The sequence below is a fragment of the Crotalus tigris genome, unplaced genomic scaffold (genome assembly GCF_016545835.1).
Source record: "Crotalus tigris isolate CLP2741 ecotype Arizona unplaced genomic scaffold, ASM1654583v1 scf7180000017936.1105831468:406456, whole genome shotgun sequence".
NCBI classification, from domain to species: domain Eukaryota; kingdom Metazoa; phylum Chordata; class Lepidosauria; order Squamata; family Viperidae; genus Crotalus; species Crotalus tigris.
In genome coordinates, this window is record NW_024096728.1 from 311,759 (window position 1) to 383,847 (window position 72,089).

A 72,089-nucleotide genomic window follows, 5' to 3' on the forward strand; every position below is an offset into this window, starting at 1 on the left:
CTGTCATACATGGTGGGACACAGATTACAAAAGGCAACCAATATGCAGACTTAACTGCAAAATGGGCTGCCACTCAACCTCTCTCTATAAACTTAATGGCTCCAGCTATAAGAATTAACACAGAAATCTGCTACAAAAATTTCCTAGAGGAAGGGAAGGTGGAACAGTGGGAAATTTGAAGCAGTTTATAGGGAAGGTGGGTTCTAGATTAGAGACCCATAGCCCCTATCATGTCTTATGGCTTATATGCCAAAGGCTACATTCAAAGGATCACTATGGAAGCTAGGCCATAGTAGATGCTATCAGCATTGTCTGGTATGTGCCAGGGACCTATAGTGAAGCTACACACATGGTAGAAACCTGCCAAATCTGCCAATCCAATGATGCCACCTCAAGAAACATCATTCACATAGGGGGAAGTCTATGGACCCAACGGCCATTTGAAAATTTACAAATGGGCTACATCCAGTTGCCTAGAGCAAATGGATACCAGTGTGCACTGGTATGCAGAAACCAACTGACACACTGGGTAGAAGCCTTCCCTTGCCACCATGCCATAGCACTAGAAACAGCCAGAGACCTCCTTAAGGATATTGTACTAAAGTTTGGAGTACCCAGTGTATAAGACATGGACCAAAATAAACACTTTGTGTCCCAAGTCCTCACACAGGTGTTCCAGGCCCTTGGCATCACTCAGAACCTTCATTTGCCCTATTCTCCAACCTCCTCTGGAGGGACTGAGAGATCGAAATGGGAGGTCAAGGCCCTCCTGGGCAAGCTTTGCCAAGAAACATTCCATATTGGCCCAAGCCCTACCCATTGCCCTATTCTTAGAACTAGACATGGGCATTTCCCCATTTGAGTTGCTCTTTGGCCACCCCCCCAGACACCCAAAAGGGTCTAGATCCACATTCCCTAAATCTAGAAAGGTGGGATGTGGTTCTTTATTCTTATCTCACAGTCCTAAGCCAGAGACTGCATACCATGTGGAGACAAAGCACCTTGACTCAAAACACTGCTTTTGGAAGAAGCCCTTCATCCATTTGAACCAGGAGATTGGGTGCAGATAAAATCATTTACCAGAACCTCACCACTGCAGCCTAGGTGGAAGGGGCCCTTCCAGATCCTGGTGATCACACAGATGGCTATCAAGGTTGCAGAGAAGAATGCCTGGATACTCTGGACTCAAGTGAAACCATCAGTTTTGGACCATAGCTCAGACCTTGCAGTAACACAAAAATACCATCTGTGTGACTCAGAAAAGACCCTGAGACAAAAGAGTGGACACTAAAGACTCTTTCTGAGACTAAAGAAGAGGGAGGGATTGTGAAGAAACGAGGGAAGAATATTGTTAAAATTTATTGTGTAATTTTATACATGGCCAGTGTATCAGGACTTTTAGAACTCAGCCTTCTACCAGACAAATGGAACATCTGAGAATATTTAGCATGGGAAGTAATAAATATGACAAACTTCTGCCTGGTGGGAGGTCAATGAAGGACATTCTCACCACTTGCCTCATAGAAGTAACATCAGGACTACAAATTATAATTAATGACAACAAATTTAGGGATTTCCCCATCAAATCCACTTATTCCACCATCTTTAACTGGGGTGCCAATTCTGATTACAATGATGGGAGCATGAATACTTTACACATGCTACTGTCACCAGAGCTACTGTTTGCTCCAAATTATCTGGCTGCAAAAGACCCAAAGTCCCTTCTTGCCAAGACCTCAGCAATGAGGAACTAATATGTAATCACACCGAAACCATTCTCTTATCCTACAGTCATGTGAAACTTCCCTCAGGCTGGTTCTTCCTATATGGATTAAAAGCCTATTCCTACCTCCCAGCAAACTCAACCAAGGGGCCATGCACTCTAGGATGGTTGACTATAGTGATGCCATCACTGCAGAGGCAGCAAAAGAGAGACCTCCAAACACTAACTCCAGACTGTGATTCTAAGACCTGATTGTTAACTCAGGCAGAGTATGTAGCACTAGCATTAATAGGTGTTCCAGCCCTTGCAGTACATAATACCAGAGACTTAAACAATCTGGCTTATGCACTAGCAAAGAGTCTAAACTCAATCTCTTAGATACTAGATGCCCTAAACCTTCTTTCTTTCTTTCTTTCTTTCTTTCTTTCTTTCTTTCTTTCTTTCTTTCTTTCTTTCTTTTATTTATTGATTAGCCCTTGGGCCATATCAAAGTGCAAAGTTTCAGAAACAAATTATTACTAAAATTTGATAAAAGCAATTTAAAATGGAATTAGACAAAATACAATTTAAAATGAAATTGGAATAAAATAAAATGAAATTAGGATAAAATACAGTCCAAAATGAAATTGAAATAGAATACAATCATTTAAGATATAGATAAAATATGATAAAATTATATTTCAGTGTCACCCCTGCAATCTATCCCAATCAGTCCTACATATGCAGATCTCAACTGGACCATTTTGCTTTAGTATTGTGATGTGTTAAATGTTATTTTCAAATTCTGGCCACGCATAAGGTAATTTGTTTTGATATGGGGATCCCAATAGGTCATTTGTTTGGTATATAGATCGAAGTACCTGTTTCTCTCCCTCTTATACAGGCAACAATTGAATAGGATGTGAGCCACATCTTCTACCTCTGGTGCTCCGCAAATGCAGAGATGTTCATTGTAGGGTATAGAATGGAATATCCCATATCTAACCATTGTGTCAAGCTGTTCAAATCTTGCTTGTGTAAATATCTCCCTTAGATGTTTTGGCAGTTGTAACTTTAAATAGCTGTCTATTTGAAAAGTATGTTTGTATTTGCTCAGCCATTTCAAGTTACCCACCTTATTAAGGATAGCTATGTCATTTTGTGTTTCTATATCCTTAATTCTTTGGGCAGCTCTTTTTTAAATTGTTCTCCTGTTATGCAAGAGACAGGAAGACCACAGCTTCTTACAAAATTTGTTAGTTTGGTGATCCAGGAGATTTGTGATTGTGATTTTACTTGCTCTAGTAGACATAACTTGGGGAGTCTATCAGTCTCCATTTCATTGACTTTGTGCCAGTAGTTATATGTTCCAATTTTGGATAATACATGAATTGTATGAATTCCCAATTCAGCTTTAACTGGTGTAGCAGATGTTCTTAGATCTATACCCAAAATACATCTCAAATGCTGGGACTGTGTTTGTTCTAGGACTGTGGTTGAGTATAGACCCCAAACTTCTGCTCCATATAAGAGCATAGGGTAACCTTAGCTATGGAAATAACAACAGGTGATTTTAAATTTTTCCAAGGTAAATAATAGGATATTCAGAAAATGGATAAACTTGATAATAATAAACTTATCATTTTTGATTTAATAAACTTATTATGTTTATTATGATTTAATAAACTTATAAACTTATGACTGATTTTAAAACTGATGTACAAGATTTTAAGAATTTTAACACCAAGTACACCAACTTTTATATGAAGGTATTCTATAAAAAAAGCTAATTTTTCTGTAACATGAGGCTGCGGGGCGATATAATATACTGTGTTGCAAGGTGCTTAAAATTAATCCAATATTATTCTTCCCTGAATATGGACTGATCTTGAAGCAGATCTACACCCCTGTAATCATTGGGAAGTCCTGAGAATAATAAACAAGCTCCTGACAAAATGTAAAGCATCTCCTGGAGCTTGATCTAAACCAGTGGTTCTCAACCTGTGGGTCGGGACCCCATTTGGGGTCGAACGACCATTTCACGGGGGTCACCAAACAACGCAGTTTGCCATTTTTTTTCCCCTTTTCCTTAGCTGTGCTACTCCCTTTTATTCTATTGGCTTTGGAAAGCCAATAGAATAGACTCTCTTGAATAGAGTCTAATTCTATTGGCTTTCAAAAGCCAATAGGAATTGTCCAGGCTGTCTCTGCCCTGCTGAGCCCACCAAAAGTCCCATTCTGCAAATGGTGCTGCACCAGTGGAGTAGTCCTCGACTTAGGACCAGTTGAGTAGTCCCCGACTTACGACCGGTTGGGGGGGTCGCGGCATTAAAAAAGTTGAGAACCACTGATCTAAACTGACTTAAATACCTTACCATTATATAAAATGTTTACACATTCCAAATTCTAATCAAGCACAAGACAAGACATTTGGTTTTAGCCAAAGGGGTGGCATAAAACAGAAGTGAAAGAAATAAGAGGAGATGGAAAGGTGGATAAAAAGAATTTGCTAGATTCCCATAACAGTTAATTGGGGAATCAGCCAGATAAGGAAAAAAATAATAAACTAATGCAATAAGTCCTTACATCAGTGATTCTATGTTGCAAAAGTTCTCCATTGCTCTATTATGCTTCTAGTCACTATATCTGAAGAGATACTACAAGATACTGATGACTATTATAAGAGAAAATGTCTATATATGGAAGCTTTTTAAAAAAAGTTTTACACACTTGTTTATTTCTTTGAACTATATTTCTTATATTAGATTTCCTATGTTTTCATTGTAAATTAATTCCAGTGTATTCTTAGTTTAGTAATGCTTCCTTAAAATGTAAATCCTGTCTGTAACTGTTGTTGAATGAAAAATCTTCATCAGGGTCCAGTCCAAGCCAGGAATAAACAAAATGGAGAGTCTTCCAGTCTAAATGCTTTAGAAAGAAGGTTGTAGTTTATTGAAGAGTAGAACCAGACAGAGGGCTCTGGGAAAGCTGACCACATGTAGCTGGGAGTGCTGGGTTTTTATACCATCTTGGGCCTTTGAGGTTGTTTCTTGTTCCTGTGGCATGAACTTTGACCTGAGATTCAGTATGTCCCTTTTTGGTATTGGTGGATTAATCCTATTGTCACATGTTCCGACTAATGAAGCACTTCAAAGAACTTTCAGGCATGTTTCCTAAAATCTTTATTGCAGAGCTACAGTTTTGCCGGTCACCATGATGGACTGGTTGATGCCAGAATCTGAACTTCCTTTCGCTGGCATCAAGCTTTCCTTGCTAAACCGCTCCCTTCTCATGCAGTCACAGGTCACATTATCCAATTAGTGAGAAGGTCAAAAGTTTGCTTCCTCTTTCTTTCCCGGGCTTTTTCCCCTGCCCAGTCTAAGCTAAGTATTAACCCAATAAATGCCAGACAGTTTTGCATATTGTCAAAGCAAGAATATACAGTATTTGCAGCATTGACATCCGCCCCCCCTTACAAGAAGGACAGATCCTGTAAAGTAAACAAAAGCATATGTTAAGTGTTATCTTTCAGTTTGCTGGGGTGTTTCACATGAAACCTTTCGATCAATCTTTTGGCGTTCACTTCACTAGATTTCACCCAGGTGGCTTCAGACAATGGGTATCCCTTCCATTGTACTAAGTACTGTAATTTCCCTCTAAAGATTCTGGAGTCAAGAATACGTTTCACTTCATAGTGGGTCTGCCCTGCCACTACGAGGGGTCCAGGTGCCTTCTTTGGAGGAGGTCTCAAAGTGGAGCCCCGATAAGGCTTCAACAAACTACAATGGAAGACAGGGTGAATTTTCCCTAACAGTTTAGGGAGTTTTAGTTGTACTGTGACTGGGTTGATGACCTTTACTATGGGGAAAGGCCCCAAGAATTTTGGTCCCAATTTCTTGCTGGGCAATTTGAGGCATAGATATTTAGTTGACAGATAGACCTTTTCCCCAACTTGGAATGTTCTTTGGGGAGCCCTCTTTTGATCAGCCTGCTTTTTATAGGTTTCAAAAGTCTTTTTCAAAGCAGTTTTTGTGTTTTTCCAAACTTCTTCCCACCCTCTCACCCATTGATCAAGTGTCTGTGAAGCGGAGGGCAACTGAGGATATTCAGGAATTGGGTTGAATTCTTTCCCTGTGGCTACTTTGAAAGGCGTGTAGCCGGTGCTGCTGTGCACGGAATTATTGTACGCCACCTTCGCAAAAGGGAGGAGATCAGTCCAGTTCGTCTGTTGGTAGGAAATGTAGCACCTAAGATATTGCTCCACCATTTTGTTAGCGGCTTCAGCGGCCCCATTGGTGGCTGGATGAAAAGCAGATGATAACCCTTGAGATGATCCAATCAAGGTAAGGAAATTTCTCCAAAACTTCGCTGTGAATTGCACCCCCTGTCTGAGATTATTCGCTTAGGGGCACCATGCAGCCGGTAGATATGTTTCAGGAACAATTTGGCCAGGCATTGGGCAGATGGGAGTCCTTTGCAGGCGATGAAATGAGCCTGTTTCGAGAACAGGTCTATCACAGTCCAGATGACAGTATTTCCACTACTTTCAGGTAAGTCCACTATAAAGTCCATAGCTATTTCGTCCCAGGGTTGAGAAGGGTCTGCCACTGGTTGCAGTAACCCAGGAGTTTTCCCTGGGATTCTTTTCATTGTGGCACATACAGTACAACTTTTTACATAGTTTTCCACATCTTTTTTCAGCCCTGGCCACCAGAATTGCCGGCGGGTGAGGTGTAGGGTTTTCAAATATCCAAAGTGTCCGGCCTGCTTTACATCGTGGCTGTGGTTGAGAGCATTAAGACGGAGCGCTTCTGGCAAATATAACTTCCCCCCTTTGTAAGCCAAGCCATCCCTGCATGTTAGGGACGCTTGATTATCTTTGAACCATAGGTCAGTGAGGAGCTCTCGTTTTATTTTCTTCACTCCAGGGTCATCCGGATTGGGGACCCTGCGAGGTGTAAGTTGAGCGACAGTTTGTGGATTGGGAATAATTGCCTCGTTAACCTGCTCTCGTTCACTTTTGTACTGGGGTAACCGGGATAGCGCATCAGCTAGAAAGTTCTTTCCTCCTGGTATGTACTTTAGAGTGAAGTTGAAGCGGTTAAAGTACTGTGCCCACCGTACTTGCTTTGGTGACAATTTGCGAGGAGTTTTCAGTGCCTCTAGGTTCTTGTGATCAGTCCATACCTCAAATGGCACCTTGCTCCCTTCTAGATAGTGTCGCCAGTTCAATAGCGCCCACCTAATTGCGAAGGCCTCTTTCTCCCAGATTGCCCATCTTTGCTCGCTCTCAGTGAATTTCTTAGAGGTGTAGGCACAGGGTTGCAGGATCCCATTTTTGTTCTTTTGAAGTAACACTGCTCCAACCGCCACATCGCTGGTGTCGGCTTGAATCACAAAGGGTTCCCCTGGGCAGGGGTGCTTTAGAACCGGTTCAGTGGCAAATAGTCTCTTTAAATTCTCAAAAGCTGTTTGACAGCTCATTGTCCATGCTAGTGGTTGGCCTGGTCGTGGCTTCCCTCCTCCTTTGCCTGTTTTGAGTAGTTCTGTAAGAGGAAGGGCAATCTCGGGAAAAGAAGGGATGAATTGACGATAAAAGTTGGCAAAACCCAGAAAGCTCTGGAGCTGTTTGTGAGTCCTTGGGGCCTGCCATTCGATTATAGTTTTCACCTTGGCCGGATCCATCTCAACACCCTCATTGGAAATTCGGTAGCCAAGATAGTCTAATTGGGTTTGGTGAAATTCACATTTTGACAATTTGACATAAAGCTTGGCATTCAATAGCTTCTTTAACACTTCTCTCACTAGCTTTATGTGATCAGTCATGTTTGTGCTGTATATCAGGATATCATCAAGATACACCAAAACCCCTTTGTACAAGTGATCATGTAGAACCTCATTAATCAACTGCATAAATACAGCTGGGGCCCCCTGTAGTCCAAATGGCATGACTTTGAACTGATAGCTCCCCATTGGACAGTTGAAGGCAGTTTTCCACTCGTCTCCCTCTTTTATTCTCACCCGGTAGTATGCCTCTCTTAGGTCTAACTTAGTGAAGACACTCCCCTTAGCCAGATGGGTCAATAAATCCTTTAGGAGGGGGAGGGGGTATTTATTTTCCACACTTACAGCATTGAGCCCCTTGTAGTCTACGCAGAGACGAAAAGACCCATCTTTTTTCTCTTTGAACAACACAGGGGCTCCCACGGAAGATTTGGTCCGTTCAATAAACCCCCTCGCTAGGTTTTTGTTTACATATCGCTGCATCTCCTCCATTTCGAGGGGGGACATAGCATACATCCTCGGACGTGGGAGTTTGGCTCTGGACACCAGTTCGATGGAGCAGTCATTGGGTCTGTGAGGGGGTAGGGCATCACATTCTTTTTCACTGAACACCTCTGCCAGGTCCAAGTATTCTTTGGGGACGACTGGTTCACCTGGAGTCAGTGAGGCGGCCATGTGCGGTCGCTCATTGGGTGGCCTAAGATGCCCAGTAACATCTGTTGAATCAATGGGGGGATCAGGCCCTATAGGTAGTCTCACAATTCTCATTCCTTTCTCCCACCAGATAAATGGCTTCCATTTGTCCAACCAGGCTAGTCCTAGGATCACTGCCTCGGTCATTTTTGGAGCCACCAGGAAACGAATAAACTCCCAGTGTGCACCTATTTCTAGGCGTAAGGGCTCAGTTAATTGTGTAATAAAAGTCCCTCCCATCAGGGAGCCATCGGCTTGCTCAAATCTCATTGGTTTGGAAAGCTGTTTTGCCCTTATGCCCATTTCCATGGCAAACGCCAGACTAATAATGCAGCGGGTACATCCCGAATCAATTAGTTATAACTTTGTTTCCAGATGTTCACAGATCTGTTTTTTGATTATTTTTTCCAGTATCTTCCAGGTATTGATGTTAGGCTAATTGGTCTGCAGTTTCCTGGGTCTGATCCCCCCCCCCATTTTTGAAGATGACAACCACATCAGCTCTTTTCCAATCCTCTGGCAGTTCTCTAGGGCTCCAAGATTTTTTAAAGATATGATACAATGGTTCTGAGATAACATCTGCCAACTCCTTCAGAACTTCCTAAACTATGATAATTACTAAGCATGTAGCAAATTTCATAATCAACTTATAAGATTTTAATGTTTTAATATTATATAGCTGAAAATTATTATATTATATTAGTTTTAAAAGGTTTATATGGCTGTTCATTTTAAGAACACAACTCTGGGCAGTTCACAATGAAAAACAGGAAAGAAAACCTAAAACCAAAACAAAACCTGGCATCTCAGCCAGCTTCCTTGAATGCATCCAGCAAAACTATACACTATCCTAGTGCTTGATGTTGTGTCCCGAGCCTGCAAAAGCAGGCTCGGGACATTGCTATGGTCCTGGGGTTGCTGCAAGTAGCCCGGGACCAGACTGAGCGGCACCAGCCTTGCGCGCATGCACGAGGCACAAAAGCGCACCATTATCTGTAACCATTTTGCCCAGAGATCCGGACACAAAAGCAGAGACCTGCGAGTCTCACAGTTGTTGTTGGAGTGAGCAGAAGGTGAAATAAATAATAAATAATAATAAAATAAATAATCCTGTCTACAGAAATATCTTGGAAGAAAACAGTGTATTTCATAGGGTTTTAGAGTTCTAAACAGTGTTTTTTTTAGTGTTTTTTAGTTTTGTGTACTAAAAAATAAAAGGTTCAGTAATAGCTGCGATATTGCATAATACCATTAAGGCTTTGTGCCTACCAGGTTTTTTTTCAGCAACTGTACGAAGCATAGAAATACCTTATTGAAGCTTTTTTTGCACCAAATATGCCCACTATTAAGGCTGAGTAATGGAAGGTACACAAAAATGGATTGTGTAGAAGCACAAAATCACATACATTAAAAAGGCTCTTTAAATAAAATAACACTTTTACTACTTGCTCTGTATACATTTCCCCCCCTCTTTTCCTCAATTGTGAAGAAGTACATAATTGTAATTGTTCCTCTGAGACCCACTCTTTTGGGGAAATTTGTAATTTAATGATTAGGAAATTTAATTGAACTCTGCTCTTCACCATTATAGCATCATGGGTTGTTGTAAATTTCTGAAAGGAGAGATAGTAGGAAGCCTGTTTAGCATTGCTTAGAACCTGGGTAACCTGGGAAGGGGGGGAAGAAACCTCAGAGGCATCCATGGGGAGTAAAAATGTTGAGATGTGCATACGATGCATATTAAATGGAGTTGTGCTTCAATTGTGCATTCACATCTTGATTCTTTTACCTGTCCTGTTTCTACCTGTCCAACAGTTATCTGTGGACAAACTCTACATGCTCAAAGGCTATTTTCATTTTTTGGTGGCTAAGACATGATAAGACAAACAAGAAGAAAAGGACTTGCAGACCGAAATGAGCTAATCTTGCTCTCTGGTTTTCTGCTTTCTCTGGAGCTCAGCCATGACCTAGAGTTCACATTACTTATTATTATTGTTTGTTAATCACACCTCACACCTATCTTACAGAGTTCAAGATGCTGAACACTGAACTATCCTACATTACACTTATATAAAAAGGAAGAGAAGTACAAGGGGGGACATGATAGCAGTCTTCCAACAAAGAAGAGGGAGTCAAGCCATTCTTCAAGGTGCCTGAGGGCAGGACAAGAAGCAATGGATGGAAACTGATCAAGGAGAGAAGCAACTTAGAACTAAGGAGAAACTTCCTGACAGAACAATTAACCAATGGAACAACCTGCCTCCAGAAGTGGTGAATGCTCCAAAACTGGAAGTTTTTAAGAAGAGACTGGACAGCCATTTGTCTGAAATGGTATAGGGCAGTGTTTCCCAAACTTGACAATTTTAAGGCAGGTGGACTTCAACTCCCAGAATTCCACAGCCAGCGTTGCTGGCTGTGGAATTCTGGGAGTTGAAGTCCTCATGCCTTAAAATTGTCAAGTTTGGGAAACACTGGTATAGGGTTCCTGCGTGAGCAGGGGGTTGGATTCAATGACCTCCAGAGTCCCTTCAAACTTTTATTATTATTATGGATCATCGCACAGTCAGCCAGATATTCAGACTGGATTTGGCATTTTGTCTACCTATCGAGTCCTTACCCAGGACCTGGGATAGGCAGATGTGGATGTTTGATGGTATTACAGATATCATCACAGGATGGAAGCAGTTCCTAGTAAGGCCGCCTTTTGCAATTGACTAATAGCGAATTTGTCAATGCCAATGGTGTTCAAGTGGTGCTCCAGTTGTTTTGGGATTGCACCCCAGGAGCCTATTACTATTGGTACTACCCTTGCTTGCTTTTGCCACAGTCTTTCTATTTCTATTTGTAGGTCTTTGGATTTTGTTATCTTCTCCAGTTCTTTCTCTTCTATTCTGCTATCTCCAGGCACTGCCACGTCCACTATCCAGACTTTTTTGTCTTTCTTATCGACAATTGTTAATTCTGGGGTGTTATGTTGCAGGTGCTTGTCTGTTTGAATTCTGAAGTCCCAGAGCAGTTTAATTTTTCATTTTCTATGACTTTCTCTATTTTATGATCCCACCAGTTTTTGCTTACAGGCAAATGATATTTTTTGCAGATCTTCCAATGCACCATTGTTGCTACTTTGTCATGCCGCTGCTTGTAGTCAGTCTGTGCAATCTTCTTGCAACAGCTTAACAGGTGGTCCACTGTTTCTTCAGCTTCTTTGCATAGGCAGCACTTACTGTCTGTTGCTGTCTTCTCAATTTTGACTTTATATGCATTTGACCTTAAGGCTTGGTCTTGTGCAGCCAGAATTAGTCCCTCGGTCTCTTTCTTCAATTTTCCTGCTCTTAGCCATTGCCAGGTTTTATTATTATCTGCTTTCTCAGCTATTTTTTTCATGTATTGGCCATGTAGTGCTTTGTCTTCCCATGCCTCTATTCTGTTCTTCATTTGGTCTTTCTTGTAGGCCAGTTTGGTCTCTCCAGTAGTCAGTAAGCCTTCCTGATATACTAATTTCAGTGCATCTTCACCATTGTTCTTCAGATATTCTTCCAAAGCCATTTTTTCTTCTTCAACCATCTGATGTACTTGTAGCATTCCACGCCCACCTATTTGCCTTGGTAGATAAAGTCTGTCAATGTCACTGCGTGGATGAAGGGCATGATTCATTGTCATTATTTTTCTGGTCTTCCTATCCATTGCTTTTAGTTCTGCTTGAGTCCAGTCCACTATTCCATCTGTGTACCTAATGACTGGGATTGCCCAGGTGTTGATTGCCTTTATGGTATTTCCTCCATTGAGTTTGGACTTTAAGATCTTCTTCACTCTCTTGATGTATTCACCTCTAATCTTTTTCTTGACTTCAGTGTGCTTGATGTTGTCAGCTTGAAGGATACCCAAGTATTTGTAGTAATCTTCCTCATCCAGACTCTTAATGTTATTTTCGTGGGGCATCTTGATTCCTTCAGTTTTCACTACTTTTCCTTGTTTGATAGTAAGTGTGACACATTTGTCCAAGCCAAACTCCATAACAATATCTTGGCTATATATACGGACAGTGTGGAGCAGCGATTCTATTTCAAATGATGTTTTTCCATACAGCTTCAGATCATCCACGTAAAGGAGATGGGATAGTCTGGTAGATGTTTTTGATGTTTGATAGCCATGTCCTGAGTTATTCAATATTGTTGACAGAGGAAACAGTGCAATAACAAATAGTAATGGTGACAATGAATCTCCTTGAAATATTCCTCTCTTGATATTAACCTCTCCCAGTCTCTTACCATTGATCTGCAACTGTTTCTTCCATTGTGCCATCGATCTTTGCACAAATTTTCTGATGTTTCTACTGAGTCCTTTTATTTCTAGGCACTTGATAATCTAGTCATGTGGCAGAGAGTCAAATGCCTTTTTGTAATCAATCCATGCCACATTCAGGTTGGTCTTCCTTTTCTTGCAGTTTTCCAAGATCATTTTGTCTATTAAGAGTTGATCTTTTGTTCCTCTGCTATTGGGGCGGTTTCCTTTCTGCTCAGGTGGAAAGAGATTGTTTTCAACTAGATGCTGTTGTACTGCATCAGCTACCACACCAGTTAGTAATTTGAAAGTTGTTGGTAAACAGGTAATTGGCCTGTAGTTGCCTGGTGTTGCCCCTTTTGCTGGATTTTTCATTATTAGGTAGGTTTTCCCAGTTGTTAGCCACTTTTCAATTTCTCCTCCTTGTAGTATATTGTTGAACTGTTTGGCAATGAGTGGGTGTATAACAGTTAGATGTTTCAACCAAAACCCATACAGTTCATCTTCACCTGGTGCTGACCAATTTTTGATTTTCCTTGCTCTTTTTTCTACCATTTTTGTTGTTATTACTAGTTCTTTCATTTCAACTTTTGTTTTATTTGCATCCACCTCTTTTAACCAAGTCGCATCCTTGTTGTATTTCTTTGGGTTATCCCATATCTGTTTCCAGAATTGCACTGTTTCTTCCTTGTCGGGTACTGACTGATTCATTGCAGTTTCTCCATTGATGGATTGGTAGAAACGTTTCTGATTGGATTGAAATTGGAGGTTCTGCCTATAGTTTGCAATTTGAGCTTCATATCTACTGATTTTCCTGGCTATAGCTGTTATTTGTTGCTTTATTATTTCCAGTGCTTCCTTGATCATCATCATGATCATTATTATTATTATTATTATTATTATTATTATTATTGATCATCACACAGTCAGCCAGATGTTCAGACTGGATTTGGCATTTTCTCTACCTATCGAGTCCTTACCCAGGATCTGGGATAGGCAGATGTGGATGTTTGATGGTATTACAGGTATCGTCGCAGGATGGAAGCAGTTCCTAGTAAGGCCGCCTTTTGCAATTGACTAATAGCGAATTTGTCAATGCCAATGGTGTTCAAGTGGTGCTCCAGTTGTTTTGGGATTGCACCCAAGGAGCCTATTACTATTGGTACTATCCTTGCTTGCTTTTGCCACAGTCTTTCTATTTCTATTTGTAGGTCTTTGTATTATTATTATTATTATTATTAAGATCTCCAATGGAAGGGTCATCCTTAAAGCAGGAACTGGAAATCTTTGCATCTCAAAAGACTAAATGAATTTATGTTCATTTATTCATTCTTCCATTCATCCATTCATTTTATATTTGCTACAATCATTTGAACTGTAAGCAATTCACAAAATAATAATTATTCTAAATATCCACAACAGAAATAAAAGTAATAAAATCAAATTATACTAGACAAAGCAAATAGTCCCAGCTGGCTTCTGACAAACAAAGTCAATGAAGAAGCTGGCAGTGAAGGTTGCAAATGGCAATTATGAAATGTCTTGTTTAATGACTGTGATGATCTGCTTAACAACTGTAGAAAAATGGTTATAAGATCAAGTGCGATCAAGTGATGCCTCACTTAATAATCGCTAAATGATGAATTTTTCTAGCCCCTATTGTGGTCATAAGTCAAGGCCTACCATACTAAAGATAAAGATATACAAGTAGTCTGCAATTTACAGCCACAATGGAACTTGGAATTTTGGTTATAAATCATTGCAGTCATAAATTGATATAGGACATGAACAAACTCAATTTTACAATGATTTTTCAAAAGTCATAAAGCAACCATTAACACCTGTGGTTGTTAAGTGAATTACATGGTTGTTAACCAATTCCAGTATTTCAAATGGGTGTTTTTTGTCATTTTTCTAGTGGAAAATGGCAAAAACCCTCTGAAAATTGCACTCAAATGACTACAGGGTTGTGTCCAATAATCAAAAGTAGCTTTTTTGAAATCTGTCATAACTTCAAACAGTCATTAAATAACTACATATAAGTCAAAGATTACCTGTGGGTCATATATAAGCAACTGTTTGAGCCAAACTAGACATCAAACATTTTGTGATTCCCCCCCCCCCTCAAAATGGTGGCACCTTGCTTGGCTGTAACTGCTTCAGCTCTCAAAAGTGTGAGAGATTTGAAGATGAATGAGCCATCCGGATTGAGTGATTTTTTTAAGAACTGAGATAAGAAAGCAGAACTGTAATACTAAACTTTCCCACTGAGAGAAAGAAGAATTCTAGAAATAAACTATTGGCTAAAGGGTTGGTATCACCAAGAAAACTTTGGTTTCCTGGATCATAGACTGCATTTTCTTCACAAGGACTCTTGGCAAGGGATGGGCTGCACCTCACAAAAACGGGAAAAAATGTACTCAGAAAAAGACTGACCCACCTCATCAGGAGGGCTTTAAACTAAAACTGAGGGGGAAGGGTGATCAGTCTTCAGAATCTCTAGAACCCCAAACCAATCACAAATCCCAAGACAATAAAGCAAACAATGAGGTAGGCAGTGATGAAAAAGAAAAAAGAAAAACTCAAACAACATTCAGGAAATCCAGGAAACATATCCATGGGCAGGCATAAAAGCTTTAAATGCTTATATAACAAATGCTCAAAGCTTGGGGAACAAACAGGGTGAACTAGAAGCAATAGTACACGAGGGAGGGTATGACATAGTTGGCATTACAGAAACCTGGTGGGATGAAGCTCATCACTGGAATGGACTGAGGGATGGATACAAATTGTTCAAAAGAAACAGGTCTACAAAATGAGGAGGGGGAGTTGCACTATATGTAAGGGAATACTACATGTCTACAGAAACGCACATGATCAAAGATAAAATCTCTCCAGAATGCATATTGGTCAATATAAAAGAGAAAAAAGTGACATTACTATAGGTGCATATTACTGACCATCCAACCAATCAGAAGAAATAGATGAACTGTTTGCCAACCAGTTAACAAATGTATGTAGGAAGCATACCACAATAGTAATGGGTGAACTATCCAGATATCAACTGGGAGACAAACTCTGCAGTGAGCAGGAGATCAAACAGATTCCTAACCCACCTAGCTGTCAACTTTGTCATCCAAAAGGTGGCGGAGGGAATTAGAAGCAAAGCCATACTGGACTTAATATTTACTAATAGAGAAGAAGTGATAGAGGAAGTTGAAATTACTGGAACCTTGGGCGAAAGTGACCACATCATAATGGAATTTAATATAATGCAACACTAGCAACAAAAAACAACCCAATCAGGGTCTTAAACTTCAAAAGAGCGGACTTTAACAAACTTAGAGAGAACTTAGGAAAGATCCCATGGATGAAAATCCTAAAGGGGAAAATAACCTAAGAAGCATGGGAAACCCTGAAAAATGCTATCATAAAAGCCCAGTCCAGCACAAAACCACTGCAAAAGAAAAAAAAAGAAATACAAGAAGAAACCAGCGTGGCTGCACAAAGATCTCTGACAAACTGAAAGACAAAAAGGACAAATACAAAAAATGGAAAGAAGGTCACATAACTAAGGCTGATTATCAGCAGATAGCCAGAACATGCAAAGATGAAATCAGGAAAGCAAAGGCTCAGAACAAACAAAGACTTGCAACAGAAATCAAGGATAATAAAAAAAAGTTTCTTCCAATATATTAACAACAAGAAAAAAGTCAAGGAAAATGTAGGCCAACTAAAGAAAAAAGATGACAAGGAAATTACAGGCAACAGGGAGAAAGCAGAATTGCTTAACTCATACTTTGCATCAGTCTTCACACAAAAAGAAACCATTGCCCAACATACAAAAAAAAAAAAACCCACTGTAAAAGACAAACTAGAAATAAAAATTAAAATAAGCAAGAAAATAGTAAGAGAACACCTATCTGACATTGACAAAGATAAATCACCAGGACCTGACAGATTACATCCCAGAGTTCTGAAGGAGCTGGCAGATGTTATCTCAGAACCATTGCACCATATCTTTCAAAAATCCTGAGCACTGGCGAAATACCTGAGGACTAGAAAAGGGCTGATGTGGTTCCCATCTTCAAGAAAGTAAAAAAAAAAATGGACCCAGGAAACTACAGACCAATCAGTTTAACATCAATACCTGGATAGATCCTAGAAAAGATAATCAAAAAACAGATCTGCGAAAAACTAGAAGCAAACAAAGTTATAACTAGTAACCAGCACGGGTATGTTAAAAACAGATCATGCCAAACCAATCTTATTCTTTGACAAAGTGACTAAACTAATAGACCAGTGAAATACTGTGGACGTAGTATACTTAGATTTTAGTAAGGCATTTGATAAGTTAGACCACAATCTACTCCTTGGCAAGCTAGAAAAAGGTGGAATAGACAACATCACCACGAGATGGATCTGTAGCTGACTGGCAAAACTTACTCAGTGAGTAGTCCTCAATGGCACTACATCCACATGGAGAGAGGAAATTTTTAAGAAGAGGCTAGACAATCACTTGTCTAAGATGGTATTGGTTCTCCTCTTAAGCAGGAGGCTGGACTAGAAGACCTGCAAGGTCCCTTCCAGCTCTATTCTATTCTATTCTATTCTATTCTATTCTATTCTATTCTATTCACTTTATATGACCATCATTCGATATTGGATATGGAGATATTTAGCGAGAGAGGAACTATTGATAAAACTCTTCTGGAGAAGTCTGCATTGCTTTGGATTACTTCAGTGGAAAGAGTCAGCAGCAAAAGTGCTGGAAGTTTGCACAGAGGCTGAGATGTCAGCTGCAATTTCTGGAAGTGCCTGGAGGGAGAGAGGGAATAGCTGTAGGTGGAGTCAGCATTGTGCTCAGTGTTTGGGGCAGTGGAGGCAGTGGGGCGGGGGTGGCAGCCTTTGCAGGAGGCAAGTCTTCCTCCAGCGCTGACCATCTTCAGAAGATGAGCAAAAGAGGAAACATGGCAAATGTAGGGGACTAACTACTAGGCTAAAAGCTAAACCATATAGAGTGTCACTACCATCTATTTCAGTGGTTCCCAATCTTTTCTGTACCCCACACCCCTTGAATGCTTCTGATATATTCTCGCACCCCTTACAAAAGTAATACCTGGTTTGAAGATGATGAAAGTGAATATACACTCAATTTGAGCAACAAACTTATTTAAAAAAATTTGAATGATGTGAACATAAAAAATAAGAAAAAAGTTATATAAATTCAAATATGTGCAAACAGTCAATTTGAATTTAATGACTTCTTTGCTCCTGCTTCTTGTTTATGATTTTATCAAAAATGGCATTTTGTTGTTCGTGGTGATCCACATGTCTGCTTGTGGATTCAGGCGATTTCTCGATTTTGTCTTGATTGACAAAAGAGAACTGAATCCTACCTCACATGAATATGTCATTGAAAATGGGATAAGGACACCCAGTGCCTTGTCACAAAGTCTTAAAAACCTATCTATTGCTGAACACCAATACTCCTCCAGTGTTGCTTTTAAATTTCATTTTAAGATCCCAACTTGTCCGCAAATCAAGAAGATCTTCCTTCAGCTCATCATCATCTGACATTTTCTCCAAATTGTAGGAATATGGATTCATGATCCGTTCTTCAGAAATCTTCAGATCTCCAGCAGCAAAATATCCATCAAATGATTCTGACAGCATTTCCAAATGAGCCACGATTTCTTCATGCACAATTCGAATCATAGATTCATGATCATCAACCATTTTTTCAAATGATAGAAAATTTGAAAAATTACCTTTTTCCACCTGTCAATGCTGAAGAGGAAGCTTTTCTTTCAAAGCATTCAACTTTTTGCATCATGTCAATATATTTTTCTGTATCCCTTGAAGAGAAACACTCAGATCATTCATACAAGTGAAAATGTCAGCTAAGTATGCCAGCATTTGGATGAAGTCTTGATTCTTGAAAGCTTTGAGCAGATGAGAGTCACGTCCCAACAGTTCAAGGAAGTGAGTTAAAGCTCTTCCTTGTGAGAGCCAGCGGACATCCATGTGAAAAATCAAAACTGTGTGTTCATTTCCCAGTTCTTCACAAAATGATTTAAAGATCAAATGGTTTAGAGTATGACTCCTAATTCAGTTGATGATATTTACGCAGGTATTACTTTTTTCAAATTTGGAGGCAATGTTTTTGATGCCAATGTGTGACGATGAAGGAAACTGTTGTGTCCTGGGTCTGTTGAAGCAGCTCAGCAGGCCCAGAAGTGTTGCAAATGGTCCCGGGCATTCCAAAAGCTGCCCGGGACGAGACTGGTTGGCGCCAGCGTGGTGCGCAAGTGCAAGGTGCGAAAACGGGAGAATTATGATAGGCTGTTTGGGAAACTATAAAAGGCCTGAGAGCTTGTTGCTTGTTGAGTGGAATTGGATTGAATAAAGAACAACTTGGTTGAAACTGGTTGTGTGTGTCGCTTCAATGCCGTGAACCCCAAGACATAATACTGGCGACGAAGATGGGATCGCTGCAAAGAAGGAGACAACACAAGGAACCTGGTCTTTACAAAAAAGACCTGGAAGATTGAAGTCAGCACCCAGATCAGCACTCACCTACCAGTACACAAATGCTGGAGGTGGGCTTGTCAAATGGGCCTCTTCCCAGCCTGAGTTGCGGCAAGGCTAACAGAAGCAAGAGATGTCAAAAATCGGGCAGCTGTCCGAATTTGACATGTCACACCTGGAGCATTGGAACTCTTACGTGGCCCGGGTGGAAAACTACTTGTGAGTCAACCAGGTTTGAGAAGACGGGTTAAAGGCAGCAACCGTGCTGTGCATCTATGGACAGAACACTTTTGATGTGGCTGAAAATCTAGTCGCTCCTGCACCGCTGGAGTCTGTAACATTCACAGACTTAAAAAATATGCTGAAGGATCATTTTCATCCGAAGCTATCTGTAATCGCATGGAGGCACGCTTTTGAGAAGAGGGACCAGAAGCCTGGTGAGTCTGCTGCTGAATTCATTGCTGCCTTGAGACAAGCCACCAGGCCTTGTGAGTTCAAGGATCTGGAAGAGTGCTTACAAGACCATTTTGTCTGTGGTCTGAGAAGCAGAGAGCTGCAACAAAAAATATTTGCAAAAACTGAAGTCACCTTCCAAGATACCTTGCGAGAAGTTGCAGCTGAAGAGGCCACAGGAGATGTTGTGAAGGCCTTGCGACTCACCAAAAGCACTACAGCAGCCGCATCCGTCCATCAAGAGGACGCTCGAGAAGGGTCAGAAGAGGATCCTGAAGAGGAGGTGGACAGACTTCACCAGCCAGCAGAAAGAAGGTTTAAAGGGCATCCCTTCAAGGCCCCAGCATCTCCTCAGTGTCTAGGTTGCGAAGCGAGCTAGATGCAGGTTCCGTTCCGCCATTTGCAGGGCGGGTGATAGGCAAGACCACATTGCCTCCATCTGTTTGGGTCGCAAGAAGGTCCAACCTCGTGAAGAATTGCTTCAGAAAGGTACCAGGGTCCCCAGCCAACACAGGGTGGGTTTCTGCGCATCGCGCAGGAGTATTCTGAGGACAGGGACAAACAAGCCCCTTATGAAAAAACTTTGCATTGACGTGAAGTTGCAGGGGGTTCCCTTATTGATGGAGTTGGACACCGAGTACGCTCTATCCATCATTTCACTTGACACATTCAAGAGGATTTGTACTAGTAGTGGCCTTGAGTCAAACTCAGGCCATCAAATTTAGTCCTCACTGACTTTCAGAATTCTAAAGTCAGTGTGAAAGGGGAGGCTACACTCAAAGTAGAGCATAAAGCTTTTGAAGGTTTCTGGATGTGGTGGTAGTTGGGGGTGAATGCACAAGTCTTATTGGACTTGATTGGTTTGAGGCCCTTGGAATCCAGGTGACTGGGCTTCACAGTGTGCAAACGTTGGGCCTTGCAGAAGTCTGCAAGGAGTTTGCTGATGTGTTTAGCTCAGAGTTTGGCTCCTACAAGGGGCCTCCCATTGCATTACGTTTAGACCCACTATCACGTCCATCAGGATCAAGCCTAGAAGGGTGCCTTTTGCCCTCAAAAGCAAAATAGATGCAGAGCTGGACAAGCTGCTCCAGCAGGGCATTTTAGAACCTGTGAACTCTAGTCCATGGAAAACTGTTAGAGAATTTTAATTTCTCTATTGGTAAAAAAATAAATCAGAAGCTCTCACAGTTGACTGCATTTAGCTGATTCAAAATAACTTCTTTATATCAAAATATTTACATTACCATACATTCCTTTTTACAGCAACATAGCTTAATGAAGACTTCTTACAGAGACAGACCAGAGACAAAACCTGAGACTGGAAATCCAGCTCCTAACTCAATACTCTTTTTTGCACAGACTCAGTAGCACTTTCTTCCCATTGGCTGACTGAGTTACCACATGACTCTTCCTGCTCATGAATATTCCAACAGAAACCCCCATTGTCATGCCATTAAAGGCTAATGGAGAAGTCCACATATGTGCAGACTATAAGTGTACACTGAATAAAGCATTGCAACAGCAGCTTATCCAGTGCCAGTAGTGAGCCACATTTTGGCCTCCCTGAAGGGGGTGTGTGCCTTTTTGCAAAACTTGATTTGGCACAGGCTTATCAACAGCTACCTGTTGATGAAGCAACTGCGGAGGCCCAAACAATTGTAACACATAGAGGGGCCTTTAAAGTTAAAAGACTGCAATTTGGGGTTAATGTAGCCCCTGGCATATTTCAAAGTGTCATGGAACACACACTTTGTGGCATTCCTGGGGTCTGTCCCTACTTCGATGATGTCCTCATTGCTGGGGAGTCATCTCAAAATCTGGCAGAAAGATTAAAGGCTGTTTTGCTTCATTTTCGCAAAGCAAGCCTTAAATTGAAGCAAGACAAGTGCAAAATAGGAGTCACTTCTGCTGATTTTTGGGGTTTCAGGATTGATGTCCAAGGCATTCACCCTGCTGAATCCAAGTTTCAGGCGATTCAGCAGGCCCCAAGTCCCCAGTCAAAGGGTGAGCTGCAAGCTTTCTTGGGACTTTTAAATTTTTATTACACATTTCTCCCACATAAGGCTGCAGTGGCAGAGCCATTACAGTGGCTCCATGGCAGTGGACTCAGTCCATGAGAGGAGTTTCAATGAGGTTAAGGCCTTGCTCTCTTCAAATGCTGTTTTAGCACATTTCAATGAGCAACTGCCTGTATGTATCTCATGTGATGCATCTTCTTATGGGGTTGGAGCAGTACTGAGCCACCTGAAGGCTGATGGGACACAAGTCCCAGTAGCCTATTATTTAAGGACTCTGTCATCTGCAGAGCGGAATTACACTCAGATTGACAGAGAAGCCTTGGCCATAGTGGCTGGCATAAAGAAATTCCATGATTTCTTATATGGCCGCCATGTCATGGTCTACACAGACCATAAACCTTTGCTGGGGTTGTTTACTACCAAGAAACAGACACCTCATATCATTTCCCCACATATGCTGAGATGGTCAATTTTCCTGTCAGCATATGATTATATACGTATTCATAAACCAGGAAAAGAGATGGGCCATGCTGATGGCCTCAGCAGGTTGCCTCTCAAACAAATGGAGGCTGACCCTGCTCCTGCTATTCAGATTCTCTCTTTTCAGGAGTTACCTGAATCTCCCCTCAATGCTAGGGACGTGGCTGCAGAAACTGCCACTGATCACACGCTCACATGCATGCTGACTTGGGTTTTGTCAGGATGGCCTGACATGTGTCCAGATGCTGTATTTCAAGGCTTCTGGCAAAGAAGACACGAACTGTCTACTTTTCATGGGTGCCTGTTATGCGGTAGTAGAGTAGTTATTCCTGCCTCACTGAGGTCTACAGTCTTGTCCTCTCTGCATGAGGGACATCCAAGCATTGTGCACATGAAAGCGCTTGCAAGAAGCCATCTGTGGTGGCCTGGCCTTGATAAAACTATTGAGGCCCAGGTACACGGATGCCATGTGTGCCAACAGTCACGGCCTGAAATGCCTCATGCCCCTGTACACAGGTGGGAGGAGACGCAAACCCCTTGGTCAAGGGTACATTTAGATTACGCTGGCCCCTTTCAGGGGCAATTCTTCCTTATCTGGTGGATAGCCATTCCAAGTGGCTAGAGGTTGTACCTGTCTCCTTCACTACTACTGCCAGGACTATCCAGGTGTTGAGAGGAATCTTTGCTACCCATGGCCTTCCGGATGTCCTCATTTCTGACAACGGTCCTCAATTTACTTCTTTTGAGTTCCAGGCTTTCCTTCAGGCCAACTTGATCCGGCATGCCACGTCAGCTCCTTTCCATCCTTCCTCCAACAGGCAAGCTGAAAGGATGGTTTGCACCACCAAAGATGCGCTCAAACACATCACGCACAGCAGCTGGCATCACAGGTTAGCAGATTTTCTTCTTGCACACTGCACCACACCATGGGAAGAGCCCAGCTGAACTTTGCTGGGGTAGCCACCTCATCACGAAGTTGGAAAGATTGCACCCAGACCGGGTGGCTTCACAGGTGTCACAGCCGTGGGCACATAGGAGACTTCAGGTGGGCGATCCAGTCTGGATACGGAACTATGGTCCTGGACATCTCTGGGTCCCTGCTGTCATCTGCAAGATATTGGGGCCACTGTCATACGAAGTGACCTTGGGAGATGGCTGCGTCCTTAGGCGTCACATCGACCAACTGTGCTGGTAGTCCACGGCAATTCCGCCCCTGCCTCTGCTCTTGGAGGGAGGGGGCCCAGGAACATGGTCACACTTCAGGTCAAGATCCTGAGAACCAGCCTTATTGTTCCTGGGAATTACCACAGGAGGCTAAGGATTCCCCAAGGGAGGAGCAAGGTCATCCTCACGACTCAGCCATTGCTTCCTAGCAGGGAGTCCTGCGTATCTTCAAGTGCACCAAACAGGAATTCATCCAGAGGGGTGGCTGGCGCATCAGCAAGAGCACCAAACAGGAATTCTCCTATGAAGGAGTTTGCCATAGAGGCGGTTCCTGACTCTGGCACCTCAGCCACCTACACGGGGGACTGAAACTATTGGGGCACTGCTGAAATGCAGGTCACATCCGAGACTGGTTGAGGGCTCGAGGGACTAAGTTCCCAGGAGCAGTCCATGGTGGATGGGGGAAACTCCGCACTACCACCGGGTTTGAGGATTTCCTCCTCTCCAAGGGAACCGGAATGGGGCCCAGAAGAATCTGCCAGCCCGTCACAACAGGGGTCACCTGAAACTTATGAGCATCAAAGTCCTGGTCTATCAAGCCCAACAGTTAGGCTGGTAGGCCAGGCACCCTTAAGTACAAGTCCCGGTCTGCCTAGCAGGGCAAGTGAGCTGACAGGCCAGGCACCCTCCCTGACCTTATGTAGGTCTCAAAGGGCTAAAGCCCCTCCCAAACATCTGGGAGACTATGTGAGGTTTCTGTCATCACAAAGGAACCTTTCTGGTCCATAATGAGGTGTTGGGAACCTCTACTTGGTAAAATACACAAACACTAATTTTATTTTGAAGAACAGTTGTTTAAGTTAACTTTATTATTTTTAAAATTTAATTGTCTGCCTATGTGTGTATTGGGCAGGGGAACAAGTGTACTTGTGTGTTTTATCTAGAGGGGAGGAGTGTTGTGTCCTGGGTCTGTTGAGGCAGCTCAGCAGGCCCAGAAGTGTTGCAAATGGTCCCGGGCATTCCAAAAGCTGCCCAGGACGAGACTAGTTGGCGCCAGCATGGTGCGCAGGTGCAAGGTGCGAAAAAGGGAGAATTATGATAGGCTGTTTGGGAAACTATAAAAAGCCTGCGAGCCTGTTGCTTGTTGAGTGGAATTGGATTGAATAAAGAAGAACTTGGTTGAAACTGGTTGTGCGTGTCACTTCAATGCCGCAAACCCCAAGACATAATAGAAACAGTGGGTAACTTGCAAGTGCGGAATCTCCCCTTTCATCAATGCAGAAAATCCAGATTTATTCCCTAGCATCGCAGGGGCACCATCAGTGCACACAAAACCAATTATTTGGATGGCTAAATCATGTTTCACAAAGAACTCCTTCACAATCTGAAATACATCTTTCCCTTTCATGGTTGTTTTCAGTTCTTCACAAAACAGGAAATCTTCCTTTACAGCTCCATCATTAACATATCTTACCAAGGCAATGAATTGACCACAGTTAGGCACATCAGTTGACTCATCCAACTGAAGAGAGATCTTCAGGGGACTGGATCTTATACCTGAGATTACTTGATCCAAAATATCTTTATTCAAATCGCCAATTCGGCTGTGAATGACATTGTTTGACAGTGGCACTGATTCAAGCTTCTTCCCCGCTTCTTGGCCCAGAATAATTGTTGCCATTTCTAATACAAATGGTTTAATAAGTTCTTCCGCAACTGTATGTGGCTTCTTGGACTTGGCTACTTTATATGCCACTTGGTATGAAGCTAATAGTAGTGGTTTGTCAACAGAAATGAAACCTAACTTTGGAAGAATTCCTCCAAAATCGAAACACACTCTTTTAATTTTCAGTGACCCAATATCATGTCCAGAAACATCTGCTCCATTGTGCTTGTTGCTGAAGTGCTCTTTCAGCTTAGGTGGCTTCAGATTTCTGTTAGAAAATACATCATTACAAAGCATGTACTGGGGGTTTTGCAAATCCTCCTTTCCTGTACAAGTGAAACCAAAGCACACACAATCATCATACCATTTCCTCTTCTTTGACATAATTAATAATTGATTGGGTCAAGCAATTTAATTGCAATCAATTATTTTTAACCCTGCATGGGCACCTGCATTGAAGGGACACCACGTGCACCACAGCCCACATGCACATGTTACAGCAATTGGGTTATATGGGCAGTTGTTGAAGGAGTGAAAAGAAGGATGGTTGATCCTGGGGGGAAAGGGTTAGGTTTAGTTTGTTTTTTTTACAGATTTACGCCCCTAGTATCCACTGCTGAGTGCTGACACAAATCAGATATTTGTGAGCATGTACATCCACAAATGTAGCTGCTAGCACTGGCACATGGCTCAGCTAGCACTGGCAAGTATCTTGACTAATGCCCGCGCAAGGCTTGCAGCTTGGCTAGCACCGGCGCAAGGGCAGGGGGTGATGTGCGAGACTTGCTGATGCAAGGGTAGAGTGTGAGGCTCACAGCTTGGCTAGTGCCAGCAAGAGGCTCACAGCTGGCTAGCACCGGTGAGAGGCTCACAGCTCAGCTAGTGCCAGCGAGAGGCTCGCGGCTCAGCTAGCGCTGGTGAGAGGCTTGTGGCTCACCTAGCATCAGGGCAAGGACAGGGGGTGAGTGTGTGCACATGTGCGCATGCAGTAGCCAGCCACTCACGTGGCCTGCGGCCTGCTGGCCAAAAGGCCACGGCCCTAACCTCTGTTCTAGATGAACATTCTATTCGAAATAATGGTAACAAATTATGCTATACCCTATAATTTTGAAACGTCTAAATCCAAATTTTTGTACCCCGTGGAATATCGTCTCACACCCCCAGGGTGTGTGAGCACCCCTGGCTGGGAACTCCTGATCAATTTTGTTTGCTAATGCTTACTCCTTAGAGCCAAAAATAGATTACATGAGGCTAGATTTAATAACAAACCAGGAGGTGAGAAACTACTGTATCATCATTGCAACAGAAACTTGGTTAAAGCACTCTATCCCAGATAGTGCTATTAGCTTGGTGGGATTCTCAACATTTCAGCTGGACTGGAGTTTTCCTCTTAGTGGCAAATCCTGTGGAGGGCTTTTATATAAATGACAGATAGTATAATAATGCCAAGCTGAACTCAAGTCTGTGCTCCCCTGATGTGAAGCTTTAGACCAGGGGTGTCAAACTGCCAGCCCACGGGCCGGATGCATCATAATGAAACCGCGCCCACCCCATTGCCAGCAATGGCAAAAAAGTCACGATACATCACGACACTTCACATGATGTTGCAAGTTTGGCACCGCTGCTTTAGACTATCAAATGAAGACACTTCTATCTGCCTAGAGAATTTTTTGTTCATTATTACAGCTGGGTGTATTCCTCCTTGAGCAAACAGAGATGAGGCTCTCAATGTTTTTAAATAAATAAAACTGATTTACAAACTCTTCAAAACAGCAAAAGTTCAGGAACAATGCAAACAGCCTGAGACACTTCCTCCCTTATCACATATCTAGCAATCAATCTGTAGGCAATGGAAAACCAACACATATAAAATGAAACAATGCAGCCAACCAAGACAGCTCTGTCAATCTGAAATGGGCACCCAAACCATAACAACTCTGATCAAGATACTGTAGGTGAGACAAGATGTCATACATACGAAGCCAGCAAGCTACATTCTCTGGGATCAAAGCATTGATAGTGTTAATTTAGTTTGGTAATTAAATATTTGCAAGAAGAAAACCAAGCTCAGAGAACACTAAGATCCTAATATTACAACACTGGGCCATGCATATTATCCAATATTGAGACCTATAAAAGAGAACATTTGTAGTTCAGAGTTGAACTGATGATGTTACCTAATTGGGTAATGAAACATCTGCAAGAAAACCACTAAACTCCGAGAGCACCAAAGACCCCACACTGTTGAGATTATACTAAAAAAAAAAAAGGAAATGACTGAATTAGCTTAATAGAATAAATATGGACAAATGCAGGGACATCAAAAAGGTCAAGATGGAGACACTGACTGGGCAATTGAAGCTCATTTCTTTGTCATGTGAATCACATCGGGCAATCTCTGCTGCAATCTTGACTTTTATGATTGCCCCTTAAATGTTTGTGTGCAAGGCCGTCAGTCTTGCTTTTGTTGAGTACAAGTGGAGCAGTTTCCAGTTAAACTTCCGTAGAGCTACAGTACAAGAGTTATTGAACACACATGTATCAGAATACAGATTATAAATCTGAGAATAATTAAGTCCTTTATAGTTATGTCAACAATTCATGTATATATGAATTCAGAAAAGCTGAATCCTGTGAGCCAAAATATTCATGTTTTATTTTTTAAAAAAGTTTCTGAGTATGAAATACTAATACATACATATTAATGTATTTATATATAATATATAAAACATGACAGGATTGGTCTGGAGCATAGGAAAGAAGTGCCTGAAGGAATTCCCAACCTTTAGTAGATTACAGTATGTTGTTTGAACCATTTTTGTTTCTGCACATCAATCTGACCTCATCTAGTTGACAGCCTAATAATAACAGGTTATTATTAATAAATAATAATAATAATAATAATAAATAACTCCAGCTTTATTCATTGTTATAAAATACAGGAATATCAGTCTTACAATGGAGGACTCTGTAGAAAGCACTAAAAACTCAGAATTTCACCTAGTAGTAATAATTATGTACATAGGCATAGCAGTATTTGCATATATGCTGAGAATGAATTGTATTTGAGTCAGGAGGAGAGAAATAAAAAAAATAAGTGGGTGGGATAAGTTTGCAAAAGTCCAAGTACATCCTGTCATAGTTGCTCACTATTGGTATTGTACAGCAAGCTGCTTTGCAAAAAAAAAAAGAGGAACCAATTAATTATGTGGTTATTAAGCTGTAGTTTCACAGGAATGAAAATTTGAAAAGCAATGACCTAAGTAAAAACAAAAACCAGGAAAGCAATGAACATAATTAAAAAGAAGCCTCCGATTCATTATTAAATATAGAAAATATCAAACGGAGAAAACACTAATAGACTGAAAATGAAAGATCAAGAAAACACTAATTCATAGATTAGTCCTGTTATGTATTAAGCCAATTCATAAGGTATGGTATAAAAACGGTTAACTAATTGTTCAATTTGAATCATAGACTGCCTGTCTGTATATACTTTAAGCCTTTGTTTTAGGCAGGAATGAATAGTTTAAAATCATTGGCTTCTGCCTAGTGTCAGTCCTATAAATATGAGTCAAGCAGCTGCTAGAGCTGTGAGAACTGAATAAAGAGCTATTATTTCAACTCCATGTCTTCAATGCCTCGCTGTTCCCACTACACAAAAAGTCCAGTTTACAAATGGAATCACTTTATAAATCATAAAATAAAACTTTGGGTTACCTTTTCCCCCCAGAAATGTTTTTGGGATCAATTAATCAATGTTAGTTACTTAAATCTATCAATCTTAACAAGCATGCATGCATGTGCACACACATACACATATACACACACATGCACACTCACAGAAACTAATTATTAACATACTGAAGCAGGAATGGTTTGCCAAATTATTTCTTCATCTGGTGGTATTTCTTCATTTTTCCAATATTGTGCAAATATTATTCTTGCCACTGTTGTGATGTGTTAAATCAAATGTAGGCTTTGTTAGTCTTTTCTGGCATTATACCTAATAAAAAAAGTTCAGGTTTAAAATCTACATGTTCTCCCAACATCTTTTCTAACCAAATATGTATCTTTTTCCAATAATTCTTTACTTTATCACATGTCCACCAAACATGATAATACATGCCTGACTTATGTTAACATTTCCAACATCTATTTGACATATTTTTAAACATTTTTGCTAATATTGTTGGTGGCAATCTATAAAACATTTTATATACATTTTGTTGGAATATTCATGAACAGGAAGAGTCATGTGGTAACTCAGTCAGCCAATGTGAAGAAAGTGCTACTGAGGCTGTGCAAAAAGAGTATTGAGTTAGGAGCTGGATTTCCAGTCTCTGGTTTTTGTCTCTGGTCTGTCTCTGTAAGAAGTCTTCATTAAGCTATGTTGCTGTAAAGAAGAATGGTATTGTAAATATTTTTATATAAATATAAAGTTATTTGAATAAGCTAAATGCAGTCAACTGTGAGAGCTTCTGATTTATTTTTCACCAATAGAGAAATTAAAATTCTCTAACAGGTTATGGGCCCAGAGCTTACTAAGGACTGCATTGTAATTTAAAGCTGGAAGAAATTGCCTGTGTTTAGAAAGTATAAGAACAAGGCAGAATAAGCAGAATGGCTGCAATGGAATTTAAGGAAAGCTGTGTGCCTCATTTGGGCCAGAAGAATTACATTGTGTGGGCTGCAAAAATGGAATGTTTGCTGAAAGCTAAAGAGCTGTGGTATATTGTAGAAAATCCACCACAAGTATTTACAGCTGTTGATCAGAAAAGTCATGATAGAGCAATGGCTTATCTCATCTTGAATTTAGATGATGAACAATTTCTAAATGTTGCAAATTTAAAGACTGCAAAGGAAATTTGGTTGAAGTTGAGAGCTGTGCACGTGAATGTTTCTGCATGCAATATAGTGCAATTGTCAAGAAAACTTTACAGGGCCTGTTTGCAACCAGATGAATCTGTGGAACAGCATTTAAATAAAATGCAAAGTTTATTTTTGGACTTAGAACAACCTGGGATTAAATTCCCTGAGTCCCAGAAGGTTTTATTGGTGTTGAACAGTTTAGATAAAACCTGGGACACGGTTTCTGCAATATTTGAATGCAAAGAAGAGCAAGACTTAAAGTTTGAGGCTTTAAAGGCATGTTTGCTTAATGAAGAAGAAAAGTGCCATTTTAGAAGCAGCCACGAGGAGGAGAAATTCCTGAGGAGGGGGTCCAGACTGCAAGTCTCCAGAGAAGAAACAAGCAGATCGGACCCGGACCAAATTGCAACAAAAGAGAGATTTTGCAAGCAGAGAGCTGCTCAGCAGGAAAAGACTTGCTACATTTGTGGAGCAAACAACCATCTGCAAAGGAACTGTTTGCAGAGGAACAATTTGCAGAAAAAGACATTTGTGCAAGGAAAAAGGACTGTTTTGCAAAAGGAACATTTTGGTGTTGCAAACGTTTGCAATAGCAACAACAGAGACAAGTGGCTAATTGATAGTGGGGCAAGTCAAACAATTGTTAATAACTCTAACTTATTTTGCAGTTTTGTTCCAGTAGCACAAGAAGCTGTGGCTTTGGCAAATGGCCAGAAAGCAAAAGTCATTGGAAGAGGCGATGTAAAAATTCCATATTTGGAATCAAAGTTTACCAATGTGCTTTGTGTACCTGAGATGGAACATAATTTGTTAAGTGTGTCTAATTTAGACAAACAAGGTTTTGAGGTCATTTTTGTAAATGGGAAGTGTCTCATCAAAAGGAATGGGAATATTTGTGCAGAAGGCATAAAGGAAGATAATCTATATGTATTGCAGGGACAAAAGGTTCAATGTTCCCATATATTTAAGAATGTTGCAGAGCATGATTCATGTGTTCATCTTCTTCATAGAAAACTTGGCCATGCAAGCTTTAAAGTTTTGCAGCAAATGCAAGATTTTGCAGAAGGGCTAAATTTGAAGGGATGCAAAACATATTTGGACTGTGCAGTATGCAAAGCATCAAAGTCAAAGGCATTCCCAGTTAGTAAATGTAGCACAAGGCAAACAAAAAGAGTTCTAGAGCTGGTCCATGCAGATCTGGTGGGACCTATGCAAGCCAGTTTGGGAGGAGCAAAATATGCACTGGTAATTGTTGATGATTATAGCAGGTATTCATTTTGCTACTTGCTTAGAGGAAAGACAAAGGTGCTACAACAATTCAAGCAGTGGATATGTTTTGTAGAGAGAAGGTACAGACAACAAGTGTGTCAGTTGCAAACTGACAGAAGTACTGAATTTATGTCAACTAAATTCCAACAATGGCTGGGGCAGTTGGGGATAAGACACAGACGTACAAATCCTTACACAGCAGCAGAGAACGGTGTATCTGAAAGAAGGAATGGTGTTTTGCAAACAATGAAAGATTCATTATTGGAGGATTCTGGTCTGAGCAGGTCATATTGGGGAGAAGCCATATTGACTGCCAATTATATAGTTAACAGGCTGTGGAGTTCCTCCATTAATAATACTCCATATGCCATTCTATATGGGAGAAAGCCATCACTGGCACATTTGAGAATTTTTGGAAGTACTGCATGGGTACATATTCCAAAAGCAATCACAAGAAAGGGACAGCAAAAGGCAAGAAAGCTCAGGTTTGTGGGCTATGAACCAGGTCAAAAGGATATTGCTTTAGCGATGGAAGTAAAAGAGTTGTAATTTCAAGGTCTGCTAATTTTGCAGAACAAAATTGGGACAGAATTAATGCAAATTCTGGGTATGTCTCACTTAATGACGATCTGTTTCGTGACAATAACTCATCTAATGATGAAAAACGATTATAGAAGATGTCAATGTTCAGGGAGGAGAAGCTGAACAAGACATGAAACCAGAAAGACTTGAGACCCAGGAGCAGTTAACTGGCACTAACGATCTGTCCCAAAAAGATGTACTCTCTGTGTAGAACGATTTCCAGAGCTTGGGGAAGGAACTTAGCAGAATAGGCTGTAGGCTTACTTTCTCAGAGGTTTTACCAGTGTATAAGGAGCAAAACGGAAAAGGCCAGCGCATAGCACAATTCAATATGTGGCTAAAGGAGTGGTGTAAAGGGGAAGGCTTTGGATATATTAGTCACGATGTCAGTAGCTGGTCCAATCAAAAGATGTACAAAAGAGATGGTTTGCATCCATCAAAAAAAGGGACTGAGTTACTCGGCTATAAATTCACAGATTTTCTGGAGGGAAATTTAAACTAAACAGCGGGGACAGGGAGTTAATTGATACGGAACAACCCTGTCCCCGGCAATTTAAAAATTATAGGGCTATCAGTGCATGTAGCATAGATGTGTGTGTGGACAAGAATACCAACCTTGCTATCAAGCAAAATGAAGCCTCTAATAGCGAGTGCCACATAAAGTGCACTAACCAAATAGGTGGTAAGACAATAGGGGAACTCAGGCACCACACAGGTTATGTAGAAAGGAAACACAGGGCCACTCACAAAGGACTCAAATGTTTATACACCAATGCACAGAGTATGAACAGCAAACAGGGTGAACTAGAAATTCAGGTTAATGAGGGCAGATACGATATTGTTGCCATTATGGAAACATGGTGGGATGAAACCCACACATGGAACACACAGCTAGAGGGATTTAAATTATTTAAAAGAAACAGATCAAATAAAAGAGGAGGTGGAGTTGCTCTCTATATAAGAAATAACTACATTTCCACAGAAATAGAGCACAACAATGATAAAAACTGTCTTGAATGCATTTGGGTCAATATAAAAGGGGGGGGGAAATGATATTGCCATAGGTGTATACTACAGACCACCCAACCAAACAGAGGAAATAGATGAACTTTTTGCTAGTCAGCTAACTAAGGTATGTAGGAAGCACATCACAATAGTAATGGGGGACTTTAACTACCCTGACATCAACTGGGAGACAAACTCCGCACCAAGTGGAAAATCAAACAGGTTCCTGGCAAACCTAGCAGACAACTTTATCTCCCAAAAAGTAGAGAAGGGAACTAGGGGATTAGCCATTTTGGATCTAATTCTCACTAACAGAGATGAAATGATAGAAGGTGTTGAAGCCATAGGAACCCTGGGAGGAAGTGATCATGCAATATTAGAATTCAACATTATAGAAGCACAAGCAATAGAACACAGTCAAACTAGAATCTTGGACTTCAAGAGAGCTAATTTCAATAAACTTAGAGAGGGCTTGGGAAGGATTCCATGGATGAGAATCCTCAAGGGGAAAACAACTCAAGAAGCTTGGGAAATTTTGAAAAATGAGATAATAAAAGCACAGTCTAGCACAATACCAACAAAGAGGAAAAACAACAGCTCTCAAAAGAAACCAGCATGGCTGCATAAAGAACTCTCTGACAAATTGAAAGATAAAAAGGACAAGTATAGAAAGTGGAAAGAGGGGAACATAACTAAGTCAGAATATCAGCAAATAGCCCGAGCCTGCAAAGATGAAGTGAAGAAAGCCAAGGCTCAAAATGAACTAAGGCTTGCGACCAAAGTCAAAAATAACAAAAAAAGCTTCTTTCAACATGTAAAAAACAAGAAAAAAGTGAAGGAAATGATTGGTCCATTAGTGGGTGGAAGTGGCAAGAAGGTGACAAGCAACAGGGAGAAAGCAGAACTATTTAACTCATTTTTTGCATCTGTCTTTACACAAAGGGAAAAAACAGACCAACCTATCAAAAATAGTGCCATAAAAAACAAAATAGAAACACAAGTTAAGATAGGCAAGAAAATGGTTAGTGAGCACCTGTCCAGCCTAGATGAGTTCAAATCGCCAGGACCAGATGGATTACACCCCAGAGTTCTCAAGGAACTGGCAGATGTGATATCGGAGCCACTGAACTATATTTTTCAAAGATCCTGGAACACAGGGGAACTACCAGAGGACTGGAAAAGAGCTGATGTAGTTCCCATCCTCAAAAAAGGAAAAAAAATGGATCCAGGAAATTACAGACCTATCAGCCTGACCTCAATACCTGGGAAGATCCTGGAAAAGATAATCAAACAACGAATCAACGAACACCTAGAGGCAAACAAAGTCATTACTAAAAGCCAACATGGGTTTGTCAAAAATAGATCATGCCAGACAAATCTTATTGCATTCTTTGACCAAGTGACAAAATTAGTGGATCAGAGGAATGCTGTGGACATAATTTACTTGGACTTCAGTAAGGCATTTGATAAAGTAGATCACAACCTACTACTTGATAAGATAGAAAAATGTGGGGTAGACAGAATCACCACCAGATGGATCCGTAGCTGGCTGACCGGCCATACTCAGCGAGTGGTCCTCAATGGAACTGCATCTATATGGAGGGAAGTGTGTAGTGGGGTGCCCCAGGGCTCTGTTCTGGGCCCAGTACTCTTCAACATCTTCATCAACGATTTGGATGAAGGGATAGATGGGGAACTCATCAAATTTGCAGACGACACCAAGCTGGCAGGAATAGCCAACACTCCAGAAGACAGGCTTAAGATACAGAAGGATCTGGATAGACTTGAACACTGGGCACTAACTAACAAAATGAAATTCAATGGTGAAAAAAGCAAGGTTCTACATTTAGGCAAGAAAAACCAAATGCACAAGTACAGCATAGGTGGCACCATGCTCAATAGTAGTAACTGTGAGAGGGACCTCGGAGTCCTAGTAGACAATCACTTAAATATGAGCCAGCAGTGTGCTGCAGCTGCCAAAAAGGCCAACACAGTGCTAGGCTGCATTAACAGAGGGATAGAATCAAGATCACGTGAAGTATTAATACCACTCTTCAATGCCTTGGTAAGGCCACACTTGGAATACTGCATCCAGTTTTGGTCACCACGATGTAAAAAAGATGTTGAGACTCTAGAAAGAGTACAGAGAAGAGCAACAAAGATGATTAGGGGACTGGAGGCTAAAACATATAAGGAACGGTTGCTAGAATTGGGTATGTCTAGTTTAACGAAGAGAAGGACAAGGGGGGACATGATAGCAGTATTCCAATATCTCAGGGGCTGCCATAAAGAAGAGGGAATTAAGCTATTTTCCAAAGCACCTGAAGGCAGGACAAGAAGCAACGGGTGGAAACTAGTCAAGGAGAGAAGCAACCTAGAACTAAGGAGAAACTTCCTGACAGTGAGAACAATTAATCAGTGGAACAGCCTGCCTCCAGAAGCAGTAAATGCTCCAACACTGGAAGTTTTTAAGAAGAGACTGGACAGCCATTTGTCCGAAATGGTGTAGGGTTTCCTGCCTGAGCAGGGGGTTGGACTAGATGACCTCCAAGGTCCCTTCCAACTTTACTAGTATTACTATTACTATATCATGTAGGTCAGAGCGATGTAATAAAGGAATTCCGCCTGACAGATATTCAGCCAGCAAGGTAAAGGTTTGCAATGTGTGGTATGAGCCAAGAAGTTATAAAGAGGTGTTGGCATTACCAAAAGCTGAACAAGAAAGATGGAAGGAGGCCATGAATAAAGAGATGAAATCCATGGGAGACCATGAAGTATTTAAATCAGTGACTTTGCCACAGGGAACCAAAGCTGTGGGTTGTAAGTGGGTATATAAGAAAAAGGTATTGTCAAATAATGATGTACAGTATAAGGCCAGGTTAGTGGCACAAGGTTTTTCACAATTAAAGAATGTGCACTATGATGAAGTGTTTGTGCCAACTGTGAAAAGTGAGAGTATAAGATTAGCACTGGCGTTGGCAGCGGCATATAAGCATAACATCTGGCACTTTGATATCACAACTGCATTCCTCAATGCTGAGTTAGAGGAAGAAATGTATATGATCCAAGCACCAGGATATGAAATTGCAAAACCTAACATGGTATATAAATTAAACAAGGCTATTTATGGGCTGAAGCAGTCAGCCAGAAACTGGAATATCTGTTTAGATACTGCTTTAAAGGATCTTGGATTTAAAAGTTGCAAAGCTGATAACTGTATATATACTGGACAGTTACAAGGAGGGAATTGTCTACTGTTATCATTTGTGGGTGATCTTTGCTTCATCCCAAAGGATGCATCACAAATCAAAGAATTTGCTAATAAATTAGGAAAGAAATTTGAATTAAAGAATTTGGGAGAAATAAAAAATTATCTCGGTGTAGAGATACAGAAAAATGAAAACAGTGGTTATATTCTCAGTCAAAGGAGAAAAATTGAGCAGTTATTGGAGAAATATAATATGAAAGATTGCAATACTGCTCCCACACCCATGAGTGTGGATTTTTATAATAGTTTAAGTACGGACAAAGGTGAAACCTGTGATCAAGAGATATATCACTCGGCAATAGGGAGTTTGTTGTATCTATCACAGTGGTCCAGACCAGACATAGCTTACGCAGTAAGCATTTTGAGTCGTTTTACTGCTGCACCTACAAAGTTACATTGGATGGGTGTAAAAAGGGTTCTCAGATATTTAAAGGGAACTATAAATTTGGGTCTTCAAATACAGATTACTGAGGAATTGAAATTAAAGTGTTATGTCGATAGTGACTATGCAAATGACATAAACACAAGGAAATCAAATTCTGGGATTATAATATTGTTTGGAGGGACTCTGATTGGATGGAAGTCCAGAAAACAAACAACTGTTGCTATTTCAACAGCGGAAGCAGAGTTTATTGCTTTATCTGAATTGTGTTCTGAAGTAACATGGTATGTACAGTTGTTGCAAGATTTAAATATTAATGTAAAATAATTTGTAAAGGTATTTGAAGACAATGCTGCCTATACAAAAATGGCAACTGGTGACAGGGTGAAGAACAGAAGTAAACATGTAGACATTAAGTATTGTAATGTCAGGGAAGCTGTAAAAGGAAAATTGATTAGTTTACATCATTGTTCTTCTGAGGATAATTTGGCAGACATGATGACTAAATCATTGGGTAATGTTCACTATGGAAAATGTGTTAAGTCAATAGGTCTGATGTCGCTTTCTGTCATGAAGGGAGGAGTGTTGGAATATTCATGAGCAGGAAGAGTCATGTGGTAACTCAGTCAGCCAATGTGAAGAAAGTGCTACTGAGTCTGTGCAAAAAGAGTATTGAGTTAGGAGCTGGATTTCCAGTCTCTGGTTTTTGTCTCTGGTCTATCTCTGTAAGAAGTCTTCATTAAGCTATGTTGCTGTAAAGAAGAATGGTATTGTAAATATTTTTATATAAATATAAAGTTATTTGAATCAGCTAAATGCAGTCAACTGTGAGAGCTTCTGATTTATTTTTCACCAATAGAGAAATTAAAATTTTCTAACACATTTTCTTTATAAGAAGTTGACATTTTCTAAAAATAAATAAGAATGAGTATAAATTGAGAGCTTTTGCAGATGATTTGGTGTTAACTTTACAACAACCGATTCAATCGGTTAGTCATTTATTGGAACTTATAACTCAATACGGGAAAGTTTCTGGTTTCAAAGTAAATAATAATAAGACTAAGATATTATCTAAGAATATGACTGGGAAGGAAAATGAAATTTTAGTTAGACTTACAGGTTTTCAGATAGTGAAGAAGGTTAAATATTTGGAAGTATATATAACCGCTTCTAATGCGAAATTATATAAGAATAATTATGAAATATTATGGACAAAAGTAAAAAAGGATTTAAATGATTGGAAAAAATTGCAACTCTCATTGTTGGGGAGAATTTCAGCTGTTAAAATGAATGTTCTACCAAAGTTTTTTTTCTTGTTTCAAATGATACCCATTTTAAAAAAAGATGCTAATTTGGATGAGTGGCAGAAGGGTATCAATAAATTTATATGGGCTGGGAAGACACCAAGGGTGAAGTTTAAGATTTTGCAAGATGCTCGAGAAAGAGGAGGGTTTAAAGCGCCTAATTTGAAATTATATTATGATGCAGCCACATTAACTTTGATAAGTGATTGGCTTAATTTAACAAATAAAAATATTCTTTCTCTTGAAGGGTGGGAATTATAATATGGTTGGCATGCATATTTAATTTTTAATAAGAAAGTAGTTCGGGTTTTTAAATCGCATATTTTAAGAAGTGCCCTACTTTGAGTCTGGAAGAAATATTATTATAGGTTAAATTATAAAATACCTATTTGGGCATTAGGTTTGGTTTCCGCTGGAATGATACAAGCTGAGAGGCAACGCCAGATGGAGGTTAAAGAGCAGAGGATGACTCGTGCAGCTTATAAGCGTAAAGAGAAGGAGCAACGTAAAAAAGAGCCCAAAGAGAATTCTTCTGGAAATGCATCACCGCCGGTGGGAGGAGCAAGACCCAAGAGTTATGCAACACATGCAGCTCTTTCAGATCTTGATGGTGTCTTCTCCAGGCTGCGTGCCAAGGGAGATGGCAAAGTTTTTGACCTGGAATGTTAATGGATTGAATTCTCCTCAGAAACGGAAAAAAATCTTTTATTATTTGAAGCAACATACCAATGATGTTATTTGCTTACAGGAAACTCATATCTTACTTAAAGATCAGAAATATGCTCGTTTGGGATCTCATTTTATATCTTCTGCTCCCGGGAAGAAAGGGGGAGTTGTTATATATGTTAAACAAAACCTACCAGCTTGTCTGGTAGAATCAGATCCCCAGGGGAGATATGTGATGATTGAACTTGGTATATATGGTAAGAAAGTACTCATAGTGGGACTTTATGCTCCAAATCAACAACAAGAACAATTTTATAAGCAGTTACATCAAAAAATAATATTGCTTGACTATAGATCAGTGGTATTAATGGGTGATTGGAATGGTGTCTTAGATATACAAAGGGACAAGAAAGGTTCCTCTCCTTTTCTTAAACAAGCAAGGCTACCTAAAGCTTTTTTTGATATGAAGGAAGACTGGGAATTAAGGGATTATTGGCGGGAATGTAATCAAGAGGAGAGGGATTTCACTTTTTTTTCTGATAGACACCAATCTTTTTCAAGAATTGACTTTTTTTTTTATTACTACGGATTTGTATAATAAAGTAAAGAATGTAAAGATTTTTCCTAGATCACTGACGGATCATAGCCCAGTTTGGATGGAGCTGACTCAAGAGAAAGAGGAAAGGAGATCCTGGAGAGTTAATGAAAATTTGTTCAGACAAGAGAAGAATGTTCAAAAGTTAAAGGAGTGTTTAAAGGACTATTTTGCTTTGAATATGTATAAGGGGACTTCAATGTCAATGGTATGGGATGCAGGTAAAGCATTTATGCGTGGTGTTTTGATAAAAATGAATAATTGTCATAAGCGGAAGCAGATTCAGAAACGTAGAGAACTTGAAGACGAAATTAAATCAAAAGAAAGGGCCTTGATTTTAAATCCTTCTGATGAAAGTATTAAAGAATCTGTAAAGTTATTAAGGTCACAATTTAATATGTTGATAGCAGATCAAGCTGCAACCAATTTATTGTTTATGAAACAAAATACATTTTGTAATGCTAATAAGCCTGGGAGATGGTTGGCTTATCAATTAAGAAAGAAACAGAGACAGAGAATAATAGAGAAAATAAACTACAAGGGTAAATTAGTTTCTCAGAAGGAATTGATCAAAAAATCTTTTTTGGATTATTATCAAAAGTTATACAAATCTACTAACGTGCAACTGCTAGATATAAATAAATATCTAGCTGAGGCAAGTTTTCCCAAATTGACTGAGGATCAGAAACATGAAATTAATGGCTTAATTACTAAGGAGGAAATTGCCTCAGCAATTCAACAATTGAAATTAGGGAAAGCACCGGGTACGGATGGGTTAACAACTGTTTATTATAAAGCTTTAATGGAGGAGATGATCCAACCATTAAGTGATCTTTTTAATGGTATCTTACAGGGTTTAGAGATTCCTCCTTCATGGCGTAGTGCTTTTATATCATTGATTCCAAAGGAGGATCAAGATCTTACTTTACCAAAAAATTATAGGCCTATATCTCTTTTAAATGTGGATTATAAGATATTTGTAAAAATTTTGGTAAATAGGCTTATGAGGGTGGTGCATCATCTTGTGCATAAAGATCAATCAGGGTTTATAACAGGAAGGTATATGAAAAATAATGTTAGACAAATTATTAATTTATTAGAATATTTAGACAAGAACAACCAAGTTCCTGCAGGGCTCATATTTTTAGATGCTGAAAAAGCATTTGATCAATTGAATTGGCATTTTATGTTAAGAGTAATGGAAGAAATGAATTTTGGTGAAAAGATATTACAAGCCCTTATGGTAATATATCAAAAACAAACGGCACAACTTATTGTTAATGGAGGTTTGTCGGAGGTTTTTACAATAGAGAAAGGTACTAGACAGGGGTGCCCTTTATCGCCATTGTTGTTTGTTTTAACATTGGAAATATTATTGATCAAAATTCGAGAGTCTCAGGAAATTAAAGGAATAGAAGTTAACAAAAAAGAATATAAGTTGAGAGCTTTTGCGGACGACTTGGTTGTTACTTTGTCGCAACCTGATCACTCTGTAGTAAACTTATTACAGTTGATTCATCATTATGGTTTGGTTTCGGGTTTCAAGATTAATGTAAATAAGACTAAAATTTTACCTAAAAATATGTCTAGTCAGGAGAAGCAGATTTTGGCTAACTTGACGGGTTTTGAGATTGTTAATAAGGTAAAATATTTGGGGGTGATGTTGTCTGTTTCTAATGTAAAATTATTTAAAAACAATTATGAAAGGTTGTGGGTCAGGGTACAGAAGGACTTGAAGAATTGGGAGAAGTTGCAATTATCCCTCATGGGAAGAATTGCAGTGATAAAAATGAATATTCTACCCAAGTTTCTTTTTTTGTTTCAAATGTTACCGATTTTGAAAAATGAGATTAACTTAAGTGAGTGGCAGAAGGGTCTTAATAAATTTATTTGGGCAGGGAAAAAGCCAAGGGTTAAGTTTAAAATTATGCAAGACTTCCGTGAGAGGGGTGGACTCAAGGTACCAAATTTGAAATTATATTACGATGCGGTGGTTTTAACACTAATTAGTGATTGGGTAAATTTGACAAATCCTGAGATACTTCATTTAGAGGGATGGGATTTACTTTATGGGTGGCATGCCTATTTAATATTTAATAAAAAAATGGATTGGGTCTTTAAATCTCATATTTTAAGAATCTCTTTACTTAGGACTTGGAGAAAATATTATAAAAGTGATTTTAAAGTTCCATTATGGGCCATGCCTTGGCATGCGATAGAAGGAATAAAAAGAGGTGTAAAAATGGATATGGTGTCTTATAGTTAGCTACTTAGATGGGATGGGCAAAACTGACAGTTAAGATTACGGGAAGATTTAGCGCAAGAAAATATTATTTATTCTTGGTTCCAATATAGGCAACTAGTAGATAAATGGAAGGTGGATTGTAAATTGGGTTTTCTTAGAGAAGATGGAAATCTTATTAAGCAAGTCAAGGATAAAAGACAAACCCACATCAAGAGAATCTACGGGGTATTAGTTGAAATGGACTCAGAAACGGAATTAATTAAAGACTGCATGATTAGATGGGCGCAGAATTTTGGTGTCCCAGTCTCATTGGACATCTGGGAAACCATTTGGGTGAGAAATGTCAAATTTACACAAGCACAGAACCTTAGGGAGAATTTTTATAAAATGTTTTATAGATGGCACCTTGATCCACAAAAAATGTCTCTTATGTACCCTGACGTACAACCTAAATGTTGGAGATGTGGTTATACGGATGCTTCCTATTATCATATTTGGTGGTCATGCAGAGAGATAAAAGCATTTTGGATCAAAATATGGTGAAATATCCAGAGAATTTTTAGAAGGAGGGTAAAATTTACTCCGCAATTATTTTTGTTGGGCATTGTTACAGATTGTGATACAAAGGAGGTTGTATTGATGTTAAATTTGATTACAGCCGCAAGGCTGTTAGTTGGACAATACTGGAAGAAGGAATCTTTGCCTACACTGCAGGAATGGTTTCTTAAAGTGTCCTATTTGGCGGAAATGGCAAAGATTTCGGCTTTCTTAAAGCAACAAACGCAAGAGAAGTTTCTTGCCGTTTGGGACAAATGGATAAAATTTATACAATTTAGACTGGGTATAAAAAAATATCACATAGTTTTTTCATAAGTTTTATTTTTATATATAGAGAATGTTATATATAGATATTTTTTTTATATATATAAATATAAATTTTTTAATTTAATTTTTATCTTTATTTGTTAATTTTTAACTAAGCCTATATTCTGCTCTGGGAAGCTCAGGGGGGGGAAGGGAGGGTGTTTGTGAGGGGTGGGGGATGGGGTTTTTTTTTTATATGTAATGTTTAGTTTTTTATTTTTTTTGTATATGTTGTTTTTTGTTTTGTATTGTTTTTGTTTTTTTGTAAAATTTATAAAACTTTCAATAAAAAATATGGGTTTGCTTAGAGAAGATGAAAATCTTTTTAAACAAGTAAAAGATCAAAGGTGAACTCATATTAAGAGAATCTATGGGGTGCTAGTAGAACTGGATTCAGAACCAGAACTAATTAAAGAATGTATGATTAAATGGGCACAAAATTTTGGTGAACCAGTTCTACTAGATACCTGGGAAACCATCTGGGTGAGGAATGTTAAATTTACACAAGCCCAGAATTTAAGGGAGAATTTTTACAAAATGTTTTATAGATGGCACCTTGATCCACAAAAAATGTCTCGTATGTATCCTGACTTACAGCCTAAATGTTGGAGATGTGGTTGTTTGGATGCTACTTATTATCATATTTGGTGGTCATGTAAAAATATAAAAGCTTTTTGGATTAAGATATGGTGGAATATTCAAAGAATTTTTAGAAGGAGGGTAAAATTTACCCCACAATTGTTTTTGTTGGGTATCGTTACTGATTGTGATGTTAAGGAGGTTATATTGATGTTAAATTTAATTACAGCCACAAGGTTGTTAGTAGGGCAATACTGGAAGAAGGAATCTTTGCCTACCTTGCAAGAATGGTTTTTTAAAGTTTCCTATTTGGCGGAAATGGCAAAGATTTTGGCTTTTTTAAAGGATCAATCGCAAGAGAAGTTTTTTGCGGTATGGGAAAAATGGATAGATTTTATACAACATAAGTTGGATATAAAAATATTACTTAGTTTTTCAATAACTTATATATAAATCTTAATATTTTATAGATTGTATTTTTTTTTCTTCTCTTTTCTTATATTTCTTATTTTATCTTATTTTACTTCTTTTTTATATATACATCTTTTCTTCTTTCTTTTCTCTTTTATTCTTTTTTTTAAGCATTTTTCTTTTTTAATATTTATGTTTTTCTTTTTTACATATATATTATTGTTAATTATCTTATAAGTTTATGTAATGTATTTAGATATATTTATGGTTTATACTTTTTTAATTTCTTTTTAAGATTTTTAGAAATTTTAATTAAGCCTACATTCAGCTCTGGGAAGGTTGGGGGGGATGGAGTGGGAGGGTTGGGGTGGTTGGGTAGGGTTGTTTTTTGTTTTTTATTTTTTATTTTCTCCATTTGTAAAAATTTTAAAAATTTTCAATTAAAAAAAAAAGTTGTATGTACTCTAACTTACAACCCAAATGTTGGAGATGTGGTAGTTCTGATGCAACTTATTTTCATGTTTGATGGACTTGTAAAAATATTAAGGCTTTTTGGATTATGATTTGGTGGAACATTCAAAATATTTTTAAAAGGAAGATAAAGTTTACTCCTTAATTATTTTTATTAGGGATTTTTGAGGATTTTGATGTCAAAGAAACTATTTTAATGTTGAATTTAATTACAGCAGCAAGGCTATTGATAGGTTAATATTGAAAGAAAGATTTGTTGCCTACAGTAGAAGAATGGACACTTAAGGTTTCTAATTTAGCAGAAATGGCTAAAATTTTTGCTTATTTAAAGGATCATACACAAGAAAGATATATTATGGTATGGAGAAGATGGATAGATTATATTCAGATTAAATATGGAACTAAAAAGTTCCATTTATTCTATGATTAAATTTTAATATAATAAGTATTATTAATAGTATTTTATAATTGGAATTATTTAGTTTATTTACTGTTATTATTATTATTATGGTTTTTTATAATAATTGTTTAAAAATGGATTTGTTTATAACATGTTATTAAGGTTTAAGGGGAGTGAAGGGTTAAGTATGAATTTAGTTGTTGCATAAATTGTTAAATTTAATTAGATGATGTTTAACCTATTTGTTGAACTTAATTAGATTATGTATAATATGTTTGTAATAACCCTGTATTCGGCTCTGGGAAGTGGGGGGGGGTAGGAGGGTGGGGATGGGTGGGTTAGTGGGTTTATTCTGTTAATTGTTAATAAAACTTTTTAAATTAATATATATAGAGATAGATAAAAAATAAAAAAAATAAAATAAAAGAAGTTGACATTTTCAGTTTATAATTCCTTTCCCATAAATTTTGCCATTTTTCTAATTCTATATTATATCCATTTTTTTCGCCTATCTTATCATTGTTTCTTTAACTTGTTCGCTTTCCATTTCCAAAGTTAATAAAAAATTATATATTTTCTTAATTAATTTCTCATCTGAAGTTAACAAAGTCTTATCAAATGCCGTTTGTTCTTTATAAAATCCATACAGTTTAACATCTTTTTCATATCTAGTTTGCATTTGTAAATATGCCCACCACATTTACCGGGTCTTACTTTCGGGGAAACATGGTAGTTTTAAAACTTGGAAAATCTGTCAAAAAAATGTCCTAGAATGCCGTTCTGGTGCGTTCTATGACAAAAAAAGCACTGGATATGTGTAACCTGTGCAAGGATTTATGAAGAAAGTACATTTTTTCAGAATAGGTCTGGGGCTATATTTCCTTAACAGAGTGGGGAAGAGGGGAAAAATAGGACAAAACCATAAATTGCTGTTATAGTTAATAAGGTTACCTGGTCATCCCCCCTGCCCATGTTTTCCATCTTCCTATGATAGATAGTTAGTTTTAGCTCCATCTTTCGAATATTTAAAACAGAATGGCAAAATTGGATAGACCTGGGCTGAAGCTGAGGTACTATATCTAAATGGCTTCAAAATCTCATCTTATGTTTCCTTGGCTTATAGCATTGACTTTTGCCAATGTTTGGTTGGTAGATCAACAGCTATATAATTTCCTTCCTTATGCAACCTTTTTCTTTTAAGCTTGATAGAATGTGCATAGCATTGTTTTAATATATTTATTTATTTGATCATCATTTCACACAAAGTTACATATATCATTACTCAAAAGATGAAATCTTGGAAATGGGTACTTATAACCAGCTAAAGTCCCTCTGGAAACAAATCTTAAAAATCACAAACATATCAACTACTGGGATATCCTCTGGTCATATATTCTCTGCACTTGTATAAAGAGACAAGGCATTGTTTGTGCTGAAATACTATTTATATGGCTGGGTATATCATGCCAGCCTTTAAATTAGAGAATTCATAATTTAATATTCCCCTACATTAGGGATCCCCAACCATCAGTCCATAGATCAGCACTGGTCTGCAGTATGCCAGAAACTGGTTTGCATAAACAAGTAAAGCCCATTCTTGGGATGCAGGCAGCACACAAAACCACACAACCTCTGGTCCATGGAAAAATCTCTCTCCACAGAACTGGTCCCAGGTGACCAAAAGGTTGGGGGGCGCTGCCCTACATGACATTTTCTGCAGATTGAATAGGTTATTTCTCCAAATCTCCAGAACAACAAATTCAGCACACTTCAGTTAGGACCAGACTAAAACAGTTTTCTCTCACTCTAAAGCAGTTTAAAATACACATGTACATACCCAACACATATAAACACATATATACACATTGTAATTTCAATTAAAAGTGTAACAGATTCCCAACAACCCTCTAAATATTTAATTACATGGAAAAAAGTGACAATTCCATTTGAATCAGGACACAAGTCACTTTGCTATAACTGCCTATTAAATTGGTTTGGGGATCTATCTTATGGAGATGCTCTTCTGAGCTTAAAATACAACTCTTTTGAAGAAATAGAACTGCTTTCAGAGGAAAAGAAGCACTTCAAAAAACAATTTAAAACCTTTTAAAGCACTTCCTGTATTAGGTCATTTCCATACTGTTAGACACAAAAATAGTCACAAATTGAAATCCACTCTGAGTTACAAATAGAAAAGAAGTTTATTAGACTTCACAACTAAGTCTAAAAAAATAATGGTTTGCAAAGCGTGGTGGATTCAGGAAGGCAATGCAATGTAGCCAAGCACTGAACCACACCCCAAATTCCAAAATCACATATTATTATACATCCTATCGCGACGCCCCATTCCCTCCCCCATGGCCCCATTGGCTTAGGCTTTGGAGGTTACAAACTATCAGAAGCGCCTAAACAGAATACATTATCTCCGCCCCTGTTTGCTTACATTATACTAATAATATCCCTCCCCTACTATCCTGTTTACTCAGACCATATATGTACATGCTTATCAATTCTAAAAGAGAGAGATGTCTCCCATCTTCTACACCTGTTAGATCCAGTAGGGGTACCAGGTACCAAAAGGTACTTAAAAACAATTCCTAGATGGTGACTCACATTGGGCCCCACAGTAACTCCTGTTCTCTCCCCTTCCTCCACCTGAGGCTTGTATGTTCCCTATATACTCAAAGCATCTACTCAGGCAATTGATTATACAATGATAATTATAAAATATAAAATATCATTACATGAGGATAATACTAAAAGTATATATTTTTATTTTTAAATATTCTCGCTACTTCCAGTTTTTTCCACATTCTTTAAAAATAAAACATTAAATTTTTTCCAAATTTCTTTGTATTTCTAAGATCTTTTCATACTCTACAAAATTAGGTTCTTCATTGATTTGTGTAAGGTTATACATTTTTCTCCCTAGTGATTCCTTCTGATTACTGTGTATTATTCCTTCTACAGTACTTTGGACAATATTTTTAATGAGAGGGATGAGACAGGGTAAACACATTAATCCCATAATGATTATTATAAGCATGAATAAAGCTTGCTTCCAGTTTCTAAAAATTCCCCCTAAAAAGCCCCCTTCATCTAAAAGACCAGTCCAAGTCTGGACTGGAACATGTACAAGTTATCTCATTTCAGTGGTTAATTGCTTCACCACTGTACCTGTTTCATCTATTTGTAAGCAACAATTAGTTAAATTAAACTTCCCACATACCCCTCCTTCTTTAGCTAATATATAATCTAATGCTAATCTATTTTGATACACAGCCACTCTAAGCTTATCAGTAGTTTTTGCCAAAATATTTAAAGCAGTATCTATTTTTCTTCCAACTAATTCTAATACAGCCTGTAATTTTATTATTCTTATAAATGGGTGTTCTATGTCCCCAAGATCCATCTTTGGCCTAAGTAGCAGGCCCATAGACGCACACAATCTTTTCTGGTGTCCACTCATTTCCTCTCATTGTTTCAACATTACATGGAATATCTGAATCAATACATCTTTTATAGCGATCTAAATGATCATAAATAGGGATTCCCAGTGTCTGTTTAGTGCTTAGGGGTAATAAAAAGAAAGATGGTTTAATCCATCCTAAAACACATAATCCACCCCAGTTACCAGGCAAACTTTCATAGGCTTGATTCCCACAAATCCAATACATATTATTTGGGGCTATCCATTTGCTGTTATCTGTTTTATTTAAATAAGTTCCCCATCCAGTGAAATTAAACTTTTCTGGTTCACTTTGATTCCCTACACTTGTCCATTTTTTATATTTACCATCCCAATATCCCAAACATATCAAATCTCCTACCTTTTTAGTTCCATTTCTCTTAAAACAGTTTCTTCCTTCTATATTAGTACTTAGGGTCCATATAATCTGTTGGTCATTTTCAGATCGCCCGTAATATTTCTTTGCTTAGTCATGTTGTTGAAGATCACTGGGTCTGCTTCTAATGCTTCCCATGGCACTATTGTCCCATATTAGTTCCTCCACATACAAAACAATTTTTAACGGTCAAGGTTTTGGCTATATCCTCAGCCATATCCATAAACAAGTTACTTGCTTTCTCACTAATATCTATTTCCTTTTCCAATTGTCTTAAAGTATTATAAACTGACCATTCTATTGTTTTAACTTCCCCTGCATATATCTTTTCTTTCTTTATAGTAATATAAGTTGATGGATCTAATCCTGTACCATCTATCCCAAATCCATAACTTACTACTTCAGCATGGTTCTTAGTGATTTCCAACTCCATTGTATTAGTTCCGTATATTCTGTTAAATTTGGTAATACCACTACATCCTGGATAACACCCTCCAGTGTAATCACACACACAACTCCACCCTGAACATTTAATAGATCCCCCACAATGTGACCATTGATTGGGGTTCCCATTTGCAAAGTTCAAATTAATGGGACATATATATTTATGATTTTGTTTATATACTGAGATCCAACTAGAGTCCCCACACTTTGTGGCGAGAGGAGATAAACTTAATATTATACAGGCATCAAACTGTATTAAAGCCTTTTCTGTCCCCTTTTATAATATTATTGTGGAATTAACTTATATTAATCTTCCTTCACCTTCAGGTCTCTGTCTCGCTCCAGTTTTAGCTAGACCTACATATATACTAAAATTTAAATATGTTGGCATTGAGGGATCATAACATTGTATCTTCTTGTCTTCTCCCTTACAAACTGAATATTGTGTGCTATTTAATTGACATATAAATTGAAATATACATCCCTTAGGTGCTTGGGTATGATATACCAAGGTTTTAATTACTGTGTTTTCTTTGGTGGCATTCGTAATGCAGGCTTCACATCCTTCTGTTTTTGTTGCTCTCCTATATCATTCTCTAGAAAGGGAGAGATAGATAACCATGGACAAGTATACAACAGTAAGGATTTGCATTTTAGTCACTCTTGTTGTTCGTCCTGGACTAGTTATCTTTTAAAGTATATAGTATATGCCTCAAAAGGTTTCAATTTCCAAAATGTTCTTCACATCTGGTACATCTTACACAGTCAATACAATGGAAACAGCAACAACAATCAACATGGCATTTACAGTCACAGTACCAGCACATCAGGTAAAATATTAAGTTCTTGTATCTCTCAAGGCTGTTGGATTTTGGGCACAATATGGATGTGAATTCGTTCCTGGTTCAGCACGCAATCACAACTCCTATAAGATGAAGAAAAATAGCAAACCCTAATCCCACCCAGTCATATAGATCTGGTTTGGACATTCAATTACTGTCGCTTGAGAGTGATCTTTAAAGGTTCTGGATTTGGAACACAGGTCCACTGTTCTTTTGGTTCAGCTACTGGTCCCTTCACTCGTGTGTAGTGGGTCACCCTTTTTCTTTTGTCTGGACTGCGGTTTCAGAGGTCAGCAACACTTGGAATGGTCCATCCCACTTAGGTTGTAATTTTTCCTCCTTCCAACTCCGGATCAAGACCCAATTTCCCACACAGATCTTATGGACAGGAAACTCCAGAGGCGGTGTCTATGCCAGCAATCCTTGCCTCCCGCAATGATCAAGATACTGGGACAATTTATGCACATAATTTCTCATCACTTTATCTCTGGTAGATAATGAATCCATGCAGATTTCTCCAGGTGGGAATCCCACCCCATATAACAATTCATATGGTGATAGTCCTATATCTTTCCTTGGCTGAGTCCTAATTCTTAGAAGAGCCAAAGGTAAGCATTTGATCCAGGGCATCTTTGTTTCCAAGATTAGTTTACTGATTCCTTCTTTTAATTTTCCATTAGCCCGTTCCACTTTTACCACTAAAGGGTGCATGCCAAGGTGTGTGAAACTTCCAGTTTATCCCCAATGCTTCCCCAATATTTTGCAGGATTATCCCAGTAAAATGACTACCTTGATCATTATCAGTTTGGGTTACTAATCCATATCTTGGAATAATGTGTTCCAATAGGATTTTAGTAACCATTTTAGCTGTAGCATTCACGGTGGGAAAAACTTCGATCCATCCTGTTAAATGATCGATGATTACAACTACCCACTTTAGGTAGTTCAGTATAGTCTATTTATACACACTGAAATGGTTTAAATGCTGGAGGTCTTCCCCTTGCTGGCTGCTTTCTTAAAGCCTGTCTGTTTATTTTTTTACAGACTAAACATGATTCCACCACTTGTGCTGCAATTGTATAAATCCCAAAGCAATTTCAAAATACAATTTCAAAATACAGTCTACTAGAGCCTGTGCTCCCCAATGACTTCCTTCATGCAAATATGCTATTAATTCTTTAGCAATCACTTTATTGATTACTTGTCTACCATCCGGTAGATACCAAACACCATCTTTTCCCTCCTGTACCCCTACTTGTCGTATTCGCTCTTTTTCTTTATCATTAAATATTGGAACTTCAATCTTTGTTTTAACTTTTGGTATCAATGTGTTCATAATAATTTCATTGCTTGCTAATTTAGCTTCCTCATCAGCCAATCGGTTTCCAATTATTTCAAAGGAATTTCCTTTTTGGTGTGCATTAACATGTACTACTGCAATTCTTTTAGGTTGTTCTAAGGACATTAACACTTGCTTAATTAATTCCTCATGCACTAGTTTTTTCCCTTTACTATTAATCATTCCCCGATCCCTGCATATTTTTCCAAAAGTATGGACTACACCAAAGGCATATCTAGAGTCTGTATATATATTTCCTATTTTACCTTGTAACAATTTCAATGCCTGGTTTAGAGCATATAATTTGCATGTTTGTGCTGACCAATTAGTAGGTAGGCTACCAGCCTCCAATAATTCCTTGGTGTGTTCATTCACAATAGCATATCCATTTTTCCTAATCCCTGCCTCTACTCGGGATGGCCCATCTATAAACAAAGATTCCCCTTTTTCCAAGGGACATTCCTCCAGATCAGGTCGTATTTTTGTTTGTATCTCAATTACTTCTGAGCAGAAATGCTCCAAATTCTCTTCACTTGTTTGCAATTTATTCACTAAAAATTGAGTCAGATTCACATTGTGATCCATTGTCAAAACCAAATCATTCTTTTCCATTAAAATAGCCTCATATTTTAGGATTCTCGAATCAGTCAACCAGCGACCTGCTTTTTGCTGGAGAATTGTTCTTACTTGGTGAGGTGTGCTCACAACGAGAGCCACCCCAAAAGTTAATTTTCTGCTTTCCTGTACTAAGAGGGCCGTTGCTGCTATAGCCTGTACACAGACTGGCCATCCTCTTACTACAGAATCCATAATTTTTGATAGAAATGCTACAGGTTTGCATTGACCCGTCCAGGTTTGAGTCAAAACCCCATAAGCTATTCCCTCTTCTGCATTTACAAACAAATGAAAGGGTTTGTCTAGATTGGGAAGGCTCAACACAGGAGCTTGGGTCAAAGCTTCTTTAATTTGCTTAAAATCTTTTTCCTGATTTTCCCACTCCAAATCCCATGGTTCAGATTCAATCAATTTAGCATACAGAGGCTAGGCTAGCATAGTTGTCAATCCATAACCTACAATAGCCTACCAGACCTAGGAATTTTCTCAGCTCCTTTTTATCTTTAGGAAGAAGCTGTTTAACAACCCCTTCAATTCTATCCAGTGTTATTTTTCTACTGCCTTTACTTATCAAATGTCCCAAATACTTCACCTCTCTTTCAACATATTGTAGTTTCTTCTTAGAAACCCTCAACCCCTTTTCTCCCAAAAATTCTAGCAATTTATCAGTTGCTTCTTCGACTTGATGTTGTTTCTTTCCTGAGATTAATAAATCATCTACATATTGTATCATGTATGTTTCTCCAGGGACCCGGAATTGTTCCAATACCTGTTCCAAAACTTGTCCAAACAGGTTTGGAGATTCCGTAAATCCCTGAGGAAGCACAGTCCATTGATATTTTTGTTTCCTTCCTGTAAAGGGATTCTCCCATTCAAAGGCAAATAATGGACGTGATTCGTCTGCTAAGGGGCAAGCCCAAAATGCATATTTTAAATCTACCACACTGAACCACTGGTGTTCAGGTGGAATGTGTCCCATCAAAGTATATGGGTTTGGAACTACAGGGTGTCTAGTCCTCACAATCTGGTTCAGGAGCCTTAAATCCTGTACCATTCTATACGTTCCATCTGATTTCTTTACAGGAAGTATAGGTGTATTAAAAGGTGACATGGTAGGTTCTAATAACCCATCTTTCACTAGACCATCAATTACAGGTTGTAGACCTTTCCAACCCTCCATTGACAATGCATATTATCTCTGTCTTACTACTTCATCTGGATTTGTTAATTCTATTTTTAGGGGTTCAATTTGCAAGCCTCCCCTGTTTCCTTCCCTAACCCACACCTTTGGGTTTATCCTCTTTTCATCTTCTTCTGTTAATACAAAAAGAGGATTTGTTTCTTTCTTAAATGTAATTGTAAGTCCCAATTTTCCTAACACATCTCTCCCTAGCAAATTCACACCTGCTTCCGATATATACAATAATCTTGCCCCTATACTCTCTCCATTTTCTTGCCCAATTTGAATTTCCTCCAATTCTTTTACATAAAATCCTTCTCCCTTCACTCCAGACACTCTAACTTGATTCTGACTAATCTTCATGGTAGGTATTAAAGTTGACACTGAAGTGCACGCTGCCCCAGTACCAATCAAGAACACTACCTCTTCCTTCCCTGGTCCCACTTCTAAATTTATCAAGGGCTCGCTGTGGGACCTAAAAATAAATGGCCCCTGACATCCCTAGTAAAAACTATCCTCTTCTTCCCACACTGAGTAAACTTGCTGCTCTCTCTCTCATTTAGGGCAATCTTTTTTAAAGTGGCCCTTCATTCCACATTCAAAGCACTTTCTCTCCCTATTCTGGTATCCATCCCAAAATCCTCCAAATCTCCTTCCTCTATTCCAGTGATTCTCAACCTGTGGGTCGGGACCCCATTTGGGGTCGAATGACCATTTCACGGGGGTCGCCAAACCCGCTGTCTGCCATTTTTTTCTCTTTTCCCTAGCTGTCCTACTCCCTCTTATTGGTGGCCACACCCACTTGGGGGTCACCACCACATGGGGAACTGTATTATGGGGTCACGGCATTAGAAAGGTTGAGAACCACTGCTCTATTCCCATTAACGTACTGGTTCCTTTCATCCCTCCTATATCTTGTCTCAAAGGGACTCTTCTTATCCCCAAACTCTCTTCTATGAGGTTTTTTCTGTTTCATCACTTGCTGTACTGTTGCTACCATCATCTTACTTTTCTGCCTTACTTTCTCTGTATCTCTCTGAACATACACTTTCTGAGCCTCTTTCAACAAATCATTTATTGGTTTGGCTGTCCAATCATCCAATCTCTGCAGCTTCTTATTTATATCAGGCCAGGATTTAGTCACAAATTGAACTCTGACCAGTGGTACATTGGCAGCAGCATCTGGATCCATCCCGGTATATTTACGCATACCATCTTTTAGTCTTTGCAAAAAGACAGCTGGGGATTTGTCCCTCTCTTGTTCTATCTGCAATGCCTTGGTCATATTTTGAATCTTGGGTATAGCTTCTTTCATTCCTTTGATTATAAGATTATAAGTCCTTTTTACACTGCTCTATTTCTCTTCTCAAATTTTTATATTTTCTATCCTCCTTCTCTGGCTGTTGCTGGGGCCAGGTTCCAATTCCTCCCACTGCCCCTTGAGGCATTGCTGGTGGGGGTTGAGCTGGAGCCTGATTTGGATTGTAGGGTGGTGGACGATAGTCCCTATATCTTGGTTTTGTTTCTTCATCTTCCTCTAATTCTTTTTCCTCCTCTTTTTGTACCATTACAGGGACAGTTGATAATGTATCTTCCCCAGAGATCCATTTATCTGGATTCCAAATTAAAGCATAATCCAACTCATTATCTTATGATTTGCACACTTTTCTCTGCACATAATCATATAAATTTTGGCATGCAAAATAATCATTAGTTCCCATTTGCAGCCATTCTACTTTCTCATCCTCCCACCAAACAAAGCAACACATATTCACCATATCTTCTTTAGTCAAATTTAATCTATCAATTATCCTATTATAAGACGACTTACGCCAATTACTTAGTAGGAGTCCTAAAGGACTCCCTGTATCTATGCTCAACCTAGGATTCTTCCTAATTTTCTTCACACATTTCCTTTTGGGAACACTCCGAGAATTGCCCATGCTGGTTTACCGTACTGTTATCTTATCCTTACCAACCTAGTGAGACCACCATTCGCTTCACCAGGCTCCCGCTTCTCCCTTTTTCTCCACCACTCCTCTCATGAGGGTATGGCAAAAACTGAAGGGTCAGCTCCCACACCGTCTTGCTGCCCCCTGTGGTACTTGGGATGTCTAATGCACTCCTCTCACAGATCTCAGATTCAAACAGTCCTACCCAGTCCTCCCCCAACTGCCTAGGTGGTTTTCATCTGGCCATCCCAGATATTACTCACCTAGGTCTGTGCACGAAGTTACCCGGTTTTTCCTGAGGCTGGCAATCTCTATTCCTGGTTCCCTCACCCTTCGTTTCTATTTGCAACTTCTATTTAGGTTCGTAGAACTCTAGGGTTCGTTCAGCACTTACCGCTCCTCAAAGCTGGACTGTCGAACTCGACAGGGCATGCCTTCCACATCATCCTCCAAGTTAGGGAGTCCCAAATGAAATCCCATTGAGTCCCGGGTTTCGGCACCAAAATTGTTAGACACAAAAATAGTCACAAATTGAAATCCACTCTGAGTTACAAATAGAAAAGAAGTTTATTAGACTTCACAACTAAGTCTAAAAAAATAATGGTTTGCAAAGTGTGGTGGATTCAGGAAGGCAATGCAATGTAGCCAAGCACTGAACCACACCCCAAATTCCAAAATCACATATTATTATACATCCTATCACGACGCCCCATTCCCTCCCCCATGGCCCCATTGGCTTAGGCTTTGGAAGTTACAATCTATCAGAAGCGCCTAAACAGAATACATTATCTCTGCCCCTGTTTGCTTACATTATACTAATAATATCCCTCCCCTACTATCCTGTTTACTCAGACCATATATGTACATGCTTATCAATTCTAAAAGAGAGAGATGTCTCCCATCTTCTACACCTGTTAGATCCAGTAGGGGTACCAGGTACCAAAAGGTACTTAAAAACAGTTCCTAGATGGTGACTCACATTGGGCCCCACAGTAACTCCTGTTCTCCCCCCTTCCTCCACCTGAGGCTTGTATGTTCCCTATATACTCAAAGCATCTACTCAGGCAATTGATTATACAATGATAATTATAAAATATAAAATATCATTACATGAGGATAATACTAAAAGTATATATTTTTATTTTTAAATATTCTCGCTACTTCCAGTTTTTTTCACAATACTAGCAATCAGCATCTTTTAAAGTTAAGCAACTACAGTTAACTCAAAATTACAGTAATATAGACTCACTTTATATCACTCAATGATAGCAGGAACATTTAAATGAGAAAGAATAAAATCAAACAATTCTTCATTATTATTCATTCACGTTTAAGGAATTTATTCTAAGTTAGTGGGGTCAAAAATATTCAGACTATTTTTGTATTTATGGAAATTTAGGAGGATGAGTAGCAGAATGGTTTCCTTAACACAAAAGAAGTCTTTAAGTGTTGTGGTCTGTTGGCTGCCAGCAGAGCTAGCAGCAGAGTCAGACGAGGAGTGGGAGTGGGAGCCTGGTTCAACTTTGGAGCCTTTGGAAGGCAGATGCAGAGCCGGGGCCATCAGTCTTTGCCCAGGCAGAGACACAGCTGTTTTCGGCGCCTGAGATTAGTGAGGGGGAGGAACAGATGGGGCCTGTCCCTGATGAACATATGTGTAGAGAGGAGAGGAGAGGAACGGAAAGCATAAGCCGGCTCTCAGGGAAAAGAAGACACTCCCCTCCCTGGCTGGGAAATAAATAGTAGGGGTTTGGGAGTGGCCTGTTATCGCAAACAACTGTTTGTTTTCCAGAGTACATCAATTAAGTCAGTTTCCTTTGCCAGAACCAGGTTTGTCGGGACTACTTGCTCTGTATTTGAGGTGCCAACTGAGTCTTCCTACTGGGAACTAATAGGTAGTGAATTTGCCTCAGTCGGTGTGAACAGGGGCTGGTTTTGCTTGGCTTAATCCTTGAAAGACTTTCTATTTGTAGTTCTCAATTAAACAGAGATTGTTCTTGCCCTGGGTCAGAAGGGGAAAAGACTTTCCTTTGTGACTACTTCTTTTTGGTTTTGTCTACCCAACAAAACAAAGATTGTTCCTGCTCTGTTTTAATAAGAGGGGTTTGTTCTACTCATGAGTAAGCAGTTTCTCCTTACTTACTAAGGCTGCATCAGAACATTAAGGTCCCAATTTCACCCATTAATTTCACCCCTTTTCCATTTGGCCTTGACATTAGATGGCATGCTACATATGGGGAAAAACCCTGATTCAGATATCTAATTGATTTTGTTTTTTTGTTTTTTTACAAAAAACAATTGCTGCCCAAACTTTAATCATTTGAATGTAATATGGATCAGATTTATACCGAGCCATGCATCTCTCAGGAAAGCTAACCTGGATAGAGCCAACTTCTTCTTGCAGGAAAATAAATCCCATACCCTATCTCAGTGGTTCTCAACCTGTGGGTTGGGACCCCATTTGAGGTCGAACAACCATTTCACGGGGGTCGCCAAACAACGCAATCCGCCATTTTTTTCCCCTTTTCCTTAGCTGTGCTACTCCCTTTTATTCTATTGGCTTTTGAAAGCCAATAGAATAGACTCTTGAATAGAGTCTAATTCTATTGGCTTTCAAAAGCCAATAGGAATTGTCCAGGCTGTCTCTGCCCTGCTGAGCCCGCCAAAAGTCCCATTCTGCAAACGGTGCTGCAAGTTGTCTGCAGTGAAGGCAGTTTCCACCCCTCCCTGCTGAGCAACTACTAAAAATGTAAGTAAAAGAGGGCCAGGGGTGGGAGGTGGGAGGCTGGCGGGCTCAGGGAGGGTCGCTGGCGCGCATGGGGCCCAGCGGGTGTCCTACCTCCCTTGGGCTGGGCCAGCTGGTGGCCCAGCCGGTGGTCGGCCTGCGCCATCTCTGCCGCTTGCCAGCTACGCCTTGGCTGGCACAGGGGGTGACACCACACATGCGCGGTGCTCCCGGGCAGGGAAAGTCCTCGACTTACAACCGGTTGGGTAGTCCTCGACTTACGACCGGTTGGGTAGTCTTCGACTTACGACCGGTTGGGGTCGCAGCATTAAAAAGGTTGAGAACCACTGCCCTATCTGGTTTCCTAAGTAGGCCTAATGGGTATACAACTTCGTTATAAAGCTCCGAAACCAAATAAAGAACACTATATTTGAATAAAGCTATTTCATCCTGCGTAGCATATAGCTCAAAGCACTTCCTTTTTTCAGTGCTCTGAAAAACAAGCAACTAAATAAATAGGCACTTTTTAAAAAAAGAACAACAACAAGAAGAGAACTTCACTGAAGTGTTTGTAGAGAAATGGTACTTTCATTATTCACAGAAATTTGAAACTGAACCAGGCAGTAGGATAATGATTTGAGAAGCAGCAGTTGTTTCATGTATGTACATAACTTTTCTTGATGGTAAGACTACAATAAAGGTTAAAAACAACAATTGAAGACAATGTTGTTGTTGTTGTTGTTGTTGTTGTTGTTAGTTGCAAAGTCGTGTCCGACCCATTGCGACCCCATGGACAACGTTCCTCCAGGCTTTCCTGTCCTCTACCATCTTCTGGAGTCCATTTAAGCTCACGTCTACTGCTTCAGTGACTCCATCCAGCCATCTCATTCTCTGTTGTCCCATTCTTCTATTGCCCTCAATCTTTCCCAGCATTAGGCTCTTCTCCAATGAGTTCTTCCTTCTCATTAGGTGGCCAAAGTATTTGAGTTTCAACTTCAGGATCTGGCCTTCTAAAGAGCAGTCAGGGTTGATCTCCTCTAGGACTGACCGGTTTGAGCACCTTGTAGTGCAAGGGACTCGCAGGAGTCTTTTCCAGCACTTATCACCAGGACATATTTCAAATTTTCAGCAAAATGTATTAATTTCACAAACTATTCTTCCATAGTGGATAGTATAAAATCTTTCCATCTCTGTGCACATAGTAATCCTATCACAATACTCATATGCTGAAATAATCTTCCATGGCTTTTTTGTTTATCCATTATTACAAAATGAAACATTCTTATTTCAATTGAGTATTGAACTTTAATATCCTCTGAATCAAATTATATATTTGAATCTAATTATTTTAGCTGTTTTATAAAACCACAAAGCATGATAAAATGTCCCGTTTGTTGTTTACATTTCCAACATACATTTGAAGTGCCCTTATACATTCTAAGTAAACTCTCTGGCAGCATGTACCAAGAGTACATCATTTTATAAAAAATATTTTTAAGGCTAGAACATAATGTAAATTTCAATCCTTTCAACCACATATTTTCTATTGATCTATTTGTATATTGTAACCAACATCTTTAACCCACTTTATCATACATTCTTAACCTGTTTTTTCTTTTTCAAATTTCAGCAAAATGTTTGTACATTTTGTAATTACATGTTTATCATCAATACACAACTGTTTTCAAATTCTGACTTGCTTTGCTCCATACCAAAAGTCTTTTTATCCTTTTTAAATCTTTCAGTTAGCTGTAAACAGGAAAACCATTGATAATAACATCCTTCTGCTATTAATTATTCTCTTGATTTGACTTTAAATCTTGGTTTGTCAAGATTGTCATTTCTCTTTGTCTTCCAGTTCTCTTCTATGATATTCTATGATATTCTTCTTGATAAGTCCTTGGAAGAATTAGAGACCTGGAGACTCATTCTGCAACAACTCAGCTCTTTATTCACTTCTCAACAATCCCAACAACAACTATGAGGCTCGCAGGCCTCTTAAGTATGCCCAGATCCCCGGGCAAATCCGATACAGCTGATTGGCGCATTTTCACGCTTCGTGCATGCGCACGAGGCTGGCGCCGCACTGTCTGGTCCCGGGCAGCTTGCAGCAACCTGGGACCATTGAAACATCCCGAGCCTGGATCCCAGGCTCAGGACACAACACCCCTTTCCCCGGATAAAACATAACACATTTCTGCTCACATATGCAATCTCACTGACCGGATGTGTTCCGGATCCATCACACCCTGCAAGACATTAATACCAAGGGTTGCTAGTTATCACACCCTTGTAATTTCCACCCTTCTTATGGAAATAAGATCTTGGGTGTGTGATTGATTCGTTGCGATCTCTTTGGACCTGGGAAACACCCTCGTCCTGTCCTTTTGGAAATAAATGTATCAGAAATCAAAAGGAAACCTCAATACAAGACAGCCCCTTTACTGTGGACTCTTCCTTCAAAATTGGTCTGTAGATTAACATATTCCCTGAGGTATTTTGGGGGGTATCTGGTCCTTTGCAACCTTCTCGGACCTGGCGAGGGTGCAGGGCTCATTTGCTCTCCTGCTAGGCTAGGTGAGCCCAGCGGTTGCTGCCCTACATTTCCAAATGCCTTTGGTGCTGTTGCCTGGCCTGCTTGCTCACCTACCAGGCTCAGCAGGCCAGGACTTTGTTGCCCCATGTACCCAGTCAACCTGCTCCCCAGCTGGCTGGCTGGACCTTCTCTGTCCAACTCAGCATATCGTGGAGGAGTGGTTGTTCCCAGGTCCACAATGGACCTTCCCTGGGAGCATTGTCCCTCGGCCCCGAGGCAGCCAATGCTGGATTCTGAGCATCAGGGCCACCCCAGTGCTCGGAAGCTCTTCCACCTGTGCCTGAGGTGCCGGAATCAGGAGTCACCTCCCTGGCCACCCCTCTCTCTGTTGACCTCCTTTGTGAGGTAGTTGCCAGGACGTACCCTCAGCCTTGCTGGAATTCCTGGTCACTGTTCGCTTGTGAAATATGAGGATACCTCCTGTCAAACTCCCTGTCTGGAGTATAATCTTTTGAAGGTGAGTAATGTGGACACCCCTGGTATGACTCCCTGTCTGGAGTAATTGTGGATAAGTGGGGAAACCCCCTATTCCTTGAATCTTCATACTGCATATTATATCCCCCTCCCCTCCCCTCCCAGAGCCAGGAGCAGAAGAGTGAGAGTCCAATCTCCAACGCAGCTGATTTATGTGTCTGCGAATGACACGGCCGTCACCCAATGTCACTTTGTACGACAATGGCCCCGAGGTCTTGCAGACTACAGCTGTCACCCAGAGATGACCAGGCCCATAGTTACATGCCCAGACTGGATCACCCACTTGGAGTCTTCTAGGTGCCCGCGGTTGTGACACCTGTGAAGCCATCCAGTCAGGATGCAGCCTGTCCAGCTTTGTTATGAGGCGGCAACCCCAGCGGAGTTCAGCAGGGCTCTTTCCTGTGGCAGTGCATGGTGTGGTGCGGTGTGCAAGAAGGAAATCTGCTAACCTGTGATGCCAGTTACCATAAATCAATCTCTTGAGAGCATCTTTGGTAGTGTGCACCATTCTCTCAGCCATTCTGTTGGAGGACAGGTGGAAAGGAGCCGACGTCGCATGCCGGATCATGTTGGCTTGCAGGAAAGCCTGGAACTCAGAAGAAGTAAATTGGGGACCATTGTCTGAAACTAGCACATCTGGAAGGCCGTGTGATGCAAAAATGCCTCTCAACACCTGAATGGTCCTGGCAGCAGTAGTGGAGGAAACAGGAACATCCTCTAGTCATTTGGAATGGCTGTCAACCACAATGAGGAAAAATTGCCCCTGAAAGGGCCCAGCGTAATCTATATGCACCTTGGACCATGGGAATTGAGTTTCCTCCCACCTGTGTACTGGGCCTGAGGCATTTCAGGCCGGGATTGTTGGCATGCTTGGCACCCGTGAACCTGGGCCTCGATAGCTTTATCGAGTCCAGGCCACCAAAGATGGCTGCATGCAAGTGTTTTCATCCTTACTATACCAGGATGTCCCTCATGCAGAGAACACAAGATTCTAGGCCTCAATGAGGTAGGGATCACAACCCTGCTACCCCATAATAGGCAATCCTTGAAAGTGGAAAACTCATGCTTCTTTTTCCAGAAACTCTGAAACTCAGTATCAGGGCATTTGTCAGGCCACCCTGACAGCACCCATGACAGCACATGTGTAAGCATGTGATCAGTGTCGGTTTCTGCAGCCACATCCCTAGCATTGAGGGGACACTCAGGTAATTTCTGAATGGTCAGAATATGAACGGCTGGAGCAGGATCAGGTTCGAATTGCTGCAGGGGCAACCTACTCAGGCCATCAGCATGACCCATATCCTTACCAGGCTTGTGAATTAAAGTAAAGTCATATGCGGACAGAAAAATGGACCATCTCAGCATACGAGGAGAAATGATATGTGGGGTCTGTTTGTTTGTGGTAAACAACCCCAAGAGAGGCTTATGGTCAGTATAGACTGTAAATTTGCAGCCATATAAGAAATCATGAAATTTCTTAATGCCGGCCACTATGGCCAAAGCCTCTCTGTCAATCTGAACATAATTACGCTCAGCAGGAGACAGGGTCCAGCTTGCCTTCAGCAGGGTGGATGCCCTGGGCATCTATTCTAAATCCCAAGAATTCAGTGGAATTGACTCCAATTTTGCATTTTTCCTTTTTCAGTTTAAGGCCTGCTTTTCTGAAATGAAGCAAGACAGCCCTTAATCTCTCAGCTAGCATTTGAGATGACTCCCCAGCAATGAGGACATCATCAAAGTATGGGCATACCCCTGGAATTCCATGCAGCGTGCTTTCCATGACGCTTTGGAATATGCCAGGGGCTATACTAACCCCAAATTGCAGTCTCTTGACCTTAAAAGCTCCTCTATGAGTGACTATAGTTTGTGCTTCTGCAGCTGCCTCATCAACAGGCAACTGTTGGTAGGCCTGTGCCAGGTCAAGCTTTGCAAAGATGCTGCCCCCTTTAAGGGATGCCAAAATGTGACTTATCACTGGAACTGGATAAGCATGCTCTTGTAAAGCCTTATTTAGTGTACATTTGTAATCTGCACAAATACGTATCTCCCCATTAGCCTTTAGAGGCATTACTATGGGGGTTTCCCATGGACTTGAATCTACAGGTTCTAAAATACCTTGCTGTAGCAGTTTGTCCAGTTCAGCATCAATCTTGGCTTTGAGGGCAAAAAGTACCCTCCTTGGCTTAACCCTGATGGGGGTGATTGTTGGGTCTAACCTTAATGAGAGTGGAGGCCCCTTGAAGGATCCAGCTCTGAACTAAACACATCTGCAAACTCCTTGCAGACTTCTGCCAGGCATGACGTTTGCAAACTGTGCAGCCCAGTGATTTAGATGCCCAGAGCCTCGAACCAATCGAGTGCAATAAGTCTCATGTGTTCCCCCCCACTACCAACACATCTAGAGGACCTTCAAAATCCTTATACTGCACGTTAAGGGTGGCCTCCCCATTAACACACACTTTAGAATTTTGAAAGTCTGTGAGAATTACGTTTGATGGTCTTAGTTTGGCTCAAATGCCACTACTGTTACAAATTTTCCTAAATGTATTGTTAGAAATAATAGAGAGAGCGGACTCTGTGTCCAACTCCATAGCTATAGGAACCCCTTGCTACCTTACTTTTAAAGGCAGTTTTTTCTTCAAGGATTTATGTGTTCCTGTCCTCAAAATACTCCTGCGCGATGCGCAGAAACCCACCCTGTTTTGGCTGGGGACCCTGGTACCTTTCAGACGCAATTCTTCCTGAGGTTGTACCTTCTGTTGACTCAAACATACGGCTGCAATGTGGCCTCGCTTTTCACACCCTCTGCATATGGCAGACCGGAACCTGTACTCAGCTCTTTTGTGGCTTCCATCGCATCCGAAGCATTTGATGGCTGTAGTGGCTTTGTCCAGACGCCCCTTCTGCTTCTTCCTCGATGGCAGGTAAAGTCTATTCACCTCGTCTTCAGGATCTGTGTCTGACTCCACTTTGATGTCTTCCTGATGGACTGTTGCCATTTCAGGAACGCTCCTGGTAGGCTGTAGAGACCTTACAGCTCCTCCAGCTGCTTCTTTAGCCGTCACCTCCCTTAGTGCATCTTGGAAGGAGATATCTTCTCTGGCAAAAAGTTTCTGCTGCAAATCTCTGTTTCTTAAACCACAAATGAAGCGATCTCGCAGCCTCTCTTCCAGATCCTTGAACTCACAAGGCTTGGCTGCTCTCCTTAAGGCTGCAATAAAGTCTTTAGCAGATTCACCTGCCCTCTGGTCTCTTTGCTCAAATGTGTGTCTCCATGCAATCACAGACAATCTGGGCTGGAAATGTACCTTTAACAATTTCTTCAAGTCAGTGAACGTAACTGACTCTAGAGGTGCAGGGGCCACGAGGTTCTCAGCTATTTAGTATATACTTCCTCATCATATTTTTCTAATATTGTCCTTAATAAAATAGTTCCAGTTTATAACATATTTTCTATCCTACTCATATCTCAGTTATATTTGCAATTGAAGCCACCTTATTGAACCAATACCCTGTTCTTCCAACTCTTATTTCAATTTTGGTTTCTCTTCAGTATTCAAGATGTCTTTATAGGTTACAATTTTTTCAAAATTGATTAAGCATGGGTGAATAAAAGCTTCCCTTGTTAAGAGCAATCCTGATATTTTCATATTTCCAATACCATAGAAAAGTGTGCCATCCTAATAATAGAATCAAAATCGAAATAGAAATAGAGCTGGAAGGGATCTTGGAGGTCTTCTAATCCAGCCCCCTGCTCAAGCAGGAGAACCTATACCATTTCAGACAAGTGACTGTCTAGCCTCTTCTTAAAAATCTCCATGATTTCTGGAGGCAAGCTGTTCCACTGTCACTGTCAGAAGTTTCTCCTTAATTCCAGGTTGCTTCTCTCTTTGACCAGTTTCCAACCATTGTTTCTTGTCCTGCCCTCTGGTGCTTTGGTGAATAATGTGACCACCTCTTGTTTGTGGCAGCCTCTCAAATACTGGAATACTGCTATCATGTCTCCCTTATTTCTTCTTTTCTTTAGACTTGCCAAACCCAAGTCCTGCAGCCTTCGTATGTTTTAGTCTCTAGGCCTTTGATCATCTTAGTTACTCTTTTCTGGATTTTTCCCAAACTCTCAACATCTTTTTTGTGATATGGTGACCAAAATTGGCTGCAGTATTCCAGGTGTGGTCTTACTAGGGTTTTATAAAGCGGTACTAATACTTCATGTGGTCTTGATTCTATGCCTCTGTTTATATAACCCAGGATTGTATTAGCTTTTTTGGTTGCTGCTGCACACTGCTGGTTCATAGTCAAGTGATCGTCCACTAGGACTCCAAGATCCCTCTCACAATTACTGTTTTTAAGCCAGATCTCACCTAATCTGTACTTGTACCTTTGATTTTTCCTGCCTAAATGTTAAACTTTGCTTTTTTCCACATTGAAACTCATGTTGTTGGATATAAATAAATATCTAATCAATAAATAAATAATGAATCATATTTTTCTAAGTGTACTAATCTTTTAGTGTCTAAGGATTATCTATTTATTTTAGCCATATTCAAACACATGTTTGATAGTATAAGGTCCCATCTGGTAGGTCAAGTCCTCCATTTTCTTTAAACTAACACTAGCTTTCTTCCTTTGTCAGGTAAATTTCCAAATCAGTGTATTTAGATTGTCAAAGAATTTTTTTCTCTGTTTTATGGGTACTATTTGAAATAGGAAAAACTATTTAGATAAGATATTTCTTAGGGGGAGTTCAATCCATTTATATTCATTGAAAAACTCCAACTTTCTTTCTCTTCAGCTTCTCTTTTCATTTCTTGTTTCCCAATTTCTAACATTTCTCCTAAAAGCTCTATAATCTGTTCTGTAAAGCCTTCTTCCTTATCTTCTGGTACATTCTGAAATCTCAAGGGATGGGATGCCTTTTCCATTTCCAAAATTGTCACTGAGGAATCCAAGTTTTTCTTTGTCTAAAGCAGTCTGCAATTTTCTTCCTTTATATCAGGGGCGTCAAACTCAATTTCATTGAGGGATGCATCAGCATTGCAGTTGCCCTCGGGAAGAGTGGGTGGGTGTGGCCAGGGTGGGTGCGGCCTACTGGGTGGGTGTGGATGGAATGGGTGTGGCCTATTGGGTGGGCATGGCCAGCTCTACATCGTTTGCATCAAGGGTGCCTGTGGGGGCCTGGGTAGGAGTGGGACAGATCTGAGGGACAGAAGGGAGTGGGAGCAGGGCAAGTGCCAAGGCATGGTCCACTGGAGGAGCCTCACTGGAGGAGCCTCTCAGGCCATGCAGGGGGTTGGATGGTAGTCTGGGCTGCCCAGAGCCCTGGGCAGCAGAGGTCAAATGCCCAGCCTGGCCCTCGAGCACCCACGGCACCAAGCCCCACTTCTCCAAGGGGGTGCCCAACTGCACTTACCTCCTCCTCAAGGCTGCTGTGCTTGCTCTCCTTACCCAGGTTGCTCATGATGGGTATGAGGGCAAAGTCAGAGGGAGCTCATTCCCTCTCCATGGAAGGAGACCAGGCTTTGTATCCAAAGCAGCAGGGCAGGACTTCCCTCAGACCCTCCCTCTCCTTCTTTCCTTCTTTCCTTCCTTCCTTCCTAAGTACAGAGTGGTGGGAAAATATTTGAGATGAGGGAGGAAGAAAAACAGGCAAGAAATGCAGTTAGGCGATGTCACCCTTTGTGAGGAATGAAGAAATGCACCATCGTCTGGAAGTGGCCAGCACATGGCCTTCACCTACTTCACATATCTGGCTTGGTGGACTTTGGGGGAGGGGATGCCATGAGCAGCATGAGAGTCAACGTTACCTGTGCAATGCCGCCCAGCCTCCAGTCTGCCCGGTTTTGGCAGGCAGCGAGGCACTCTCCTCACAGTGCTGAGAAGTTGAGCTGGGCGGTGCGAAGCTCACCAGCTTTTCACCTTGCTGCCTGCTGAAACTGGGCAGCTGGAGGCTAGGCAGCATTGCACTTCTCATCAGTTTCACACCACCTGGCTCAGCTCTTGGTGCTGTGAGGAGAGCGCCCTGCTGCCTGCTGAAACCCCTCCCCTGGAGCTCATCAAGCCAGATATATGAAGTAGGCAAGGGCCATTTGCAGGCCACTTCCAGGCAATGGTGCATTTTTTCATTCCTCACAAAGGGTGACACCTCCCCAGCATGCACCCAGGGGGTGGGGCCAACACAGCAGGGCATCATTCCTCGCTGTTTCCAGACAGTCTGGTGGAGCTAAGGCTGAATGCGTTTCAGCATAGATGGCCACCACAAAATTGTACATTGGCTCCTGGCCGGCCTGGGCCAGGGCCAAGGCAGTGGTGGCCGTTCCTTCACTGTTTCCAGGATGAAACCACTTCACAGGCCGCATCCGGCCCCCAGGCCTTATGTTTGACATGTCTGTTTTATATCCTCCTTCTTTGGATCAGTTTCCTCTGATTTGTCTTCTATTTTCTGAGTTCCTTGTTCATTCTTTATAGTCATTTTCTGAAGGTTTTCTAATAGTGAGCTTATTGAAAATTTGCTCATTTATCTTATCCAGATTGCCTTTAGTCTCATCATAGTTTCTTCTTGAATCTTCTTTGTGTGAAACGATACCTCTTGAATTAATTGCAGTACAGATTGCATTTTCTTCTGAAAGTTGTTAACTTTTTCTCTCTGATATACCAGGCTGGGGGTTTTGGAAGCAGATATTGGGGATTGTTTTTTACCACTTTTAGCTAGGTGTGGAGCACTCATTTTTGTTTCCACCCTCTATTATATTCCTCAAGTGCTGGCCTTATCTAACACGACCAATCTTATAGTCAATACAATAATATACTACTTAAATTTAAATTTAAAATCATTCTCATATAGTTCTTATAGTCTTTATATATAGCCTTTATAATCCAATAAGTTCCAAAATATAGGTCCACCCCAAAAGCAGTGATTTGTAACAGTTCTTTTGTCCAGGAATCCAAAAATTATCAGTCAGCCATTTGTAATCCAAAATGTCCAACTACCTTACGATCAGTCCATAAGTTTCCCACAAGCAAAAGTTACTAAAAGGCAAAAAGTCAAAAGTTAAAATTCAGTCAATGTTTGTAATCCAAGAGGTTCAGCAAGTTTCAAAACAATTGTAATTCCCACCATGCAGAGAATATTTCAGAATGTTTTTCTCCTTTGCCAGTTGTTATCTGTTGATCTAAGAGCTTCACTGAACATCAAAGAGGCTAGGTCTATGTCTAGGCTTTGTGCCAAGTCCACTCTAGACCCAACAAATTTGGTGCTGTACCTTTATTCCACCATTAGATGTCCTTAGATATCCATTTTACAGCACGTAAAATGAAAAATTATTTCAGCTTTAAAGTTTCTTAAATTTTACCCCAATCTTCCTTCAAAAAGAAAAATCAGTTCTCAATTTTCACAGTTCTCAGTTCTCAAGTTTGCCAAAGCTATATCTTTATATTACTTCCACTTTAGTATTATGTACTTCTCTGTTTTTGTCCTCCCAAAAGAATTGGGCCGCTGCTTTTGTTTCTCGGGGGGGGGGCAAAATCTCCTTCCTTCTCGTGTTTGGGGACTTTCTTGCTTTTTGGGAATTTGTCTTTTCTAGGGAATCAAGTATCAAAGTAGTAGAGAAAGGATCAGTATTCTCACTCAGTTCCAAATATGCTGTTTACGATCTGCTGGTTAGTGCTTTCTTTTTTCAGTTGTCAGTAGCCTGGGCTAGCCACAGAAATGCAGCTAGTCTTTCCCCTGGTGATTTGAGGGCTTTCCTCAGATCAAACAGATTGACTGCCATTTTTCTGTGATCAATGAGGGTGCCCTCCTTATTCATCGCCTCTCTGGGGTGGCTTTAGACCCCTTTAGGGTCCCCTGGCAGGGTGAAATCAGCTGTGGAGAATGGGAGTTGACATTCACTCGGCTGCATTGTTACGATGCAAACCAGAAGTCTGTCATTTATGAAGATACTGGGCCTAAGACGGAGCCTTGTCATTCCCCACTGCTTACTTCTCTCCATGTGGATGTAGTGCCATTGAGGACTATTTGCTGAGTATGGTTTGTCAGCCAGCTACTAATCCAGTTTGTGGTGATGTTGTGTATTCCTCCTCTTTCTAGCTTACCAAGAAATAGGTTGTGGTCTATTTTGTCAAATGCCTTACTGAAATCTAAGTATACTATGTCAACAGCATTTTACTAGTCTACTAATTTAGTCACTTTATCAAAGAATGAAATAAGATTGTTTTTTGCATAATCTGTTTTTAACAAACCCATGCCGGCTACTAGTTATTACTTTGTTTGCTTCTAGTTGTTCGCAGATCTGTTTTTTGATTATCTTTTCCAGGATCTTCCCAGGTACTGAAGTTAGACTGATTGGTCTGTAGTTTCCTGGGTCTGATTTCTTTCCTTTCTTGAAGATGGGAACAACATCTGCCCTTTTCCAATCTTCAGGTACTTCCCCGGTGCTCCAGGATTTTTGAAAGATATAGTGCAATGGTTCTGAGATAACATCTGCCAGCTCCTTCAGAACTCTGGGATGTAATCTGTTGGGTCCCAATGATTTATATTCATCAAGGTTGGATAGGTGTTCTTTTACAATTTTTCTTGTTTATTTTTGTTTCCAGTTTGTCTTTTGCAGTAGTTTTTTTGGTATGTTGAACTATAATTTCTTTTTGTGTGAAGACTGATGCAAAGAATGAGTTAAGCAGCTCTGGTTTCTCCCTACTGTCTGTTATTTCCTTGCCATCTTCTCTCTTTAGTGGACCTACAGTTTCTTGACTTTTTTCTTGTTATTAATATGTTGAAAGAAACTTTTTTTATTGTCCTTGATTTCTGTTGCAAATCTTTGTTCGTTCTGAGCCTTTGCTTTCCTGACTTGATCTTTGCATGTTCTGGCTGTCTGCTGATAATCAGCCTTAGTTATTTGTCCCTCTTTCCATTTTTTTGTACTTATTCTTTTTGTCATTCAGTTTGTCAGAGAGATCTTTATGCATCCATGCTGAATGCTTTTTGAATTTCTTGTTTCTCTTGAGTTTTTTTCCTCTTTAGGATTTTCATCCATGGAATCCTTGTTGTTGTTGTTGTTGTTAATTGCGAAGTCGTGTCCGACCCATTGCGACCCCATGGACAACGTTCCTCCAGGTCTTCCCGTCCTCTACCATCTTCTGGAGCCCATTTAAGTTCACACCTACTGTTTCAGTGACTCCATCCAGCCACCTCATTCTCTGTCGTCCCCTTCTTCTATTGCCCTCAATCTTTCCCAGCATTAGGCCCTTCTCCAGTGAGTCCTTCCTTCTCATTAGGTGGCCAAAGTATTTGAGTTTCAACTTCAGGATCTGGCCTTCTAAAGAGCAGTCGGGGTTGATCTCTTCTAGGACTGACCGGTTTGAATGCCTTGCAGTCCAAGGGACTTGCAGGAGTCTTCTCCAGCACCATAGTTCAAAGGCCTCAATTCTTTGGCGCTCAGCCTTTCTTATGGTCCAACTTTCACAGCCATACATTGCAACTGGGAAAACCATGGCCTGGACTATACTCACTTTTGTTGGCAGGGTGATGTCTCTGCTTTTTAGTATGCTGTTTAGATTTGCCATAGCTTTCCTCCCAAGGAGCAAGTGTCTTTTAATTTCTTGGCTGCAGTCCCCACCTGAGGTGATCTTGGAGCCCAGAAAAATAAAATCTGTCACTACCTCCATTTCTTCCCCATCTATTTGCCAGGAATTGAGAGGGCCAGATGCCATGATTTTGGTTTTCTTAATGTTGAGTTTCAAGCCAACTTTTGCACTCTCCTTCTTCACCCGCATCAAGAGGCTCTTTAGTTCCTCTTCACTTTCTGCCATTAGCGTGGTATCATCTGCATATGGAATCCTTAGCTCTATCCATTTCTTCTTGTTCTGCCTTTGGGTGCTTTGGAGAATAGCTTGACTCCCTCTTCTTTGTGGCAACCCCTGAGATATTGGAACACTGCTATCATGTCACCCATAGTTCTTCTCTTAATTAAACTAGACATACCCAATTCCATCAACCCTTCCTTATATGTTTTAGCCTCCAGTCCCCTAATCATCTTTGTTGTTCTTCTCTGCACTCTTTCTAGAGCCTCAACATTTTTTACATTGTAGTGACCAAAACTGGATGCAGTATTCCAAGTGTGGCCTTACCGAGGCATGTAGAACCTTACTTTTTTCACCCTTGAATTTCATTTTGTTAGATTTTGTTAGAGATTTTCACTTTGTTCATTGAGTTTCAGAGTTAGAAAAGTCATTGCTTCTAGACCAGACATGTCAAACACAAGGCCCATGAGCCAAATCTGGCCTGTGATGGGCCTAAATCTGGTCCATGGGTTCACCCCAGAGATGGCCACAGACTGGCCCCCACCATCCCAGCCTTCACTCATCCCAGCCACTGCTTGTCCATCACACTGCTCTCAGTTACTGCTGTGGGCGCTCCAGCCTCCTGTCATACTTAGCTCTGCACCACCACTGTTCAGTTGGCCTGCCATGCTGTTCTCAGCCTCTGTTGGTCCACCATGCTGCTCTCAGTTGCTGCTCTGGGTCTACCATGCTGCTTTCTAGTCTTAGATGTTAGTCTTTTAGGATAATAGAGTAACAGAGTTACTCTATACTATTTTGGACAAATGGCTGTCCAATCTCCTCTCAAAAATCTCCAGTGATAGGGTAACCATACTTCTGAAGTCAAGCTGTTCTACTGGTTAATTGTTTATACTGTCAGGAATTCTGAATTCTCCTTTTGGTCCCTCTTGTGGCCTATATTGATGTTGCCCTCTTGATATAGTTTGTAATCCACAGAAGTATTTAAAAAATGACAGATGAATAAAATTTGAAAAGGAAAAAAAATCCATCTGAAAAGAAAAAAATGCTAAGAGTAAAAAATGAAATGTCAGCTTTTTGTTAGTGTAAAAAAGATTATGTAAATGTATATATAGAGAGTATATAGTGTAAGGATTATATAAAGGTAGATCACAAAAATCCACAAAGATATTTAAAATATTTTAAAATATTGTAAAAAATATTGCACTCTGACCATTTGTAATCCACAAAAGAGGGTAGAGTGATAATTGCAACTCAGGGCAATAAAATTTACTATCAGGAAAATAAACTTTATGATCTGGGTCAGGGTGTCAAACTGCCGAACTGCGGGCTGGATGCGTCATGCCCACCCCATTGCCGGCAATGAAAAAAAGTTGCAATACATCATGACACATCACGTGTCGTTGTGAGTTTAACACTCCTGGTCTAGGTAGTAAAGATTTAAAATCTTCCAGTGATAGTTGTAACAACTTCATAAAATAATCACTCAAATTTTTCAGGAACATTCAATATATACAAAAAATCATATTCAATTCATTCATAATTATTTAGTTAATAAAGACTATAATTCTTATAAATCTTTATAAATATGCAGAGAGAAAAAAAATACTCCTGCAAAGATCTGGATCTGCACTTGGCGTTCTGCTGCCCCTCCTTCCTGCACTTGAAGCAAGCTGTGGAGCATCTCTGGGTGCTCTGGATGCCCTCCTGCACTTTCAGTGTTTCTTTCTTGTCCAGGAAGGATTTACGCAACTCCTTCCCTGGGTGATGCTTGTTTTCAGCCAGATCAATGTCTACCTCTTCCGCCAGCATGAACCAGACATGAAGAGTAGGAAGGGCACCCCTAGAGATGCAGGTGAAATAAACCTCATCAGTTAGTCTGTCTTTGAAGAAGCTGATCAAGATATCTTGTGGCCAGTCGTTGGGCCTGCAGGCCAGACCATGGAACTCTTGGATGTACTCGGCCACACTTCTTCATCCCTGGCTGATGTTTTTTATGTGGTCTCTGACTTTTCGGTCATCCGGGGGGGGGGGGGTTGAATTGTTTGCTGAGTGCCACCATTAAACGATTGAAATTTCTCAGCTCTGGGACATCATCATTATGGATGGTGACCATCCACCTCACCAGACCCTTTCCAGGGACATGGTCACATCTCATCTTGCTGCCTTCTGTAGCTATTTCAGGATCATATTCTTGTATATAGGTCCAAACCTGGACCAAGAAGAACCCCAATTGCTGAGGATTCCCATCAAACTTCACACCCAGTGGTGGAGTTTTGTGGCTTCTTCTTCTCACTGGCACCAACCCTGCAGGTGAAGCATGTTGAGCTGCTCTTCCAGGTGCTGGAGCAGTGGACATCATCACTGCTGTGGAGCCACCTCCGGTGCTGCCCACTGCAGTAGATGCAACTGTTCCATCAGTCACTGAGGCTGGAAGTGGCTGGTTATCAGGTTTTGCAGCTTGGGCGAGGGCTTCATGCACTTTGAGGTTCTCGAAGGCTTCCCACATAAACTTGATAGTTTGTTCCATCATCCAATCAGCCTGGCCATGCTGTCCACTCATCTCCTTCTCCTCCTCCTCCTCCTCTTCCTCCTCCTCC